This window comes from Pituophis catenifer, unplaced genomic scaffold (assembly GCF_029215685.1).
Source record: "Pituophis catenifer annectens isolate HBS135680 unplaced genomic scaffold, rPitCat1.0.hap2 SCAF_2, whole genome shotgun sequence".
NCBI lineage: Eukaryota > Metazoa > Chordata > Lepidosauria > Squamata > Colubridae > Pituophis > Pituophis catenifer.
In genome coordinates, this window is record NW_027256882.1 from 18,995,619 (window position 1) to 19,067,707 (window position 72,089).

General features: G+C 39.8%; 1 pseudogene; it reads left to right on the plus strand.

Annotated features, from left to right (window-relative positions):
- The first annotated feature begins 15,189 nt into the window (after window positions 1-15,189).
- LOC139309295 (vomeronasal type-2 receptor 26-like) lies at window positions 15,190-27,454 on the plus strand (annotated as a pseudogene).
- Window positions 27,455-72,089: the final 44,635 nt, after the last annotated feature.

Sequence of the window (72,089 nt, forward strand, 5' to 3'; positions counted from 1 at the left end):
AACAGCTTCCCAGTGATACATTGTTGGTTTGCTGACGTGTCTGGATAATAAATTGAGTGGTAAGGCGATATCTGGTCTAGTCCAATTAGATATATAAAGAAGTGAACCTATGATTGATCTATAAAACGTGTTATCCTTGAATTCAGGTGAAGATTCATCAGTATTTCTAAGAAAATCAGTTTGCATAGGAGTATCACAGGGTTTGGCATTGTTTAAATTGCATTTATTTAAAAGTTCTATAATCTTATCTCTCTGAGTAAGTTTGAATCCCCTTCTAGTCTTATTAATTTGAACACCAAGATATTTGTTCACTTTACCTAGAGATTTCAACGAGAAATGTTCATTTAACTTATTTACAAAAGTTTCTCTTCTCTCTTTGTGTTTTCCTATATATAAAATGTCATCTACATAAATCAACACAAATTCAATGTAATCATCACCCTTTTTGACAAAGAAATAGTTATCAGCAGTGGTAGCGTTGAAATCCATGGTCTTAAGTACTTTTACTAAACAATCATACCATCTTTTACCAGATTGTTTTAATCCGTATAAACTCTTGTTCAACAGCCAAATTTCATTTTTGTTGGTGTATTGACTGTGAGGTGCTCTTACGTATATTTCTTTATCTAGTTTTGCGTGTAGATACGCAGTCTGTATGTCATATTGAAATACATCAAGATTGAGTGCTGATGCTACCACTAGAGCTGTTTTGACACTCTCTGTTCTTACAGTGGGGGAATACGTGTCAGTATAGTCCTCCGGATATTTCTGTGCATAACCTTGTGCAACTAATCTAGCTTTATATAGAGTATTGCCTCCTTCTAAGTTCTTAATTTTATATATCCACCTGGTACCAATAATTGTTTTATCTTTAGGTGCAATTGCAGGTGTAAATACATTTAATCCTTGTAAACTTTCCATCTCTTTTTTCATAGCTAATTCCCATTTTTCTTTTTCTTCACGAGGGAGTTTTAACACTTCCTCATAAGTATTAGGTGTTATTGGCTCACCATCCATATGCATTATGTAATCTCTGTATTTATTTGGCATTTGATTTCTGTTGTTTCTAATGACTCTTTCAGGTTTGCTATTGTTATCATGCAAATATCTTGCTTCTTTTTTTGTTAGTGTGTCTGTCTTTATTTTGTGTTGGCTATTTGTCCAAGTTTTGGTTTTGCTTTTATATTTGTTGATATTCTGTTTTTCTATGGTCCCTTTCTCATGAGATTTTGTATCTTTACATTTATTTGGAAATATTTCATTAAGATGTAATTTAGACCAGTTGGCCTGTTCATGGAACACAGCTGTTCTGGAAACTATAAATTTGTTATTATTATCAATGAATCTGTACCCTTTGGTGCCAGTTTCATATCCCATAAATCTGAGTCTTCTGGATACGTTTTCTCCCTTTCTTCTTAACTGTTTAGGTATGTGTACGTCTGCAGTGACTCCAAATATGTGCATGTGTGCTAATTTTGGTTTCCTATTATACATTACTTCATATGGTGTCTTATTTACAATACTGGACCAGGTTCTATTTTGTGTGTAATTTGAATAATGTAGGGCTTCTGACCAAAATTGTTTGCTTAAGCCAGCATCCTCCAATGTGCATCTAATCATGGTTTGTAATGTGGAATTCTTTCTCTCTGCAATCCCGTTCTGAAACGCAGAAAATGGACTAGACGTGTAATGTAGCATTCCTCTATCCTTTAACCATTGGGAGAATTCTTTAGACATGAATTCACATCCCCTATCTGTCATAATTTGTTTTATTCTGATATTGTGTTGTGTTTCTATGCGTTTGTAAAATTCCTTAAATTTTTGAAAGGTTTCATCTTTGTGTTTTAATGTATAAACAAACCCATAACGGCTATAATCGTCTACTATTGTCAGGAAGTAACGTTTTCTATAGGTGATTGATGGAGTTAATGGGCCAACTAAGTCCATGTGTACTAAGTCAAAAATTTTGTTAGTTGATCTAGTAGATTTTCTTGGCCTGGGACTAGTTTTTAGTTTTGTAGATTTACATACTGAGCATTCCAAATAGTTTTCACAATTTTTTATTTTGACACCTTCTGCGTGTTCAGTCATTTTTTGTACTACAGGAAAACTGGCATGTCCTAACTTCCTATGTAAGATGTGAGCACACTCATCATGAATTGGTTTACCTATTTTTGGTTTTTTTTCATTGTGTGCATCTGCGTGATCATGAGATATTTTACATTCATCATTGTCACTGTTGCTAATATTTTCACCATCTGCTTCAATACAATCTTCCATATTTGAATCAATGTTATGCAACCATTTTTCCTTTGTTATCAGATAAGGTAGGCCTCCTTTAATCATCACAGTGCCTATATTTATTTTATTCTTCTCCAAAGTCGCTTTTCCCTTTGAGAAAACTATATTAATGTCAGAATCTCTACTTAGTTTTATGGCACTTAGTATGTTATGAGGTATTTCAGGTATTAACAATACCCCCTCTATTTTTCCTAGACCAGGCAAGGTTACATTTCCTCTGCCTAATACTTGAACCTTTTCTTGAGCTACCTTTATTACAAATTTATCTTCTGTAAATGAAGACAATATATTTTTGTTATTAGTGGTGTGATTAGTTGCTCCAGAATCAATAAGCCAATTATTGTTCTCATTTTGCTGTATTTTAGTGTTGTCTTGTTTATTTAATCCATTCAGTGAACCAGATTTTCTATCCTTTGAATTATCTCTGCCCCCTCTATTCTCTTTGTAATTTGGTGGGCTTTTATATCTATGTCTATCTATGGAAGACTGTCTATAATTGTATTTGTTCCTATATTCTGACCTATGTCTTTCCTTTGAAATTTTGGGACAATCTCTTCTATTGTGTTCCCTGGATCCACAATTGTGACATTTAAATGTTTCATTATATTTTTCTTGGAAAGCTACTTTCCTATAAGGTTTGTGTTCTGTGTGATTGCTAGAACGATTTCTTCTTGAATTGTCTTCTGCTATCAATTTATTGGATAGACTTTCTATGGATAAATATCCTAGATTGATAGTGTCTAAATGTGACATAAAACTGTCTCATGATGAATCAAGTGAGTTGATAATAACACTTTTCATTGTTTGGTCTGAAATCACCTCCCCCCTCAAATGCAGCTCAGCTCTTATTTTGTTTAAAGATATTAAATGCTCACTTATGGAAACCCCTGGTTTCACTCTAGATGAAAAGAAATCCTTAGACATTCTTGTGGTGGTAGCCACACTATCGCTGTGAAACAAATTAAACATGCATTGAATAATTTCTGAAACAGTCAGATTAGGTTTGATGCTATGATACATTGCAGGAGACACACTAGATATTATTAAGAAAAAGGCTCTATGGTGTAAACAATCTATTTTTAAAGTCCAAGGTCTTTTTGGGGGACTAGTGATAAAAAATAGTAAATTTTCCTTCATAAAGACAACCTGGAGTTGTTGATACCATTCTTGCAAATTAATGCCATCAACCCTTAGTTTTGGGAAGTCACTGGGTAAATTTCCGACATTATTTTGTCCATTACTTACGACCTGGGGCAGTCCGTGGTCTCGCAAGTGTAGAAAATTGCAAAACGGCATGGGGATGCTCGCAACGAGTCTGCGTGGTTCTCTCGCCAGTTCATGTCTTCCCGGACCGTCTGCGTAGTTTCGCGCATGCGCGTTGTCCATTTCTTCTTTGGAGTCGTCGTGGAAGGTTCTCTCCATTGCGGCTCGCTCGCTCTGCTCTGCTTCAGACGAGTCGGTCTCTGGTTCGACCTTGGGAGTTCTGACGACGGCGGCTGCTCTCCTTTTTCTTTTGGGAGCGTTGGCACTTGCTTCGGTCTGTGGTGTAGGGCGGAATCGACAAGGCTCTCTGGGTTCGGGCGTCATCGCTTTCGAAGTCAGGATGGGAGCGGGCAGGTCTTGAGGTATCGGCTTGCTCGCTCGCTTCTTCGGTGGCTCTTTGGTAATTTTTAGTTTTGGCCCAAATGCAGCAAAAAGTGTTTTCATTGCTGATTTTATTTGGGATTTTGTTGAGTCATCTTCACTTTCTGATTCTGATTCTTCTGAGGAGTTCGAATCTTCTTTTTCATTTTCGTTGTCTGATAACGTTTTTCGCGCCAGAAATTTTGAATTGAGCATTTTGATTGGCTCTGCTTCGCTCACCTTGGAGGCCTGTTGAAACCAAGATGGCTGCCATTCAAAATTTCGCGCGTGATCACTGTTTTTCTTCTTCGTAATGACTTTCTCTGCAGTCATATCACTCACTATTTTTGGGTCTTTAGACTTCTCATTAGTGATGTTTTTCTCTCTCGCTGCTCCGCTGTTCTTCAGCATTTCTTGGAGGTTCGCGATGAGGCTTTCATCATTCTTCTGGCTTTTTAATAGTTTTAATATCTCTGACCTGAGTTCGTTATTCTCTATTTCGATTTCCTCCTGGTCATCATTTTCGTCTATTATTTCTTCGTCTTCAGTGGTGTATTCTTCGGATTCTCTCGAAATTGCGTTTGTGGATTCGTTGATTATTTCTTGTTCTGTTTCCATTTCTTTGCTGTAGGCCCTGGTGTTGGGCCTATCTTTCTTAGACATTTTTAAGTTTTTATTGAGTCAATTAACCATCCTCTGCTACCAGCTTGTTGCAATATTTTTAGGATCAGACTCAATAATATTAGTGAGAGTTAAAGGTTTAAATATACTTCCTTTTATTTACAATAGGCATTCTATATTCACTGAATATTCACAGATAGAAGCAAGGAAAAGGATGTAGGTGGCTCCTTATATATACAATGGGTGGAGCTATAAGTGGGAGTGGTGAATTATGAATACATTAAGAAGTGAAGAATAAGTTAACCCCTGATACCCCATTCATATACTATTTACACATTAGAGAATAAGGCATTTACATCTGACAAAAATCTTAGCTAGAGGTTCTCCCGAACCCCTGCGAACACCCCTGGATTGAATCCAATGAAATTGAATCAAGAGTACAAGGAGGTTCTGCTCATCTCAGTGGGAAATAAGCTTTGGAATTAGGATTCAGCTTGCCCTGGTTGGAGAAGAGTCTTCTTAAAGGAGAGGTCCATATTCTGAGATGTTTTTAAGGAACCCAGCCTGATAAGAGAGTAATCTATGCCTCTTCTTGACTCCACTGGGATCCTGCAACAGTCCTTTTTCTTCTAGGAAGTCACCTCAACAGAAAACCCCTGCAATCCTCTTGCTTACCTTGATTGTTAACTAAGTTCAGTCCATATGGAATCTAAGGAGACTGTAAATTTAACTAACAATAAATGTGAGTCTGTCTTTCCATGCCAATTGGTGTCATTAAACTATAATTCTTCATGTATTTATGAAGGATGGAGGAATGCATGTTAATATGAGGAGGAATCCACCAGTTGTCACTTAATGCTTAAACTTTCTCTCAATTCCACCACTCCAGAGTTTATTAATTAAAAAAAAAATCCTTTACTGCAATCTGATATGCCAGAAGCAAAACCAAGGAATTAAATGAAGCATCTTTCTATAGTTATATCTCCTATAACTGTTACATATTATACATATATATGTTATACTTATCTAAGTGAAAAACTACTTGGCCAATATTTGCATCTATCTCCATTTTTCATGGATGGTGACACCTAACATATTTTCTCTGTTTTCCTGTTTTTCTGCTTAGTCTCTGCCTCAGTCCAAATGTGTGGACAATTGTCATCCCGGATTTTTCAAGCGGACTCGGGAAGGAGAGCCAGTTTGTTGCTATGACTGCATTCCTTGTCCAGATGGGACCATCTCCAATCAGGAAGGCAAGTGACATCAGAGGAAATATTACTGGATTCATGCACAGCATTTTAATCAATGCGCTGTTAATAGACATATCCAAGCTTGAACATTTTGTTCTTGTTTGTTAATTTCATTATGCCTGATTTCTTCCATATGGGGAGCACTAAGAAAAAGATCTTAAAGGATAAGGTGGGAAGCGAGAGAAGGACATGGTGGATTGGCCAAGGCTACTTCTGCCAGAGAAAGTCTCTCTTTTACTTGTCAGTTTCCTTCCATGTTGCCCTTCCTGAATTCTTTGAAAGTTGAGGAAGGGTTTCAGGTGAATGGCTTTTTCTCATCTAAACCAACTCTACTTTATAGGCCAAAGATACATCGATCAATCATTCAATCAATATTTCCATCAATTAATCCATCAGACAATCTTTATTAAGATCATAGGGCCACATAAAAGGCAACACAGTTCTTGGCTGCATTAACAGAGGGATAGAATCAAGATCACATGGAGTGTTAATACCACTTTATAATGCCTTGGTAAGACCACATTTGGAATACTGCATTCAGTTTTGGTCGCCACGATGTAAAAAAGATGTGGAAAGAGTGCAGAGAAGAGCAATAAAGATGATTAGGGGACTGAAGACTATAAAGAACGGTTTGCTGGAATTGGTTATGTCTAGTTTAATGAAAAGAAGGACCAGGGGTGACATGATAGCATTCTTCCAATATCTCAGGCATTGCCACAAAGAAGAGGGAGTCAAACTATTCTCCAAAGCACCTGAGGGCAGGACAAGAAGCAATGAATGGAAACTAATCTAGGAGAGAAGCAACCTACAACTAAGGAGAAATTTTCTGACAGTTAGAAAAATTAATCAGTGGAATCTCTTGTCTCCAGAAGTTATGAATGCTCCAACACTGGAAGTTTTTAAGAAGAGATTGGACAACCATTTGTCTGAAATTTTATAGGGTTTCCTGCCTAAGCAGGGGGTTGGATTTCAAGACCTCCAAGGTCCCTTCCAACTCTGTTTTCTATTCTAGTCTATAAACAGAAAGATCTAATTGGGAGGATCATGGAGAGAGAGCAGTTGGGTTCAAGTGACAAGAGAAAACCCAACAGAGGACACTCTGGAGATTCTTGGTCATCCAAGTCATGGTTATAACAAAGGTGCTTTTTCAAAAGGCAACTGGACTTTATTTGATTTTCCTTGAAGATGTTTCTCTTCTCACCCAAGAAGCTTCTTCAGTTCTGACTGAATGGTAGAAAATGGAAAGATTTATATTCCTTAAAGTCATCTAGTCATTAGGAGTCTTTCTGAAAGTCCTTGAGGTCACTTGGAGGTTTATCTGTGCCCTCAGGATCTTGGATGGAAAGCAGGGGTGAAATACTACCGGTTTGCTCCAGTTCGGGCAAACCGGTAGTAATAAAAACTACCGGTTTGGGCAAACTGGTAGTAAAAAAATGCTTTAAAAAAGTAAAAAAAAAAGTTGGCCACACCTACCCAGTCACATGACCCCACCACCACCACCACCAAGCCACGCCCACAGAACCAGTAGCAACAAATTTTACCTTTCACCACTGATGGAAAGTGAAACATCTGCAAGGAAAAACAAAGGAAGTCCAGTCATCTTTTGAAAAAGCACCTTTGGGACAAATGGAGGACTCCTCACAAATCCATTGTGAGAGGAGAGAGGTGTAAACTAAATTTACGATTATTAGGCATAGAATCTGCCTCTTTCCTCTCCAATACTTTAACTTCCAAAGTTGTGATTTAAGAAGTAAAATCTAAATATTGTTTACAGCCCAGTTCAGCACTCCCAGGTTTGGCAAAATGATGGCATAATGGATCCATTGGTGGGATTGCTATTGAGCCTGCCAATTTCCTTGTATTTTGCCAATTTTCTTAGATATTAAACAGTGGAATTCAAACAAATGACACACACACACACACACACACACACACACACACACACAGAGAATACTCTTGTGGTTCTAAAAGGGGGAAAAAAGCCTTCTATTCACTTTTGGGATTAAGAGCAACCAGACATAATAAAAAAAGAGGGGTAAAGATAATTAAGGGAACTTCACAGTTTTGTTGTTGTTGTTGTTGTTGCTTTAATTTATATGCCACCCTTCTCCAGAGACTCAGGGTGGCTTACAATGCGTTAAGCAATAGCCTTCATACTTTTGTATATTTATACAAAGTCAGCTTATTGCCCCCACAATCTGGGTCCTCATTTCACCTACCTTTGAAAGGATGGAAGGCTGAGTCAACCTTGAGCCTGGTGAGATTTGAACTTGCAGTAATTGCAAGCAACAGATGTTAATAACAGTGCTTAGTCCACTGTACTACAGGCTCTTTTTACTACGGAAGATACTATGGTATCTTCCAATTCTGTTATTAATAAATTTATATATATATATATATATATATATATATATATATATATATATATATATATATATATATATACATACATACATACATACATACATACATACATACATACATACATTCATTTTCTTACTTCTTCGTAGGTTTATGTATGTTTTTCTTCTAGCCAGGTTTTCTCTACGTAGCCAAGGTTTTTTTGTAGCTCCAGCTCAGTAGAATCTCATCTACTCGGTTCTGGGCTTTTTTCTTTTCTAACACCTAGCAAGCTCTCACTGCTAGGTGGGAGACCTAAATACAGCTAACGAGCTAGAAATGGATCTATTTAGGTCTCCCACCTAGCAGTGGGATATCCACCATCCTAAGGAACCCCAAAGACAAAATTGAGTTAGAAAATCAAGGAGTATATGAAATCCCATGCACCGCCTGCCCCACCACATACATCGGACAAACCAACAGACGAATAAGTGCACGCATAGAAGAACACAAGAACTCAGTCAGAAAAGAGGAACCAACTTCTTCCCTGGTCCAACACCTTAAAGCCACAGGACATGATATTGACTTTAAAAAGACCAGAACTATCGCCAAAACTGAACACTTTAACAACAGAATAATCAGAGAAGCCATTGAGATAGAAAAACGCCCACACAGCATGAACAAACGAGACGATACCTCCCGCCTACCAGCCATTTGGAAACCCGCCCTTATTGACAAACGAGTCCCTAACACGACGAATGACACCAGACCCACACTCACGAGTGCCACACCTGATGTCACCACCACACATCCACGCAGAAAGCAGACTCAAACCCACACTGATAATGAGCCACGACCAAGGACCAGAAGCCAGACCGCAGCTGCATCATTAGCCACTTTAAACCCCTCCAATCCATACATGAAGCAGACTGACACCCACCATGAAGAGCTCACACGGCCACAAACACGAAGCCAAACAACAAACAACAGCAGCTCACCAGCTCAAATCCCCCTGCAACTCAGACTAAGCTGAGCACAACCAAGCCCCCACCCAAACAGAACACAACCCCAGCCAATCAGAGCACAGCCAAGCCCCTAACCAATCAGAACACACCTCCACCCAATCAGAACACAGCCAAGTTCCCACCCAATCAGCTCACACCTCCACTAGCAGTTAAAAGGAAGAGACAGCTGCGATCTCACATTGCTCCTGGAAGCACGAAGCCGAGAACACCAGCCTGAAGATGACGAATGAGACTTCGTCGAAACGTCGCCAAGACACTTCCAATTTTACGTGGGAGAAGACCCGAATAACCAAAGACCTACATATATATATATATATATATATATATATATATATATATATATATATATGTATATATGTATATATATATATGTATATATGTATATATATATTTATAACATGTGGAGCTCATTAAGTCATTAAAATTGTCACCAAATCTAGATAGTATGGAAATAGATTAATTCATCTATTCAATTTTAGAAGCTAAAGTCATTGCAGAGAGTGACAACAGCCTCATTTCTCTTGTCAAATTTCTTCAGGATTTGATCTTTTTGTTTACATCAAATTATTTTATGTATTCATTTCTTTCCCAAATTTATATGGCAATCTTATGTATGGGCAGTTACTGGAGTGGCTAAGACTTTGGCTGGATATCTAGATTGTTTAGACATTGGACAGCAATGCCCTTGAAATGATATAATTCATGCAGAGATCCAGAGAACCATCTGAAGGGGCATTCCATTGCAATATGATGTAAAGTTTGTGGGATGTTCTCACAGTCACAGTTAGTATTATCAAGCAGCCCCCATTTCAGTGGTGAAATCCATATTTTTTTACTACTGGTTCTGTGGGCGTGGCTTGGAGAGTGTGGTGTGGCTTGGTGGGCATGGCAGGGGAAGGATACTGCAAAATCTCAATTTCCACCCCCCTCCAGGGGAAGGATACTGCAAAATCCCCATTCCCATCCCACTCTGGGACCAGCCAGAGGTGGTATTTGCTGGTTCTCTGAACTACTCAAAATTTCTGCTGCTGGTTCTCAAGAACCTGTCAGAACCTGCTGAATTTCACCCCTGCCCCATTTGTATTTCCAAAGTAGGCATTTGCCATGGTTGGTCATATCAGTTGTCATCCAAAGAAGCTCTTTCTTGAAATACAAAAGGAGACACTATAAAAGAAATATTACTTTCTGTTTTCTCAGATACTGAAAAGTGCACCCAGTGCCCAGATGATCAATATCCAACTGAGAACCGAGTCCAATGTATTCCCAAAAGAATAACTTTTCTGTCCTATGAAGAGCATCTGGGCATCATCCTGGTCTCAATTGCCCTACTTTTGTTCCTAACCGCAGGCTTTGTTTTAATCATATTTATTAAATATCTAGAAACTCCCATTGTCAAAGCCAACAACCGGGACCTCTCCTACATCCTCCTGGTCTCCCTTCTGCTTTGCTTCTTATCCTCCTTGCTTTTCATTGGTCAACCAAGAAAAGCCACCTGTCTTCTCCAACAAGCATTGTTCAGCATTGTCTTTTCAGTAGCTGTGTCTTCTGTGTTGGCCAAAACAATCACAGTGGTGTTGGCATTCCTGGCCTCAAAACCAGGAAACAGGATGAGAAGCTGGTTGGGGAAGAGTTTGGCCAACTGCATCATCCTTTCTGGTTCTGGTATCCAAATTGTCATTTGTGTCATGTGGCTGGTAATTTCTCCCCCATTCCCTGACACTGACCTCCATTCCCAACCTGGAGAGATCATCCTTCAATGCAATGAAGGGTCCATCACCATGTTTTATGTTGTGCTCAGCTATATGTGTTTCCTAGCTGCCATTTGCTTCACTGTAGCTTTTCTGGCTAGGAATCTACCTGGGGCTTTTAACGAAGCCAAGCCAATTACCTTCAGCATGCTGGTTTTCTGCAGTGTCTGGGTCTCCTTCCTGCCCGCCTACCTGAGCACCAAAGGAAAGTCTATGGTAGTTGTGCAGATCTTCTCCATCTTGGCCTCCAGTGCTGGGGTGCTGGGCTGCATCTTCTTTCCCAAATGCTACATCCTCCTCCTGAGGCCAGATCTAAACACTAAGGAACATCTAATGATAAAAGTAGGGAAATAATACCGAAACTGTTTTTAGGCTCATAACATTTCATTTTTCATTGATGTTTTTATTGTGCTTGTATGCTTCCTTTGCACCAATTTGACAATTAAAGTTATTTAAAAAACAGAATAGAAATATGAAGCATTTAAGTCTAATTGAATTAAAATTTGACATAATCTTCAAACAGTAAAACAATTTAATTGATAATTAAAATTCATACGCAGCTAGGGATGGATAGGATAAGCAATAAGATAATTATATTAACATGAGACAAATACTGAAGAGACAAGTTTTCCAAAAGAAATTGAGAAAGTGTATGTTGCCTAAGCTGGAATGAATATGGAAATGTAAATCTTTGAACACATTCTCTCTCGCTCGCTCACTCATTCTATGATCTCTTCTTGAAAGTAGATGAGGGCAGTAAATCTAGATGTTAAGAACACCGGATGATGACCCTCAGTTGCAACACTGTTGATCAGCGGTCCCCAACTTTCTGACTTGGTAGATTGGCAGTAGTGGTGGCGGCTGTGTGTGGGGGGAGAGGGGATGGTTTCATGCAAGCAGTGGGCATGCACACAAGTACACATAGTTCCATTTGCACAAGTGGCAGATGCGCACACCCACCCCTCACCCAAATGGAGCTTTGCATACATTGTGCACACCTGCTGTTTGTATTATCTGGTTCAGAACAGCCTGCAGCCTGGTACTGGGCCATGGCCAGTGGTAGTATTCAGCCGGTTCTATGCGGTTTGTGAGAACCAGTAGCGGCGGTTGTGGGAGGCTCCGCCCACCCACCCGGACATCATCACGTCCCATTTTTGACGTTCTGAGCATGCATGGAAGGCTCTGCGCATGCATGGAGGTGGTGCACGCACTCACATTTGCAAACCGGTAGTGAAGGTAAGTGAATACCACCCCTGGCCATGGCCCAGGGGTTGGGAACCCCTGATCTAAATGATCTACACCAATCATTTCTGCAGGAGTTATATGATATTATAGAGTTTGTGTGATCTCAGAATTTCATGACTTTGGTCTTGAGTCATCATTGTCCTAACATCCTTCTGTACATAACCCAAAAGTATTAATCCAACCGCAAAACAGCACCTGGAAGACTCAACAAAACTGTGCCCCCCCCCCCAAATAGAAGATGTTCAGCGTTGTGCTATGTAAATAGAAAATATGCTAGAAAATGTCAGAAGAATATTACTGGAATGTCACTATCCAGACTTGACTAGGGAGCTGCAAGGAAAGCCCACCTTCTCCAGAAGCTGTCGAGAGGAGAACTTCATCACATCCAATGTCTTTATTACATCCAATGGTGGGAAAAGGTTCTACACATGGGCAGAAGCACCCTGCACACGCTCACGGTTCTGAACCGGTAGCTAAGGTAAGTGGAACCCACCACTGCCCCTAATCATCTTGGTTGCTCTTCTCTGCACTCTTTCTAGAGTCTCAACATCTTTTTTATAGTGTGGTGACCAAAACTGGATGCAGTATTCTAAGTGTGGTCTTACTAAGGCTTTATAGAGTGATATTAGTACCTCACTTCATCTTTAATGTAATTTAGGATTGCATTGGCTTTTTTGGCTGCCGATGCACACTGCTGGCTCATATTTAATTGGTTGTCCACTAAGACTCCAAGATCTCTCTCACAGTTACTGCCTGGTTTCTCCCAATCTATATGTGTATTTTTGGTTTTTCTTGCCTAAGTGTAAGACTTTATGTTTCTCTACGTTGAACTTCATTTTGTTAGTGTTCAAGTCTGTCAAGATCCATCTGGACCTCAAACCTATAATTTAGGGTGTTGGCTATTCCTGCCAGATCAGTATCATCTGCAAATTTGATAAGTTCCCCTTCTATTCCCTCAGCTAAGGAGACCTAATAAAAAAAGAAAATCACAAATAGCCCCAACTCTTAACATTAGATAAGGTTCAAGGGTACTGATTACTTCCTTCCCAATAGAAGACAGGCAGTCTTTAAGTGCCACCAACCTAGAATGTCATCAAACTACATAGCTCTCCATTCCCTGATGGTCTCTGGAGATAAGTAACCACATTGAAGGACAGCAGAAACCATTATCTGAGTTTTGATCTTCCTTCAGCATCACTTTCTGGGCAAGAACTGTCAGGAAGGAACCCAAGCACAATAGAACAGTGCCCCTATGAAAGCAAGAAAATATTGGAGGAAAATACACACCTGGTTGGAAAAGATGATTAAGCAATATATAGACATGAAACCAGAAGTATTTTTGTTAGGAATAATGCTGGAGGGTTATGATAAAGGGACCACATATTTAGTTTTGCAAATATTGACAGCAACAAGGATCGTATTTGCAAAATACTGGAAAAATGTGCATACTCCACCAGATGAGGATATAATTTGGAAAATGTTAGACTGTGCTGAGATGGACAGGCTGACTTTAAAAATAAAAGACAAGGAGGACACAGAATATTACTTGATATGGAATAGATTTTATGAGTGGTTAGAGATAAGAGGTAGAAATTAGAGGAAGGAAGATTATTGTTATGTATGAATTAAAGATAAAGATGGTTTATAAATGTAAATATGTCAATATTTATATTCATGCTCCTAGAAGCACGAATATTTGTGCTCCTAGAAGCACGAAGCCGAAAACACCAGCCTGAAGATGACAAATGAGACTTCATCGAAAAGTCGCCAAGACACTTCCAATTTTACGTGGAAGAAAACCCGAATAACCAAAGACCTACACACACACACACACACACACATATATATATATACCTACGAAAAAGAAAGAAAGACAAATATATATTTGTTTTTCTTTCTTTTTTGTAGGTTTTATGTGTATTACTCTTTAGCCAGGTTCTACCTACGTAAACCAAGATATTATGCAGCCCTAGTTCAGTGAAATCACAATTCACTAGTTTCTGGGCTTTTTTTTTTTTTCTTCTGGCAGCCAGCAGACCCTTTGCTGCCCATTGGGAGACTAAGATAGATCTATTTCGGCCTTATAAGGCTTCATCAGTTAGCCACACCCTCATCTCATGTATCCTCCCTGTAAAGGTAAAATATTTGTACCTTTGTGGGTACAATATTTGTACCATGAGATGAGGGTGGTCCCTATTTTTCTACTTGCATTTTTTACGTGCTTTCGAACTGCTAAGTTGGCAGAAGCTGGGACAAGTAATGGAAGCTTACCCCATTACGCAGTATAAATAAGCCAATATAAAGAGAAGTTAAGTTAAATTACTTTGTTACATTATTACTACTGTTACCAATATGTGTGTTAATACTTTTTAATGCCTTTTCTTTGTTTTTCTTTTGTAAATGATAAGCTCTGACAATACACTATATTCAAAATGTTTATGAATTAAAAAAAAAAATAGAAGAGTGCCCCTGGGGGGCAGAGTTCTGATTTTTCACTAACACGCTTTTCTCCAGCTACTCCTCTGCAAATGGAGCCATGAAGAAGCTTAAGATCCCCAGAGAAGAAGCTGCTTCTCACTGCAATATTCACAATTTTCGCTTTTGAGATTTCTACTGCTACATCTCCAGTGATTGTTTCTGAGGTAAACATCAGACTGAAGCAAAATGAATATCCTTTACTGCATCAGTAAAGGATGAATGCTTTAAAATATCCTTTACTGCATCAGTAAAGGATAAATGCCTCAGCCACACACATTGTGGCACAGGTTTTGAGACAGACAAGGATTGTGCTCTTGAATGTACTTTCTCTCCTTTCCGGGTGCAGCTTGGTTTGTCTCTGTCTGAATCATAAAGCCACTATAAGGTCCATATTGTGAAGGTGCTTAGAAATAATCTAATTCTTTCTTTCTTTCTTTCTTTCTTTCTTTCTTTCTTTCTTTCTTTCTTTCTTTCTTTCTTTCTTTTCTTTTCTTTTCTTTTCTTTTCTTTTCTTTTCTTTTTTTTTTTGGTACTTATTTAGAAACAGTTCCATAAATTATGGACCTTCTGCTTCTACTTCTGATGCTGTTGGTACCTCAGCCAATATCTGGGAAGCTTACAATTAAGTGCCCATTGAATTTTGAGCTCCAGGATGAGAAAAAAACATGGAACTATTACAGGGCAGGAGACCATACAATTAGTGTCATCACCACTGGAACAAAAATAATGCATACAGCAGTGTTGCCTTTCAACTTGGCTCCTTATTGTCAGTTTGACACGTAAGTCATTCAGTGTGATGGTGTTGCATTCTCTCCATTTGCAGTTCTAACACTCCCATTCTTTTTATTTCACTTATGTCTATATTGCAGGGCCTGTTTAATTTCTTGAATCATTTTGATTTCCATTCCTTCTTTGTTTGTCTTATTTTTTTTTAAGAAAAATCTCAAATTCAAAGGTGGAGCAGGAAAAAAAAACCCTGAAAATGTCCAGATTCTATAACTTTCCTGGTTCAATCCTAAATTATCATTTGAATGCTTTAGTTTAAAATAGCTTTTTCATGAGTTACAGCTGCCTCTGCCCAGCCCATGTCCATATTTTTATATTTGCTCATTTATATTCAATGCCTGATCCTTATAGGAACAGAGAATAAATTGCTTTCCTGAGTCATTTATGAAACAGCCTCTGCTTATTATGATGATTCTACTTTAATGATTAAATTATTTTGAATCCTGGTTACCGGGCAGATGAAAATTAGTTCTGCTATAAATAATGGTTTATTTGTGATTGTTAACCCTAATGGAAAACTATCTCCATTCCATCTCCCCAGCATTCAATTCAAATGAAATGGTAATTATTGGTAATTAATTAATAGTAATTATTGGTAAAGACCAAAAAATATTGGTCAATGGTAATTAAATGGTAAAATGGTATTTATTTGCCTCTGGATTTGGAGAAGTATTGGCTTAAGACTCAGAAGGCTTGTGAAGATGAAGGAGATTTAATTCAAAAAAGTATTTTGTTGTTGCTGTTAGTTATAATGATAATAACTTGAACATTTTTTTCCCATTAGTTTACCTTTTGATAAGTTTAGAATACTACGCTACATTTTTAATATTCAAGTGATCAACAAAACTCCCAGGGTTCTGCGAAATCTCACTCTTGGCTACAACATCCATGACAACTATTTGAACAGACTTGTGACTTCAGATGCCTTGCTGGACGTGCTCTCTACCGGAGAAGCCAATATTCCCAACTACAACTGTGGAAGGAAGGACAACATTTTGGCTCTTGTTGATGCAGCTACCAATGACATCTCCTTCCAGATGTCAACATTAGGAGGCATCTACAAAGTCCCTCAGGTCTGTAATGTGTATTTTTATATAGGTAAATTGAATGGGGTGATTTATTGGTATGTGATAGATCCAACCATCTCTTTACTTTGGAACCAAAGAACTGCTTTTCACCATGTCCATTGTAAGTGTCATGATTCTGTTGTCCCCAATTTGGGTCTGAGCCTGGTGCCGAAGCCAATGATGGTTGCCGGACACGAGGTGCAGGTTTTTTGATTGCTTTTTATTGGAGTACTCCAAGGAAAAGGGCTCCTGGCCAAAATGCCAAGAAGCAAGAACAAAGAATTAAGAAAGCTTTATACATTTTCACTAAAAGAAAAGGTGGGACAAGGCGAGTTAATAAGAAATATCATCTAATAAACATTTTAGTAATAATTCTACAATTCGTTCTATTGGTCTCTAGCTGTCCCTATTCCTAAACCTTGGCTAATAAGTGCCCCAGGAATTACAGTATCTAATACACATTTTATTGGCTGCAGGCCATCACTATTCCTAATTGTTAGCTGAGATCTGCAAGTTGTCAGCTTTCTAACTACCCAGAATTGTTACAAGATTTACAGATGCATATTTCCTATAGATAAGCATTCTTTGTTCTTGCCAGACACACTCCACAATTACAGGCTTCCTGATTTACTTTCAAGTGTGTGACATGACCTGGCTTTATTTTAGCATACAGCCCATCAATTCTGTATCTTGACATGGGTTATTGACTAACCAACAATAAATTATTTGAATATGTTTATTACAACTAAATTGGATTTCTTTGAAGCTAATATTTTGGAATTGAACTGACCGCAAATATAACATAGGGTTCTTCATTGCTTTTTCAGATTAGTTTTGAATTATTTCAAGAGTCGCTGCATGATAAAAGTCAATTGCCGTTTTATCACTGGCTTTTCCCCAAAAGAGGGGTCTTCTATCCAGGAATTGTCCAAGTGCTCCTTCATTTCAGATGGACCTTGATTGGTGTCTTTGCTTCAGACACAGAAAATGGAGATGATTTCATGAGGACTTTTATTCCTTTGCTTGTCAAGAATGGAATTTGTGTGGCTATATCACAACAATTCTCAACAACTGGACATACAGCACCCCTCGTGGATGCCCTTTCTAAGTGGAGACAAGTCAATGTCTTTCTTCACTATATAGAATATGGTACTATTTTGGAGAGGATTATTCTTTTTCATTTAACATTTACGCATTTGCCAGGACCCATTGAAGGGAAAGTCTGGATCACAACACTCATTGGACTATTTCCACTGGAATACAACAGACATCTCAAATATGTGAATAGCATCTGGACCATTGCTTTAGAGGAAAAGAAACGGCCAATAATGGAAGGCTTTGAACATAGTATCTTCGTGGAGCCACCCTTTGGAGATCAGTCATTTCTCTGTTCTTTTTCAAAGCACATCTTTTCCATCAAAGGACGGAAGAGATGCACTCAAAAAGCGCCACTGGAGACCCAAAAGAAAAAGAACATGGTCTGGATCTCTAATTTCCACTCTTTTTACAGTATTATTAAGACTCTGGCCCATGCCTTGAATGCTGCATATTCCTCGGTATTCAGGAGAAGGAAGGAACGCGAAGAGAGATTGGGGACTCTAGAATGCAGCCATGGGAGGTATGCAGTTTTACCAAGCATCCATCAAATTTAGTTTCTTTTGAGAAAAAGTCCAGAGAAGAGGGAGGGGAAGTATATAAACATCCTTGTGCTAGGGGAAACCAACAGTTTTAGCCACTGGGTTCCTCCTGGTTCGGTCGGGTTCGGCCGAGCCGGTAGCGGTGACGATATGACGTCACCAAACCAGTTCTCCCACACACCCCGCCCACCCATGTTATTCTTACCTTTTATTTGGTCCCACCCCCAATCTATTGCTGCCTCCTGAGTCCCAGCTGATGACTAGAGGGAAAAAAACTGTTTAAACTCTTGCCGCGGGGCTTCAAAGGGCCGTCCTACAGCTGATCAGTGTTAAAAGCAAACAAACGAGTCAGGTCGTAAGTACGAGGACCTTCCAAAAATGACTCTGACCAGCTAGCCATGCCCACCTAGTCACATGACCTCCAAGCCACACCCACAAAATAAGCCATGCCCACAGAACCGGTATTAAAAAAATTTAGAACCCACCCCTGCACTGTAACCACCCAGGCCATTATGTCCACAAGAGCAGGAACTATGACAGAAACAGATTGATATTAAACACTGCTAATTTTTAAAAGATGCATGCATTTTAAAACAAATTCCTGTATATAGGGGTTTATGATTAGCATCGTCTGGCGCAGCACTAAAAATCTTCCTCTTTCAGAATGTTTCTCTCTCTCCAAATGAATGGGGCCAAGGAAAGACCAGAGTTTCTTGTGACCTAGTTGGGATTTTAACTGGTCTTTAAATGCCTCTTGGGAGATCAGGTTTGGATTTGGCAAACCTCACCCAATCCCAGCTTTTGGGGGACCTCCTCAGTCTCTTTTGCAGGACCCCACAACAGAGATCTTGTATGTATGGAAGAAAGTGGGAGTGGAACATGGGTTCCCTTCCCTTACTTACTTCCTTACATGGGGTAAAAGACATTGTTTCTCTCTCTCTCTCTCTCTCTCTCTCTCTCTCTCTCTCTCTCTCTCTCTCTCAGTCAAAATCTTCTCTACTGTAAGTGAATTCATTTTTCCATGTCCTACCATCTGGAATAACAGTTAACAGATCTGCAGCTTCTGTTTAACATCATTCAGTTATTGGATGGTTGCTGTATCCTCCCTCTTCAGGCTAACATAGAATAAAAGAGCTGGAAGGGCCCTGGGAGGTCTTCTAGTCCAACCCCCTGCTCAAGCAGGAAACCCTATATGATTTCAGGCAAGCGGCTGTCCAATCTCTTCCTAAAAACCTTCCGCGATAGGACAATTACAGCTTCTGAAGGCAAGCCATTCCATTGGTTAATTGTTCTTTTTCTAAAATTTTCTTTTATGTACACTGAGAGCATATGCATCAAGACAAATTCCTTGTGTGTCCAATCACACTTGGCCAATAAAGAATTCTTTGTTAGGAAATTTTTTTTCCCTTAGTCCTAGTGTCAGCGTTCCAAATTAGGCTCTCTTCCAGCGTTGACATAACAAGATGAACTTTTACCTAGTTTTGTATGTACAGATAGTGTTTCCTGGGAGACGAGGATGGGGGCTACATTCCTGTGAAAAGAACGTGCCGGGAGGTAGAGATGGATCTGCATGATGGCCAATGGGACATTGGGGTTGGAGAGCGGAAGAGGAGGGGGTTGGAAGGAGGGGCCAGTTTGGCTTCAAAATGAAATCAGGAATGTCGGACTCGGCTATTCTTAAAATAAAAGTGATTCATTAGAGTTTGCATTTGAGAATGAAGTTTATTCAAGATAGCACTGAAACCTGACACCTAGGTTGTTTCTCTCCTTGATCCGTTTCCATCCATTGTTTCTTGTCTTGCCTTTTGGTGCTTTGGGAGATAGGGTGACTCAGAGGTGGGATGCACTTACCTTCCCTACTGGTTTGCTAAAACGAGCACTTTGCTCGCGTTCCACCTCTGGGCATGCACACAGCCTTCTGCACATGCACAATGGTGGCGCTTTAGAATAGAATAGAATAGAAGAATTTTATTTCTATACCGCCCTTCTCCCGAAGGACTCAGGGCAGTGTACAGCCTATTAAAAACACAAGACAACATCAATTAAAATAGTTTAAAATTATTAAATGAATTCGGCTCAATTTAAAACCCCAGGAATTTAAAACACCCAATTTAAAATTATTGTGTTGATAGCCCGGCCTGGCGGAACAACAGGGTCTTGAGTGCCCAACGAAATACCCGGAGGTCAGAGATCTTATGCATTTCCAGGGGCAGTTCATTCCACAGGGCTGGGGCTCCCACAGAGAAGGCCCTCCCCCTGGGTGTCGCCAGCCGACATAACTTGGCCGATGGTACCCTGAGGAGACCCTCTCTGTGGGAGCGAACTGGCTGGTGGGAGGCTATTGGTGGCAGAAGTTGGTCTCGAAGCTTTACATCCAGGCAGGTAGGCAGAGCCTCCTGCAGTCACCACTACTGGTTCACGTGATCTGGAGAGAACCAGCTGAATCCCACCACTGGGGATGGTGGGATTGACCCCGCTCTTCCTTGTGGCAGCCCCTCAAATATTGGAAGATTTTTATTATGTCTGCCTTAGTCCTTCTTTTCCCTAGACTAGACATACCCAATTCCTGCAACCATTCTTCATAAGACTCCAGTCCCTTAATCTCTTATTGCTCTTCTCTGCACTTTTTCCAGAGTCTCAATAACATTTTTATAATATTTTTTTTAATTTATTTTATTTTATTTCGAATTTATATACCGCACTTTCTCCCGAGGAACTCAGGGCGGTGTACAGCCAGATAAAAACATACAATACAAACATTAAAAACAATTAAAAGAATATATATTAATTTGGCCCCAGTTTAAAATGACAAACCAATTAAAATATTTAAAAATATGTTAAGCCAGCCCAGCTTGCTGAAAAAAGAAAGTTTTAAGGGCATGGCAGAAGGCACCGAGGTCTTGGATTCTCCTTATCTCTGGGGGCAGCTGGTTCCATAGGGTAGGTGCCCCCACAGAGAAGGCCCTCCCCCTGGGGGTCACCAGCCTACATTGTTTGGCTGATGGCACCCCGAGGAGGCCCTCTCTGTGGGAGCGCATGGGTCGATGAGATGCCGTCGGTAGAAGCAGGCGGTCTCAAAGATAACTAGGTCCTATGCAATATGGTGACTAAAACCAGATACAGTATTCTAAGTGTGGTCTTACTAAGGCTTTACATAGTGGTACTAATACTTTACGTGATCTTGATTCTGTCCCTCTATTAATGCAGCCTAGGATTGCATTGGCTTTTTTTGTCTGCTGCCACAGACTGTTGCCTCATATTTAAGTGATTTTCTACTAGGACTCTGAGATCCCTCTCACAGTTACTGCTATTGGGCCACATTTCACCTAGTCTGTAACTGTAGAGTTGGGTTTTTTTTCTTGCCTAAATATAAAATCTTACTTTTATCCATATTGAATTTCATTTTCTTAGATAGGGCCCAGTTTTCAAGTCTGTCGAGATCCATCTATAATCTAAGACATTGTATTAATTGGAAAAGGTGCTCCAAGATTCCTTCTGATTTTTTGCTCCAGTAGACCAACATGGCTCTTCTCCTTGTCTTTCCCCAAGGCTAAGAGCAGCTCCTTTGAGCTCTTTCTTGACTTCATTACTATTCCCTAAAACAGATTCTGTTTTTCTGCGAAATAGGAGCAGCTGGGGTCTCACCAAAAAAACAACATTCACTTTCTGGATGGTGCATTTATGGATGCATTTGCTTTCTTCCCATGATCATAACAACCTCAGATTCACATTCACTTTTAAATCAACTAGTCTTTTGAGATCATTTTCATAAATATTGTTATCATGTTTGATATTCCTCGTCTTTTTGCTATATGTTTGATTTTTTTTCTTCAACATGGAAAACTTTGTATGTCTCCTTCTCTTAAATTCTACTCAGCTTTTTTTCAGCCCATTTTGCTAAACTACCAAGATGTAGTTTTATATTATATCTGGTTCTAACTTATACATTTATACACTTATACATACATATAGACACCCAATCTGATATCTGCTAGCTAGATAGTTACAGATAGATGATAGAGATAGATAGATAGATAGATAGATAGATAGATAGATAGATAGATAGATAGATAGATAGATAGATAGATAGATAGATAGATATTAGAATAGAATAACAGAATTGGAAGGGACCTTGGAGATCTTTTAGTCCAACCCCCTGCTTAGGCAGGAAACCCTACACCACTTCAGACAAGTGGTTGTCCAACATCTTCTTAAAAACTTCCATTGTTGGAGCATTTGCAACGTCTGGAGGCAAGTTGTTCCACTGATTAATTGTTCTAACTGTCAGGAAATGTCTCCTTAGTTCTGGGTTGCTTCTCTCCTTGATTAGTTTCCACCCATTGCTTCTTGTCCTGCCCTCAGGTGCTTTGGAAAATAGTTTGGCTTCCTCTTCTTTGTGGCAGCCCCTGAGATATTGGAACACTGGTATCATGTCACCCTTAGTCCTTCTTTTCATTAAACTAGACATACCCAGTTCCTGCAACCATTCCAGCAATATTCTCTTAATGTAGTGTAATATAGTGTCAGAAGAATAATTTGGGTTCCCAATTTGAGCAGATTGAGCAAGAACAAATCAGAATAAAATCCAGACATGCTATGTAGAAAAAAGGTGATTTATTTATTTCCAAAAACAAAGAGGTTCCCTTCTGGGGGTAGCTACAGAGGTCTAAAATTTTATAAGGAAGGGTATGTATGTGTGTGTGTCTCTTTGTGTGTAAGTGTGCAGGGGAGAGTTGTGAAAAAGAGTGTGTGTGTCCCTATTAACCTAGTGGTAGTGTAGTTTCAGAGGCAGTCCATTTTAATATCTATTTGAGTATGTACATTCTTTAGATTCTTTTCCTTTACGTTTCTGGGTGCAGAATGTTGAGTATTAAGTTCTGTATACTTATGGATTTGAATCCTTTGGGATTTCTTTTGTCAATCTGTCTCTCATTTGAATGAATTGCCTCTAGCGTTGCCGTTAGGTTAGTCTGGCCTAGTTTTTGCAACATTGCTTCCTTGGACAGGTCAGGTTTTAATGATTAAGGAGGCTTTGTTTTATGGGTTGATGTACAAAAAATATATAAAAATAAAAAAAAAGTAATCTGATAGTTCCCTTACAATAAAGTAGAATTAGCTTGTTTGGATGTATTCCCAATTGGAGAAGATTTATTTATTTATTTTATTTGTATTTTTCATTAAGCTTGTATTTTATGACAGATACAAGTGTAAACATGATTATGAATACATGAAATGGATATGAATAAAAGGAAACATTAGGACAGGGATGGTAGGCACATTAGTGCGCTTATGCATGACCCTTACAGACCTCTTGGGAATGGGGCGAGGTCAACAGTAGACAGTCTAAGGTTAAAGTTTTGGGGATTTGGGGAAGAAACCACAGAGTCAGGTAGTGCATTCCAGGCGTTGACAACTCTGTTACTCAAGTTGTATTTTCTGCAGTCTAGTTTGGATCAGTTTACCATGAGTTTGTATCTATTGTGTGTTCTTGTATTGTTTTGGTTGAAGTTGAAATATTCATTGGCTGGTAGCAGATGATTTTATGTACTACGCTTAGGTCAGACTGAAGACGGCGAAGTTCTAAGTTGTCTAAACCCAAAATTTCAAGTCTGGTGGCATAAGGTATTTTGTTGCGAGCAGAGGACTGGAGGACTCTTCTTGTGAAATATCTCTGGACTCATTCGATTACATTAATGTCCGCTATGCAGTGTGGGTTCCTGATGAACCTGGCAACTTTCTTCTTGACAAATCCATGTTTTCTGGTTTTTTTCAAGGGGTTTATGAACATTCTCTTTATGTAATTTATTCATGGCCTGCTCTAGAATGTTTCCTGTAATTGACAAATTTCGTAAGTTATATTTTTTAAATGCAACTGTTTTCAATATATGATTGACAAATTTTGGCGAACCTTTCTTTTTCATGTTTGAAGATAGTTGTAAAACCTGTTCTCCCAAATAAGAATATTTCCAAGTTAGACTACTGTAGAAGAAACGTTCGAATGAGAACAGATAAAAAGAGGTAAGTTATCACATTTACTGCTTTTAAAATTCTGGATGTTTCCATTCTAGTTCCATCCCTTTCTGGAGAAGAATGAGTTTCTCAATCTTTCCACCTACAAACTGTACTTGGACCAAAAAGGAGATTTAGCAGCTGATTTGAAGATCATGAGCTGGGTGTTTCTCTCCAAGGGGGATCTCATCAAAGAAAAACTCGCAAGTTTTGAAAGACAGAAACTTATTGTCAACCCAAATCATATATTATTACTAATATTGCTCAACAGGGTGGGAGAAATATTGAGGTCTTTTCTCTGTTTTCCCTATTTTCATTGGGTTAAGCTTATGCACCTTTGCTTAATGCTGAAATGGAGAAGCTGCATGAAAATGCTAAGAGAGGCTCTCACATGCTCTCATGGGACTATAGTAGTCATAGCTTTAGGTTGACTGAATGGAAGTGTATTTGGCTCCAGTGGAAATTAAGCTTCCGAATTAGGTGTCTATTGAGATTCTCAGTCATCTGAGTCATGGTTGTCCCAAAGGTACTTTTTCAAGAAGCAACTGGACTTTCTTGTTTTTCTTAGAAGACATTTTGCTTCTCATCCAAGCAGCTTATATTTATATTATATATTTATATTCCTTGCAGAAAGCTGGTCATTTGGACCTGGTTATCTACAGGACCACCTGCTGCCACCAGTAGCCTCCCACCGGCCGGTACGCTTTCATAGAGAGGGGCTCCTCCGGGTGCCATCGGCCAAACAATGTCAACTGGCGGCCCCCAGGGGAGAGCCTTCTCTGTGGGGGCACCTACTATCTGGAATGAGCTCCCCCCGGAGATACAGAGGATCCCGGATCTACGCACCTTCCGCCGCGCTCTTAAAACCTTTTTCTTCCATCAGGCTGGCCTGGCCTAATTTTTTCCCTTTTAAAACACAAATTTTAATTTGTTTTTAATTTATTGGGGTGTTTTTAAATCTGTCTTCAGCCAAATTGTTTAATTTGGTTTTATTCTGTTTTTAAATTTTGTATTTATGTGTTTTTATCTTGTGGCTGTTCACCGCCCTGAGCCCTTCGGGAGTAGGGCGGTATACAAATCAAATAAACTAACTAACTAACTAACTAACTAACTAACTAACTAACTAATTTGCATTCTTTTAGAGAGTCATTGTGGCCACTTGGAGGTTTGTCTATTTCCTCAGTAGTGCAAATGGTGACCCTGAGGACACAGACAAACCTCCACGTGGCCTCAGTGACTCTCTAAAAGAATGCAAATGACCAGCTGTCTGCAAGGAGTATAAATCCTTCCATTTCCACCATCCAGTCAGAGCTGAAGAAACTTCTTGAATGAGAAGCGAAACGTCTTCTAAGAAAAACAAGAAAGTCCAAAGGTGCTTGAAAAAGCACCTTTGGGACTTCACAATTAGGATTACCTTGTCCTGGTGGGCCCAGTGTCCCATGAAAGAGCAGGAGAAGATAAGCAACACAGACCTAGCCAGAGTTATCCATGCCTCAAAATCACCCCACTTGGATAGGGAAATAAGCCTTCTGCTCCTATGAAGAATTCCCAAGGCTTTCTCTTCACAAGGAATCATAATTCTTTGTGAACTTTCTTTCATAAATAATTATTTTCCTTCTTTCACTCCTTTCTTTTGGGAGAAGTCAACAGAATTTCATTTTTAATGTGGGCCAGTGTATTCACAGCTAAAAAAATGACAATAAAGGTTACTTTATCTTATTATCTCATGTTATAATTTTCTGTGGATGCTTAGTCCTGAGACATTTTTTTTGGCATTCCTTCTTTTGCTTCTTAGCCTTTGCCTCAGTCCAAATGTGTGGAAAAATGTCGTCCTGGATTTGTCAAGCGGGCTCGGGAAGGAGAACCAGTTTGTTGCTATGACTGTGTTCCTTGTCCAGAGGGTACTATTTCCACTCAGGAAGGTAGGTCACACTGAAGAAATGTGTAAGTGAAGCCTTGTGTAAGTGGATCCATCCAGAACATTTTGATGTAATTACATGTTGAAAGCCCTATTGAATCTTAACTGTTTTCTATTTTCCAAATGCACAGTTCTTATATAAAGGGAAGAATAGCAAAAATACCTAAGGAAAGGCTTATAAAAGAGAAGAAATTGTGGTGGATTGGGCAAGCTTTGGAAAAATCTCTCTTCTGCTTTATAGTTTGAATCTGTTCTTCCATGTTTATCTTTCTAGGAACTTCTGAATTCTTTGAAAGTTAATAAATTATCTTAGGTTGATTTCCTAAAATGATTGTTGCAATGAAATCTATATAGCCTCCCATCATATCTCCCTTCTCTGGAGATATGAAATGCATCTTGGAAAATAATGTAATATCAATTGTTGTCCCAAGAAGGCATTTATTGGAAAGTGAAAATACAGAGCATTAAAGTAAAATTGCTTTTGGGGTTTCTCAGATACAGAAAAATGCACCAAGTGTCCAGGTGATAAATATTCAAGTGAGGATAGACTCCAATGTATCCCCAAAGTTATTTCCTTCCTTTCTTATGAAGATCATCTGGTTATCATTCTGATCTCTTTTTCCCTTTTCTTGTTCCTAACCACTGGAGTTGTTTTAACCATATTCCTTCAGTACCGAGAAACTCCTATTGTCAAAGCCAACAACCGGGACCTCTCTTACATCCTCCTGGTGTCTCTCCTCTTTTGCTTCTTGTCTCCTTTTCTCTTCATTGGTCAACCAAGTAAAGCCACGTGTTTTCTACGACAAACTGTGTTTAGCATTGTCTTCTCAGTAGCTGTGTCTTCTATGTTGGCCAAAACGATTGTGGTGGTGCTAGCTTTCTTGGCCACAAAACCAGGAAACCAAGTGAAGAGATGGTTGGGGAAGAGCTTGGTCAGTTCCATCATCCTTTCTTGTTCTGCTGTCCAAATTATCATCTGCTCCATCTGGCTGGGAGTTTCTCCCCCATTCCCTGATTTTGACCTCCACTCCCAGCCTGGAGTGATCATTCTGCAATGCAATGAAGGCTCTGTTGTCATGTTCTATATCACCCTCAGTTACATGGGCTTCCTAGCTGCCATCTGTTTCACAGTGGCTTTCTTGGCCAGAAATCTGCCTGGGGCTTTCAACGAAGCCAAGCTGATCACCTTCAGCATGCTGGTCTTCTGCAGTGTCTGGGTGACTTTTGTGCCCACCTACCTGAGCACCAAAGGGAAATACATGGTGGCTGTGCAGGTCTTCTCCATCCTGTCTTCTACTGCTGGTCTATTGGGTTGCATCTTCATCCCTAAGTGCTACATTATTGTTATCAGACCAGATCTGAATACAAAGGAGAATCTTACTGTCAGAAGAAATATAGAAATATGAGAAAGAGGAATTTTAACTCTCAACATCCTCTGACAGGATAATCTCTGAAAAATGATCCAAACTGTTCTCTGTATGTGAACTGGGCTAATAATTTTTCTTGAAATAAAGAGCTGATGGAAGATAGTGTGCCCCATCCTTGTCCAGTAGAATTGCAAGATGGTCACTGAGCTCTTTGGAGCAGTTGAATTAGCATTTCTGTTTTTTGCTCTTAGCTTTCCTGAGGTCTGAAATTCCACACTTACATATTTGAAAAATGAATGTTCAATTGTTGCACCTCTTTTTACTGATTCTTACAGCTTGGGAATCATATATTGTTTCAGTTTTCTTTTCTTTTTCACTTAGGTAATAAATGTTCAAGTTATCACAATTGTTATAAATATTTAAACAATATCCCAATTATTATAGCTATCAATTTTCTATTTTAACCTTTTCTTTTATCCTTCCACTGTTAATCCCAGTGTACGAAATACATCTTTATTCCACTGTTAATCCCAGCATAATCATCTTTATTTTTCTCAGTGATAATATCAGTGTAATCATCTTTATTCACTGTTAATCCCAGTGTAATCCTCTTTATTTTTCTTACTGTTAATACTGTTAATTTCTTACTGTAATCATCTTTATTCCACTGTTAATCCCAGTGTAATCATCTATATTTTTCTCACTGTTAATCCCAGTGTAATCATTTTACTTACTGTTAATCCCAGTATAATTATATTTATTTTTCTCACTGTAATCCCAGCATAATCATCTTTTACTTTCATAGGTATATTATTGCAAATATTCAAATTATAACAATTGTTATAGGTATTCAAACAATATCCAAGTTATTATAACCATCAATTTCCAAAACAAAGTGTAATAGCAGCTAAGGAGCATGGGAGCAAAGAAGATTTTGAAATTAGGGGTCTTATAGTTGTAAGATGTTTCTCTTGTTGTTATTCAAGCCTGAGTTGGTTGTCACTCACCCAGCTTCAAAAAAACCTCCGTTCTGTTTCTCTCTTCCTCCAGCTCTACACTTAGTCCAGTTGTCCCAGCTTCGTGGCAGCCGCCATGGCTGCCTCCCCCCACCGCTGACTCACGGAGAGTTCCCTCTGACCTCCGAGGAACTTGCCTGTTCCTCTTGGTTGTCTGAGGTGCATCTTTTTCTTCCCCATCCCTGCAGGCCGGTTCCGGTCCAAAGACCCATCGGCAGCGGTTTGGCAGCCGGGGTTTTTGTGGCGCTCATCAGAGCCCGCTATTTCCCCGACTGTCTTGCCACAACGCCAAACCGGAAGTCAATAAGGCTCTTTTTATATTTATGAAGCTCAGCTCTGAAATGAAACAAATATGGACTTGCATCTCTGCTGTACTGATGCCTATATGTTTTGCTTGTAACTGCTACTACGTTGAAGAAGAATCTATATTGGTATTGTACATTTATCTTCATATAAAGAAGTTAATGAATCCTGCTAAGTTATCTGTGTGTGCTTTCTGGATTTGATTTTCTGCAATAAACTCTGGTAGAGCCATAAACTGACTAATGGGTCAAGTTCATTTTAATGACATCCAGGTTTTTTACAGGCATTTCCGTAGTGGTCTTAGCAAGCTGGACACATATCAACCTGGCACTGTCCACAGATGGTCCTAAATATTTTCAGGTGGTGCAAAGGAATTGGGCTTAGAGGGAATCAATGTAAAAGCAGCTTTTTTCTCCCTTCTATACCAAAAAGGAACCTTTAAGGAACAGGGGTCTCATTCTTGGTTGGCCATAGAGCCTCTGTATATGTTAACTGTGAATTTAAAACATGTTTACCCTATTTCACATGTTCTGGTAGGTGGTGATCTATCCCTTTCCTGTGTAATGTGGGAAGTAGATCATCACAGTGTTGAGATTCGGGTTAATATCAGCGTTCCCGAACAACCCAACTCCAATTAAAGACTCCGAGACAAGCTTCATCTCAAAATCTTTCATTTATTGGAATAGGTAAACTGGCACATCTGGGAAAACCTGAATCTGAGAGTTCCAGGTTTTCCCTCAATAAATCAAAACCCCAAATCCAGCCCCTGCACCCATCAGTCCATAACATGGCCCAATCACCATCCGTCCCAACTTGAGCCACCACTGTAACCATTCCTCCTCCAGATGCAGGAACACCCTGACCTTGACTGAAAAGAAGAATGCTATTATGTCTAACTACAATCTCTCTACTAAATCCCCCCTTCTACTTTCCCAAGCGCAAGAAGGTGGCAGCGTGGAAGCTTCCGGTGTTAATATAGTTTTGAAAGATGACACACAATAAGCCATCTTGTTTACATATTTTGGCATGGCACATGAGGCAATGTAAAAGTTAACTTTACTGGATTAAGGGTGTTGTGTGAATTTACCTAAATTTATCACAAATTAGCTAGATGCTGGCATTCTAACTAGCATTCCAACCCCCTGCTGAGGCAGGAAACCCTATACCATTTCATGCAACTGTCTGTCTTAAAACCTCCAATGTTTGAGCACCCAACACAGAATAACTTACTATAGGTCACTATGAGCTTCAAGGCCACATTCCTTATGTCTCCACTAGCCTACTAAAAAATTCTATTCATCTGGAAACTGATTTAACCCACATTATTGTGATTAAAAATGAGACTTGGTATATTATGAGGACCCAGATTGTTGGGGGCCATATGCTGACTCAGTATACTGCTTAGAGAGGGCTGTAAAAGCACTGTGAAGCGATATATAAGTCTAAGTACTACTGCTATTGTTATTAGTTTCTTTAGGAATGTAGAGGAAAATAAATAGGAGTAGTTTTAGGAATAAGAGGAATATATCCTCCCCATGTGCATCTTGCTCCCTTCCATCCCATCTTTGTCCATTTTAAACCAATGTTAGTGTTACTATTTATTGTTTTAATCTTTCCTCTTCTTCTTTCTTGATTGTAAAGTACCTAGAGTAGCTCTAGCTAAGATGGACAGCATTCGGGTTTAATAAATAAATAATGAATGAATATTAAATTATCAAAACCTGTTACTCAAAGCTAATAATTGACCCCTTTGAAAAATAATAGATTTATAAAAATCTTTTTTTTTTCCAATTTTATTTTGACATCAAATGTTCTTTGGTATTCAGATCTGGCCTAAAAATAATAATGTAGCATTTGGGGATGAACATGCAGCCCAGCAAACCACTGCTGGAGGCCAAGATGGAGAAGACCTGCACAGCCACCATGTATTTCCCTTTGGTGCTCAAATAGGCAGGCAGAAAGGACATCCAGACACTGCAGAAGACCAGCATGCTGAAGGTGATCAGCTTGGCTTCATTAAAGGCACCAGGGAGATTCCTGGCCAGAAAAGCCACCGTGAAGCAGACAGCAGACAGGAAGCCCATGTATCCAAGGGCAACATAAAACATGGTGACAGAGCTTTCATTGCATTGTAGGATGATCTCTCTAGGTTGTGAGTGCATGTCAGAGTCAGGGAATGGAGGAAAAGTTCCCAACCAGATGCTGCAGATGACAACTTGGAGGCTGGAACAAGAAAGGACAATGGAGTTGGCCAAGCTCTTCCCCAACCATCTCTGCACTTTATTTCCTGGTTTTGTGGCCAAGAAGGCTAACACCACTGTGATGGTTTTGGCCAAGACTGAAGAAATGGCAATTGAGAATATAATGCTGAAGGCTGTTTGTCGGAGGAGGCAGGTTATTCTCCTTGGCTGACCAATGAACAGGAAGGAAGTCAAGATGGAAAGCAGCATGGAGGCCAGGAAAATGTAGGAGAGGCCCCGGTTGTTGGCTTTGACAATGGGAGTTTCCATGAATTTAATGAAGATCCCCAAACCAAAGCCTGTGGTTAAAGAGAGGAACAAAGCAATGGCAGTCAGGATGATCCCCAGATTTTCCTTATAAGAAAGATAGCTTTTCATTTTGGGAATACAGCGAACTCGATTGGTGTTTGGATGTTGATCTTCTGGACATTGGATACATTTGTCTGCATCTGAAAAAGAGCAAGAATAGGATCCCCCTTTAACATGTCCTTTCATAAAATTCATTGTTTTGGTACAGTTGTTTTTGGTGTGAATGACTGTGTGTAGATTAATTCAATATTTTTCTTCATTTCCTTCCAGCTAGAACAGCTTAATATTATTTTTCTTTTTTAATGACACCATTTTATCAATGAACTTGTTGTGAGAGAAGGATGGAGGAAAAAAGGATTCAAGGAAGGAAGGAAGGAAGGCAGTTCCACTATTTTATCCTTCTGCTGATGAACCTATTGAAAATTGGAGCCCAGCCTTTTGTCAGCACTTAAAGGCACCAAAGAGAACCAGTCTACAATGGAGTGAAGTTCACGTGAATGTTCACTCAGTGTATCTTATGCAGCTGAAGTAGAAAAACACTATTTATGCCATGGAGAAAGAAATATTAGGTGGAGTGACCCTTGAAGGTGAATTGGATATGGAGTGAGTGTCAGCATTCCAAATTAGGTTTTCTTCCAGCGCTGACATAACAAGATGAAGCAGAAATGAAGCAGAAGCTGAGATGAACTTTTACCTAGTTTTGTATGTTACAGATAGTGTTTCCTGGGAGACGAGGATGGGGGCTACATTCCTGTGAAAAGAACGTGCCGGGATGTAGAGATGGATCTGTATGATGGCCAATGGGACATTGGGGTTGGAGAGCGGAAGAGGAGGGGGTTGGAAGGAGGGGCCAGTTTGGCTGCAATTTGAATCAGAAATGTCGGATTCCGCTATTCTTAAAATAAAAATGATTCATTAGACAGCTTGCGCTTGAGAATGAAGTTTATTCAAGATAGCACCGAAACCTGACAGTGAGGACATCAAAATACATTTGACCCTTTTGAACGAACAGAAAAGAGAGCCATCTTCCCATACGGTGAAGAAGGACGTGGCTGAGATGATCCAATCTCTTAATGCAAAACTTTAATGAGTACATCATATCGACAAAGATGAGGGCAAAACCAGATCTAACTATTGCCTGCGCAATCCCATATAGTTAAAGTTCAAGTTCTCCCTCCCTGCTATTAGGCCAGGTCATATTGTCCAATGGAGACTTCTAGTATTGTTGTGAGAAAGTCTTTTTCGGTCCTGGTAAACACCTGCCAAAATGTCCTTGGTACCCATAGCTGTCATGTTGATGTCTGGAGCTTCGTTCTATCCTCCCTTCCTTCCCCCCATAGTCTGTTGGCAAGCTGAGAAGTGATAATAGTTGTAACAGCAAAAACACCATTTGAAGCCTGATAGGAAGTTTGCCTTAGTCCCAATTCCTGATTCCTCTCCTCTCCTCTCCTCTCCTCTCCTCTCCTCTCCTCTCCTCTCCTCTCCTCTCCTCTCCTCTCCTCTCCTCATCATGGGCAAAGACTCATCAATGACTTTAAAGAAGAGACTCCAGCAGAACCTGTGGTCACAGGAGACACAAACCCAGGAGTTACCTGAGGTTGACCAAAAAAGACATTACCTGAAGTGATGGAGCAGTCAAAGGATTATTACATAAGGCTTCTCAGTCCCCCCAACACATCAATTAGAATGTGTCAGAGTTTTATATCCATATTATTCTATATCCATAATATTATTCTATATCTATATTCCATATTATTCTATATCCATAATATTAATATCCATAATAACACATGAAATAAATATACAATACCAACAGCAGAGGAGAGAACAGTTTTCAGTTCAGCGTTGCAGACAGACTAGACCAGACTTGTTTGCTAAGCCATGCCCAATCTTCTTGCTTAAGTTTCTGTTTCCAAAACAGCCCTCATTGGTTGAGCCAGTTGCTATGCCTATTCATTGGCTGACCTTGTTACCATGTCTCTATTCCAGTTTATGAATATTCTGACAGAATGAAGAACATAGCAAAGAGAGTCAATGAGACTCCTTTAGCAAAGAAATATATGCTTTGATTAAAGGCATGTGGTGGCAACCTGAAACTGCCCAAAGTACTTGTCAGCCTTCCAAGTAATACACCCATAGCAAATGGAACTCTGAGGCAGGTAGATTCCTCAAAGAACAGTTTTATTTGGAGATATCATATTGGCAAAGACTGGTGAAAACCAACTCTGAAAGTTCCCAGGGTTTTCACCTAATTAAAAAGTGAAAGTTTCCCTTTCCCCCAAACAATAAGTCACATTGTCCAATCTAGGTGCTAGCCAGTTGCCTGGTAACTTCTCCCCCCCTCCTCTCTCCAGCCAGCTGTTGTAATGTCCTTGGTTCCCAAGAGAAACTATTTTATTTTGGCTACAAAAGCCCAGTTATCTCTATTCCCCCCCATCCCTGAGCTCCAGTGTGGCAACACTGAAGCCTAAAAACTGGCCTTGGTGAGGCCAGCTTCAGGGTTGACAATACCCATCAGACATGGACACTTGCAAGAATCTGACCAATCCTCCTACAAAGGTCCAATCAAAGTTTGATCATTATATTCTGGAATCTGGGAACTCTCACTAATCAGAGCACTAACGGAAGATGTGCTGTAAAGGATAATGAGCAAGAGATGTCATGTCTCTCAAAATTCTCAAACCCAGACTTATCCTCTATCTTTATCCATGATCTGTATCCCTGTTTGCTTGACTTATATACCAGAATAACCTCCAAGATCATTTCTTATAATTCACTATGACATAAATGTATATCTTGATCAAGACTCAAAGAGGTGGGGCCCATAATGGCCAAGCCTTTCAAAATGCATATTCATGTAAAATCTCAGGATTTATCGTCCTCCCCAAAGTCTGCCCCTTTCTCCTGCTGTCACCCACCTTCTATGGTGGAGATGGATCCTTCTGCACAAGGATGACAATTGTAGCAGCAGATGGGCTTCCCTTCCTGAGCCACCTTCATGAATCCAGGAGGACAGTTTTCCACACACCTGGAAAAGGACAGGGGCTGGGCAGAGAGAGGGAAAGAAATAGTATCCATAACATGAATTATTGTATACAGTATGCTAAAGGATGTCCAATTCAAGACTTACGTTTGCTAAATTTGAAACCTACAAGAAACTTTGAGCTCATCAAACCTATTTGGCGTCTTGGTGTTTGCCTGCTTCTCTTCTCTTCTAATGTTTGCCACAGTAAAAAATTTAGGTTAAATTCTCAATGTACCTACTCAAGAGAAAGTTAAATGGATTTCTGCTTTGGCAAAATCAGTCATTTTATCCCTTGATTTAAATATAACTCCCTTGTGGAAGACTGATAAAAGCTAACTGGAATAGTTAAGAATATTTTTGTCACAGACACCTGAACATCTAAACCAATATCTATCTATCTATCTATCTATCTATCTATCTATCTATCTATCTATCTATCATCTATCTATCGATCTATCGATCTATCGATCTATCGATCTATCCATATCTATCAATCTATCGATCTATTGATCTATCTTCCCAGTCTTGGAGAACTGAGATAATATTCCAAGTTCATCCCTGCCCCAACTGTGCAATTCTATTGGTACGATCTTTTTTTTTTAAAAAGAGAATAAAGTATTTTCCCCACCTTGTTCAGCATTTCCATCTTTACAATAGCATTCTGGTTCATGATCAACTTGAAATCCAAGGATCCCACTCTTTCTAGACTCCCAACTGTCAATTTGCTAACAGAGAAATTGGAGAAAATCACTGTGTTTACAATGTCCAGGTCTGCTATCAGATCTCCATTGCCATCCAAATATACCCCATCAATGGAATTATTATAAAACTGAGAGGTTCGAAGGAAAGGATGAAGCTGGAATGGAAGAGAAAATGTGTAATGTTACACAGACTCAGAAAACTCTCTGGAAAGACTCCTCCATTTGAGCTGGAATGAAGGAATATAGAATAAATTAAAATCTAGAATAGTGATGGCGAACCTTTTTGGCACTGAGTGCCCAAACCGGAACACACATGCATCTGCGTGTGCTGGAGTGCCGGAAACCCGAAGACCAGCTGGCTGGTGTGCACATGCCTGTTTTTTGGCTGGTTTTTTGGCTGTTTTCAGGCCGTTTTCTGGTGCTCTGGCGCCCACAAAGACCAGCTGGTGATGGCGTGCATGCCCACAGAGAGGGCTCTGTGCACCACCTCTGGCAATTATGCCATATGTTCACCATTATGGATCTAGAATATACTGAGAAATCTAGAATAAAAATCTTCTTAGAAGAACCAAAAATGACTTGGAAAATAAGGATGCTCAAGGATGTCCTTTATCTCTTCCATTCATAATTATCACTGCAGACTTTGGAAAACCAATGGAAAGTATAGCAAAGGATACATCCAGGGTAATCCAATGAGGTCCAAAGTTAAAACCTGAAAGGAAGTAGATGTTGTACACAAGCACACTGAAGAAATTCTGACAATGAAGTCAAAATGAAATCAGATGCCCTGCACAACAATAATACTTTAAACAGCTGGTCCTCAGGTCAATGGACAGCTAGAAAGAGAAAAATCTTTGCTCACTTTGAAGATGACTATGGGGCCTTTGCTCTACAAACAGGTTGTGCTTATGAAACTCGCATTGAGATGATATATGGATCACTTGGCATGAAGAAGAGACCCCAGACACACATTTTTAGACTGAGTCCAAGAAGAAAGAGGTGGAGAAAAAACTATTTACTGATACATTTTTAAAAAGACATTGAAAAAGAAATGAATGCAAAAAGAATGCAAAAAGGAGAGCAGTGGAAAGTTGGAATTAATAAAGGACACTATAACAAACTTCAAGGAACAGCTGGAACATCACAGCACATGGAGAAAATGGCCACCATTAGTATTTCCCAGAGACATGGCAGAAAAAGAAAAACCAAATTGCAGATCAAAGTCCTCAAACTCAACCCCAGAATCAAGTCTATGCCTCCGATGCGGCTGAGAGGGCCACCGAGCTGCAGCCTGCCCAGCACCAGCACCCATCTCAACCCTGAGGGCCACAAGTCCAATGAAGCCATGAAAGCTTACCAAATGGGGAAAGGAGAAAGCCCAAGTGGCACACGAAGTCATAGATTTCTTGCCCCCAACGGTAGCAAAGGGGAGGGAACTTTGACTGAGGATGACCCCCAGCTGACCCTTTATGAGAGCAACAGTAAGAGGAAGACAACCTGATGGTAAGTTAAACCATTACCCCCCTGTAAGCTCCACTGAAGATCTTTGTGCCCCACTTAGGGGTAAAAGGGGTTACTAGCCTACTAGCCTACTACACCCTACTAGCCTCAGGGTGCACCCAATTCTTAGCTAGCCTGCAGACAGTCTAGAAACTGGGACTGCAACTGAGGAAGCAATGGCAACCCATAAGATTTGAGCAGGTTGATGATTCCATCATGGGAAGCTTGCCTGCCTCCTACCTAATTGAACTGGTATGCCTTAAGTTGGCAAAAGCTATGATCCTGTGATTAGCCTGGTTTACCAAGTGCAAACACATTGTGCACTGTGGAAAGGAAGAGAGACACGTGGCCATAACAGGAAAAGCCCCCAAACACCCCAAAAGAAATCTGGGTGGGCCCAGCCAGCAAAGAGAAGAGAGGGAGGGACCTGAGCACACAAAAGTGGCCTCTGACCTGGTGCCTAAAGCACAACCCATTCCCCCCTGAATATCAGGACCTAGCAGAGGCATTCAGCGAAAAAGAATGTGACGTCCTACCTCCCCATCCGCCCATTTGTGCCATCAAGATCTTGCCAGGGGTGAAACTCTCAAAGCCCAAGATGTACTCAATGACCCCCAAGAAAAAAGGGGATATCAAAAATAACCTAGAGATGGGCTTCATTCAGGGTGCAAAATCCCAAGTGGCATGCTAGTCAAGGGTAAAAAAGATGATTGAGATTATGTGTGGATTTTAGAGACATAAACAGTGTATGTGTAGAAAACACATACATACCTGCACCCTCTCATGAAAGACATGTTGGAACATGCTTCTGTTGACAGAAGCAACAGAACCTGATTGGATAGTCAACATGTCTACTATCCACTGTAGAACACAGGTTTCTACAGAAAGGCCTCAACCATAACACAGGTTATGCCAATCACCTGGAATTATTTGCAGCCTTAGAAGGAACATTTAAAACCACTGTACTTCCCACAAAGATCTAAGATAACATCAGATAAACCAACATTCTGCAGACCAGAAAAAGATGAGAACTGAATCAACTGATAGCAGAGGTAGAGCAGCCATCAGAAAAGGATCCGATCATCATCATCCTGCCAGCAGACAAAGGCCAAACCACAATTTTGGACAGATCGCAATATTTACAAAAAGCAAAAGTTGGAATTCAACTTAATTTTTATATTCAGAATACATGATAACTATGGTCAGAATAATTACACAATTCTTACAATTTAAAATTAATCTTCAACTTCTACAGAGAGCTGTGTAATAAAATAAATAAATACCTGCCACGCCTTCAGCATTGGAGTTTTCAAGTTTTGACCCCCTTTATATGTTCTCCTCCTGAGTTTGCATAAATAAGCAGTATTGAAGGCTCGTCCCAGAGCCCAGATTGTGTTGTAAATGAAATAGCTATCCAGAGTCAGGATGGGATCCATCTCCTCTTTCCTCAGAGTCCCCAATTCTTCTCTCTCCCTGCACCGTCTCCAGACTTTCACTGAAAAGGCATCCTTGGTGTAAGAACACAGGAAGGAGTTCTCTGCAAAGCGGCTCATCGAAGGATAATACTTTGTGTAACCACCATACTTTCCCATTTGATTACTCTTCATAAGAAAGGAAAAAATACTATGGAGGTATTTGGTGGGAAAATACTCACCTCCCAAATAAATAGTGAACTCCCAGCGGGTTGTGACGATCAGGATTTTTCCTCTAAGAGGTTCAGTAAGCATTTCAAACACCTGTTGCATAATTATAACCCCTATCTGGAATGTATTTATGTCTACACCATAAATAAAGACATTCACCTTTCTCCAATTGCGGTAAAGAGGGAGGTCTATGAATACTTTCTGAGAAGCTAAGGGAAAGGTTTGTGATAAAACTGGGCAAATCCCATTCTTTATTAGCATGGAAATCAATGTCCTCATGAATCTTTGTCCGCTCTCAGTGTCTGGAGCAAGGAGACCCACCAAGGTCCACCTGAAATGGAGGACCAGCTTCACCATCCCTGGGTACTGATGTCCTTCAGTTGGGAGCATTGGGTAGAAAAAAGGAAACTGGGTTTTATCACTCAGAACCTGGGAATCAAAACCATAATTGATCTGAAAAGGAAAATAAAGAAATAAAGAAATGCTATTTTATTTAAATACCATGTCACCAAAAATCTAGCCCTAATCGAGAAATTGTTCCATTGCTGGCAAAGAATAACCTTCTGTAGGGATCTGTCTGATCATTCTGCTCTTATATATTGCTTCTTCTCTCACTTCAGTGTGGTATTTTTCTCTTGCAAATAACCTGCAGAGATGCCCAATCTGCATTAGGAGTGTGCCAGGAAGGGACGTGTTTGCTTGAATCCGTCTCTCATTTGATAGAGTCATGATCACTTCATACAATTCCCATAATAGAACTTGGTGCTTCATTTATGGTACCATAGAAGATGTTTGACTGAAAGTTGCATGTCTAAAAATTTCCTTCTCAATAAAGACACACCTGTGGGATTTTGTAGGTTTCCAACCTGGTAGAAATCTTCATGGAGATGTCAGTATTAGCCTCTTCAAGAACGGCCACTGTGTTTCTCTGCCTTCCACAGCTGTAGTTGGGAACATTGGCCTCCCCTTCCGAAAGCAGGTCCAGCAAAGCCTCTGAGGTCATTTGTTCATGGAAATGATTTTCATAGATGTTGTAACCAAGGGTGACATTGAATGAAATGTTGGGGTTCTTGTTGATCTCCTGGATGGCAAAAAGGAAGGACAGCATTTTCCAGTACTCTGTTGATGCTTTCCTGAACATATTAGAACACAATCAATAGAAACAACATTTAATTAACCCCTCTGAACAATAATAGTTTTAATCCACCCAAGGCTGAGAGTTTTGGGAGCATTTAATTTTGTATTCGATGGATTTTTTTCAAATCTCCAAAAAATATCTCATCTATTTGATTGTAACTCTGGGATTTTTTTCAATTTTATTTTAAGATACTGAACACATCTTATGTCTCAAGTAATCTAATTATTATAACTTTGTCTAATTATAAGGAAGAGAGAAAGGAAGAAAGAAAGGGGTGCATAAAAGAAAAAGAAAAAACCCTTTAAGTTTAGAAATATATGAATTATTTCCAGCCTTCTTTTCAACAGATAACTTGTCATTTCTGTAAATTCTGAATTTTTCATAATCAATTCCTCCCACTGTGGGGTTGCCATGATTTTCCCATCATTATGCATACAATAATCTTGCTGCGATTACCATATATAAAATTCATTAGTCCACTATGAATCTTCTAATATATTATTCAGAAGTACCAATAACATTTTTGGTTCCTTCGCAATCATAGTCTTTTAAATTCTTTTCATTATTATGTTAATTTATATCTAAAATTTCTTTTTCACAAGTCTGCCCTGCATAATAAAATGTTTCCCCATACTTTTCACAATTCCTACATTGGTTTGAAATAAGTTTACATATTTTTGATAATTTCCCTTGAGTCATATATTGATAATATTTTATATTTTTTAAAAAATATCTTAAATTATGGCACACTGTAAACTGAATACCAGTTACCCAAATCCTTCCATCCCTATTTCATATCCAAATTGAATAGCACATTTAATCATACAAGCTGTAACCTGTTACATTTTACATCTGTAACCTCTTACATGTTATAACTGTAACATGTAAAAAAAAAAGTCAAGAAAAATTTTGGTCCATTAACAGGAGAAAATGGCAAGAAGGTGATGAGCAGTAGGGAGAAAGCAAAACTGCATCCAGCTTTGGTTGCCAGAATATAAAAAAGATGTTGACATTCTAAAAAGAGTGAAGAGTAACCAAGATGATTAGGGGACTGAAGGCTAAGACATATGAAGAACAGTTGCAGGAATTCGGTATGTCTAATTGAATGAAAAGAAAGAGGTGACATTATAGCAGTATTCCAATATTTAAAGGGCCATCACAAAGAAGAGGGGGTTAATTTACTTTCCAAAATACCTGAAGGCAGGCCAGGAAACTGATTGAGAGGACCCACCTAGAACTAAGGAGAAATTTCCTGATAGTGAGAACAATTAACTAGTGGAACGGTTAATATGGATTAAAAGACAATTCCAATTACTTTTTTTTAGCCCATGCAGATGAGAACCACTAAAAACTACAGTATGTCTTTATGCTATCAATTGTTCTCTGTACTTCATCTCAATTTGACCTATGACTATCATTAAGTGTTGTACCTTATGATTCTTGATGAATGTATCTTTTCTTTTATGTACACTGAGAGCGTATGCTCCAAGAGAAATTCCTTGTGTGTCCAATCACACTTGGCCAATAAAAAATTCTATTCTATTCTATTCTATTCTATTCTATTCTATTCTATTCTATTCTATTCTATTCTATTCTATTCTATTCTATTCTACTCTACTCTACTCTACTCTACTCTACTCTACTCTACTCTACTCCTTGTATTAATAAATCTTGATATGTGAACCATTTCTTTCTGTTCTATTGAATGCTCCTTGTGATGGGACCCATAACGGTATTTCCAATTGTACTTATTGCTCTCAATGTACTTTCAATGTAGCACTTTCCATATAATGATTTTTAAAATCCACATTACCTTAAGTTTATTCTGTCATAGGTTTTATCTTATTCTTCATGTTGTCATTATTCCCACTTTTGTATTAAGATTTTAAGTTCACTTCCAAACTCTCTCTGTCCCTTTGTTTCTAAATCCTTTCTAGTAATTAATAATTGGAATTAGTATTTCACATGAAATATAGAACCATTAAAGGACAGAAGCAAACAGAGATCTCACACACACATATACACAACACAACCCCACATAAAAAGTGAGCAATTATGACTGTCAACAAAAGGAGTTTCATTTCTGGAATTTATATGATTTATGTGTTTATGTAACTGTGAGCGGGATCTTGGCGTCTTAGATCCCTCACATTAAATGTGAGCCAGCAGTATACCCAACAGTCAAAAAAGTCAATGCAATCCTAGGTTGCCTTAACAGAGGGATAGAATCAAGATCACGGGAAGTGTTAGTACAGTTTTATAAAACCTTAGTAAGACCATACTTGAAATACTGCTTCCAGTTTTGGCTGCCACACTACAAAAAAGATGTTGAGACTTTGGAAAAAGTGCAGAGAAGAGCAACCAAGATGATGAAGGGCCTGGAGACTAAAACATGAAAAACAGTTGCAGGATTTGGATATGGCTAGTCTAGTGAAAAAAAGGACTAGGGGTGACATGAAAGCAGTGTTTCAATATTTGAGGGGCTGTGGCAAAGAAGAGGGAGTCACCTTATTTTTCAAAGCACCAGAAGGCAAGATAAGAAACGATGGATGGGAACTAATCGAGGAGAGAAGCAACCTGGAATTAAGGAGGAACTTCCTAACAACGAGGACAACTAATTAGTAGAAAAGCTTGCCTTCAGAAGTTGTGGGTGCTTCCTCATTGGCGGTTTTTAAGAAGAGACTGGACAGCCACTTGTCTGGATATGGTATAGGACAGGGCTGTCAAACTCGCAACCCACAGGCCGGATGCGTCATACGCCCACACCCAGTTTAGCGAAGGGGGAAAAAGTCCCAATACGTCATGTGATGCCGCTGTGACAACACGAGTTTAACATCCCTAGTATAGGGTCTCCTGCTTGAGCAGGGGGTTGGACTAGAGGACCTCTAAAGTCCTTTCCAACTCTGTTATTATGTTATTCTGTTTCAGGCATGCATGTTCACAATAGAGACCTTAGTGACATTTAACTCATTATATGATTAGGAAGATGGCATTCACTCAAATAGCATTCACACAAAAGCTAATTCTGATCTGAAATCTATTTAATATTCATTTAATGGGTAACTCGGTACAGAATAAAATTAAACATTTCTGCATTTTTTCAATGCCTGGTTTTAATCTTATTGTGCATGAGAATGGTAGTCTCTTGTCCATCCATAGTCCAGCTCTGCTGAGTGGATTTTTATTTTTATTTTTTATTTTATTTATTTTGTCAAGCATATATAAGATAACAGATAAAAGTATAAACATAATTTGAATACATAAAAAGAGTAAGAATAAAAAGGGATATTAGGACAGGGACGGTAGGCACTCTGGTGCACTTATGCATGTCCCTTACAGACCTCTTAGGAATGGGGTGAGGTCAACAGTTTAACCTTCTAAGGTTAAAGTTTTGGGGGTTTGGGGAAATAACCACAAAATCGGGTAGAGCATTCCAGGCATTGACCACTCTGTTGCTGAAGTTGTATTTTCTGCAATCAAGTTTGGAGCAGTTTACCTTGAGTTTGTATCTATTGTGTGCTCATGTATTGTTGTGGTTGAAGCTGAAGTAGTCATTGATAGGTAGGACATTGTGGCAGATAATTTTATGAACTACGCTTAGGTCAGACTGAAGTCGGCATAGTTCTAAATTGTATAAGCCCAAACTTTGAAGTCTGGTGGCAAAAGGTATTTTATTGCAGGTAGAGGAATGGATGACTCTTCTTGTAAAATATTTCTGGACTCTCTCAATTGTATTTATGTCCACTATGCAGTGTGGGTTCTAGACAGATGAGCTGTATTTGAGAATTAATCTAGTAAATGTTTTGTATGCTCTAGTTAGTAGCACAATATTACCAGAGAAGAAGCTACGCAAGATTAGGTTAACAACTCTTAATGCCTTTTTGGCAATGTTGTTACAGTGGGCTTTGGCACTTAGATCTTTAGAAATGTCAATATTTAGGATATCAAGGAAAGTGGATGATTCTCCTTCAAAATCAGGGAAATCAGAAGATCTCTACTGATTTTTTATTTGAGAATTTCAAATCAGCTGAAAAGAGGCAAATGGATCCCCAAGGATGAAATGAAACAGAAAGAAAGTTAAACTGACAGATCAATAAGGTGAAACAGTCTGGAACATTAGAACTCAGGTTCAAATGGAGCGGCGCTAATTCTGTGCAGGATCTTTAACATACCAAGAAAATTGAGTCAAAGGAGTTTTGTTGAAGCTTAGTGGTAAAAACATAGCCTTTCTTGCAGAGACAACGCCACCAATGAGAAATTCTCCTGGCCTGTAATGGTTCTCTGGGTGCACCTCATCCCTCTTCAGAGTCAGGAGGCATTTGGCTTTGAGGTTCATCAAAACTTCCTGGGGCAGCAGAAGCAGAAGAAGCAGCAACATGACTTGTTTCCCTGACAGAGACTCCAGCCCTGGGTCTGCTTTGAGGAAACACTGATATGAAGAGCTGGAAAAGACCAAACCTTTCTTTCAAGATAGAAGCTTCAGAGGTTTCCTAATCCAGAAAGAGTCCAGCCAGGGTTTCACATATGAAGGGAAGGGGACAGTAAATACAACCCCTGCCTGTCCTAAAAGCCTCCCAGGTTCTCTCTTTCTCCAGAAACATTTATGCCACCAATATTTTTTTTAATGCAAAGACATTTGCCAGCTATGTTTTGATGTGTTTTCAAGGTGAAAGCATATGATGGCTGTGTTTGTGTGACATCCAAAAGCTTTCCAAAAATGTCTTTAGAGATTTAGCATCAAGACAGCAAACGAATCACTATGATTTGGATAATGGCCACAAGGAGAGACATCAACTCTCTAAACTCTAAACTCACTGGCAGGTGCCCAATGGGAGGAGTCATAGATGGGTTGAAACTCTGAAAATGAACCAAGGAGCAAGAGAGAAGTTGCTCCCCAGATGTCTCTTAGAAAACCTCTTGAAACATTCCACCCCTCAAAAGAGCATTTTAGCATGAATTTGACATTTCAATCCTCAATAGTTGATCCTGATTTTTGGTGGACTTTGGCTGCCTTTGTTAAGAGATGGGTGGCTGCTCTTGTTCATTTAACTACTTCTTCTCTCTTATAATGTACCAAACCAGAACAAAATTCCTGAAAATTACTTTTTATTAATTATAGTCTTGAACAATTTGACTGAGGCATTTCAATTTTGGGAAAAAAAAAAACCTAGCTATTATTCTTCATTGGAGAAAAAGAGCGCTTCATTGTTTGTGAAGGTGGAACTAATCCAAGCTTAGTTTATAAAAGTGTTTATTCTTTCATTCAAAAATTCAATCAAAGGAAGGGGAAATGATGCTCCAAATAACAAAATATACAGTATTCCATGCCAAAGCTCAACAGTTTTTAAACTCACTAAATCAAATTTTGGATTATATTGAGGTAAAACCTCCCTTGAATTGAGCTCATACTGGTGATTATTTTTATAGAAAAAAATAAAGGAGAAATCTGGAAAAGGGGCACATCTGAAAGAAGTTTATGAGGATAAAAATGAAATAGTCTGTGTTTATAACATTGCTTTATAAAGGAAAATTCAAGAGTAAAACCAAGAAAAAAGTCGCAAAACCACATGAAATAATAAAACCAAAAAGGAAACATTAATTTATTTTGAAAACACAATTCATCTTCTACATTTTTCATACGAATGTGAAAGATTGGGCATCAAGCGGTACCATTTGTATCATAGAAATTAAATGTTCAAAACAAAAGACAAAAGTGTGTTTCTGAAAAATAAATAAATTGAAAGAACAGTTTTCTGATATAAAGGACTGTCCTTTGTCATGAAGGATGTGTGGTCAAAGGAGTCATCCCATATCCTTGTCAGTTTCTGGAGAAAAGAGGAAAATCTAGTGACATTCAAGATCTTTTCTATTCCACAATTACACAATAACAGAGCTGGAAGGGGCATTGGAGGTCTTACAGTCCAATGAGTCCACTGCTCAAGCAGGAAATCCCATACAATTCCAGATGTGGCTATCCAGTCTCTTCTTAAAAACTTCCAATTGTGGAGCGCCCACAAATTCTGAAGGGAAGTTGTTCCACTGGTTAAATGTTCTCACTTTTAGGAAGTTTCTCCTTAATTTCTGATTGCTTCTCTTCTTGATTGGTTTCCATTCACTATTTCTTGTCCTGCCTTCTGGTGTTTTGGAGAATCGGTTGACCCCTTCTTCTTTGTGACAGCCTCTCAAATATTGGAATTTTTTTTATTTTTTATTTATTTATTTGTCATACACGTATAAGATTACAGATGTAAGTATAAACATGATTATGAATACAGGATAAGGATACGAATAAATGGGGACAGCAGGACAGGGATGGTAGACACAATGGTGTGCTTATGCACACCCCTTAAAGACTCTTAAGAATGGGGTGAGGTCAATAGTAGACAGTCTAAGGTTAAAGTTGTGGGGGTTTGGGGAAGTAACCACAGTCAGGTATGTATTCCAGGCATAGAACACTCTGTTGCTGAAGTTGTATTTTCTGCAATCGAGTTTGGAGCAGTTCACTTTAAGTTTGTATTTATTGTGTGCTTGTGTATTATTGCAGTTGAAGCTGAAGTATCATCATCATCGTCTGGACTACTGCAATGCCCTCTACATGGGGCTACCTTTGTGGTGCACCCGAAGGCTCCAATTGGTCCAGAATGCGGCCGCGCGGGTTGTTACGGGAGCTTCCCGTTACTCCTGTGTTACACCTCTCCTGCGTGAGCTGCACTGGTTGCTGGTGGTCCTTCAGATCCGCTTCAAGGTGCTGGTACTTACCTATAAAGCCCTTCATGGCATGGGCCCGGGGTACTTGCAGGACCACCTCCTACCGGCTTCCCACTGCCCAGTGCGCTCACATAGGACTGCCCTCCTCTGGGTGTCATTGGCTAGACAATGTCGCCTGTTGGCGCCCAGGATGAGGACATTCTCTGTGGCCACACCGACCCTCTGGAACGAGTTACCCACTGGGCTCCGGGCGGCCCCCGACCTCCACTCTTTCCACGGTGACTTGAAGATGTGGCTTTTTCAACAAATCTCCTGATCTGCTGGAAGTTTTAGTTTTAACCGTCTGGGGATTTTAATTGGATTGTTTTAGTATTCATTTTACTGTCTTGTTGTTTTATTGTTGTGAGCCGCCCCGAGTCCTTCCGGAGAAGGGCGGCATATAAATATGACAAAAATAAAAATAAATAAATAAATAAATAAAAAATTGACAGGTAGGACGTTGTAGCAGATAATTTTGTGTACTACACTTAAGTCAGATTGTAGGCAGAATAGTTCCAGGTTGTCCAAGCCCAAAATTTCAAGCCTGGTGGCATAAGGTATTCTGTTGTGAGCAGAGAAGCGGAGTACTCTTCTCGTGAAATATCTCTGGACTCACTAAATTGTATTAATGTCTGATATAGAGTGCAGGTTCCAGGCAGATGAGATCTATTCGAGAATTGGTCTAGCAAAGGTTTTTTTAAATTGCAGACATTTTTCAGACAAAACTTTTTCTGATTCCAAGCATCAGTTTTCAATGGAATACTCAACAAGAGAAAGGCAACCTGAAGGCTCTCCCCAAGAAAGAGATTGAAGGGATCATGTCCCTAAAACCCACCTCATTAACCACACAGACTGTGGCATAGCATTTTAATGTTGCATATTCACCTGAGTTCAAGAAGGCTGAGAACATCTTGCATGCTAAGAATATAGAGCCATGATACAACCAAGATGGAAGACACAGCCAACCACACATGTTTCTCTTAAATTTGAGAATATATACTGTATGATGCTTTCAAGATGACTTATTTTTGTGAATAAGATCCCCTTACAAACCTCCATTTTAAGAAGGTAAGAGTCACTTTCCTTTTCCAGTGATCACACAGATACTTCTGGAATATCCAAAATGGAGGTGCACAAATTATTCCTAATTCTGACTGTACATTTATGCCCACACTCCCTCACACCACAACCATGGGATGCTAGGTCACCACGTCCCCTTTGGGAACATAATTTATTTTTTATTTTGATTTGATTTGATTTCTATACCGCCCTTCTCCAACAGGACTCAGGGCGGTGAACAGCCGAGATAAAACATAACATATACAATTTAAAAAACAGTTTAAAAGACATTAAATAATTTCGGCCCTCAATTTAAAACAACCCGGATTAAAACCAATTACAAATTAAAACCAAGGGGATAGGATCAAACCAGCCTGGCTGGGTGAAATAGATGAGTTTTCAGGGCCCGATGAAAAGTCCGGAGGTCTGGTATTGTGCGTATCTCTGGGGGTAGGTCGTTCCAGAGGGCAGGTGCCGCCACAGAGAAGGCTCTCCCCCTGGCGGTCGCCAGCCGACATTGTCTGGCCGACGGCACCCTGAGGAGGCCCTCTCTGTGCGAGCGAACTGGCCGGTGGGAGGCTATTGGCGGCAGAAGGCGGTCTCGTAGATACCCCGGCCCTAAGCCATGGAGCACTTTAAAGGTGGTCACCAACACCTTGAAACGCACTCGGAAGACCACCAGAAGCCAGTGCAGCTCGCGCAGGAGAGGTGTCACATGGGAGCACCCTGTCGCTCCCATAATCCCCTGCGTGGTCACATTCTGGACCAACTGGAGCCTCCGGGTGCACCCCAAGGGGAGCCCCATGTAGAGAGCATTGCAGTAGTCCAGGTGGGAAGTGACGAGTGCCTGAGTGACCATGCGTAGGGAGTCCCAATCCAGAAAGGGAAGCCCCCCTGGCCACGGCCGTCATAATCTCTTCTAAAGACAGCCATGCATCCAGGAGGATGCCCAAGTTGCGAGCCCTCTCTGTGGGGGTCAGTGATTTGCCCCCAATAACCAGTGATGGCACCTGCTGGCTATATCGGGACCCCAGAAGCCACAGCCACTCGGTCTTGGAAGGGTTGAGTCAGAGCCTGTTTCTCCCCATCCAGGCCCGCACGGCCTCCAGGCACTGGGACATCACTTCAAGGGCATCGTTGGGGTGGCCTGGGGTGGAGATGTACAGCTGAGTGTCATCAGTGTACTGATGGAACTCCACCCCAAACCCACAAATAATCTCACCCAGCGGCTTTACATAAATGTTGAAAGAAAGGGCGAGAGGACCGACCCTTGCAGCACCCCACAAACAAGGTGCCTCGGGGTCGACCGCTGCCCCCTGCCAACACAGATTGTGACCGGTCAGAGAGGTAGGAGGAAAACCACCACAAAACAGTGCCCCCCACCCCCAACCCCTCCAACCGGTGCAACGTGATACCATGGTCAATGGTATCAAAAGCCGCTGAGAGATCTAACAGGACCAGGATAGAGGAACAACCCCTATCCCGAGCCCTTCAGAGATCATCCACCAACGCGACCAATGCTGTTTCCATACTGTGCCCAGGCCTGAAGATGGACTGGAGCGGATCTAGATAGACAGCTTCATCCAGGTACTGTGGAAGCTGCCGCGCCACCACACTCTCAACAACCTTCGCAATAAAACAAATGTTGGAGACTGGATGATAGTTAGCCAAAACAGCTGGATCCAGAGAGGGCTTCTTGAGGAGGGGCCTCACCACCGCTTCTTTCAAGGCGGCCGGTAGGACACCTTTGCTCAAAGAAGCATTAATAATTCTCTGGAGCCAGCCTCGTGTAACCTCCTGGGAAGCCAGTACCAACCAGGAGGGACACAGGTCCAATAAACATGTGGTCGTGTTCAGCCATCCCAGAATCCTGTCCACGTCCTCGGGAGCCACAGGATCAAACTCCTCCCAGATAACACTCTCAGGACCTTCCTCAATCATCCCATCCAGACTTACCCAATCAGAGGCCAGGCCTTCCTGAATCTGAGCGATCTTGTCATACAGATACTGCACAAAATCCTCAGCTCGACCCTGCAAGGGATCATCCCACGCTCCCAGATGGAGGAGGGAGCGGATCACCCTAAACAGGGCAGCTGGGCGATTATCTGATGATGCAATAAGCGTGGCAAAATAGCTAGATTTTGCCGCTTTTATTGCCACTAGGTAGGTCTTAATAGGAGACCTCACCAGTGTTCAGTCGGATTCGGATCGGCTGGCCCTCCAACCGCTCTCCAGGTGTCTTTTCCAGTGCTTCATCTCCCTCAGCTCCTCAGAGAACCAAGGAGCTAGGTGAGTTCAGTGCTGGATCAGAGGCCACAAAGGCACGACGTGGTCCAAAGCTCCGGTGGCCTCATTGTCCCAGGCAGCCACCAGGTCTTCAGCCGAGTCATGAGCTGGAGTCTCAGGAAATGGCCCAAGCTCCATCTGGAACCTATCATAATCCCTTAGCAATTGCATTGTCCAAACTGTTGTCCTCTGGTAGCACAAGAAAGCACAAGAAAGTTGAGATGGTTCCCCTCCTACTCATTCAGATACCTGCTCCAAAGGAACTGGGTTTGAAGGAGCCTTGTCAGAATCCCATACCTGCCATGGTTGCAACCTTGGAGTCCCCAACCTCTTTTCTCCCTCTTTCCTTTTCCTCTTGGATCTGGAGGAATATGCAGTATTCAAGGCATGGGCAAGAGTCTTAATGACACTGAAAGCATGGGAGTCAATTCCAAATTTGTAACTGCTGCTTTTCTCTTGGATCTCTAGTGGTTCTACCTGGCTGCATCTTCTCCGTCCTTTGATAGAAAAGTCATACTTCGAAAAAGAACAGTAGGCTTTTCCGGTGATGTCAGCATAAGAAGAAGAAGGATAGGAAAAGTACTCCTGACCTAATCTTCTTTTCCTTGACTCAGACGGCTTTTTTTTCTGCCGAAACCACCCCTGGAGGGAGTGGGGAGAGTGAGGTGTGCAGGGCGCGCATGGATATGGTGATCCCCTGCGCTGAAAGCTTGATCCTCTTTCGGTCTCTGAAGTCAAGGAGAGGGTGCCGAGGAATGGTGGCCCCGAAGGAATGACTCATCGTGTTGGATAGGAAGCCGATTGCAGAGAGCTGGAGAATTGGAGAACTTGGATTGATGAATTCGGAGGTGAGGAATGTGGAGAGAGAGAGTGTGAAGCTCTAATTGCCGGGACAAGCAGTGAGGCGAAATAGCCTCACTTGATCAGCGGCTGAGAGACAGTAACCCGGACAGTGAAGAAATCTGCCTATTTAATAGGGGAAGAGCTGGTAACGGAGTGTAAATTTTCTCTCTTTTGCATCTGTTATCTCCTTGATTGGATTATTGGATTTTCCTGTGGACCTTTTTTTTTCTTCTATCATAAACTTATAAATCCGGGACAAACTATCAATAATCTCCCTTATCAAGCTGAATCACTAGCTTTCTGATAGTCTATGTTTGTAGCTGAAAACGTCTTTGCTTGGAACTGTCAGCAATATAAGATCAGCAACTCCATCTAGTGGCAGACTTGGAAACTCCAAAAGAAACACCGTGGCTGTACTTAGAGGAAGTTTAAAATCTAAAGATTTGGTCCTCCCCATTTCCTCTTTCCTCCCCTTTTTGGTTAATCTTTGACAGTACTCTCCCTCCTTTCCTCAACCTTTATTTACTGATCAGGCCTGAGTGATATAGCAGGCTGAATAGAAACTTAAACATATTTATACAATATTTATACTATATATAGAGGGCACTGAACTACTATTGTTACAGTAGAAAATAATTTATATATCTATATACTTAATAGATTGGTTAAAAATTGTAGATTAATCGTATATATTGGGCTGATTTAAATTAATTGATAAATAGAGAATTTGAGGAAGAGAAAGACTAAGTAAGCAGAAAAGTGGAGAGAACTTAGTGTGTATGCTGGGTTGGAAGAATTTTTGGTCTCCAAATAAAAATCAAGAAGGACCTCAAGGAGAGATGTCCATTACAGAGGTTACAATGGTTACTAAAGGGAGCAAGAAAGCTTTACTGCCCCCCTCGGCATCATCACTGGTATTACCATTCCAAATGTCATCTAAACCTATAGAAGATGCAAATACATTGGGAAAGTCCCCCTCATTACAGAATTTACAGTGAATGATGCAGACGATGCAAGAGGTAATGATGAAAAATTTTGAGGACTTAACGATGAATTTGAGAAGTGAAATGGGAGCGGTGTGGGAAGACATTAAAATATTAAATGAACAATTGACAGAAGTGCAAGAGGTAATGGTTAAACAAGAGGGAAGACTTCACAAAGTGGAAGTCTGTACCAATAGATATGAAGAATGCTTGGCAGGATTGGAACGTGAACAGGCCGCAACTACGAGGACTATGGAAGAAGAAATAACCTTCTTACAGATGGAATGCTCCTCCTTTTTCCTAAGAATGCAGAATGTGGTTCAAGATAAAGAAGAATGTGTGAGAGAAGTAGTTGGAAGTATTTTAACTGAAATCTTGGAAAAAGATAAGGAGTTAATAATGAAAGACATTGATGAGGCCTATAGGGTATTTACAGGATATGCAAAGTGACATAATTTACCTCAAGAAATTCATATCCGATTTTGTAAGAAGGATATATGGGAGGAAGTTTATAGGAAGGCAAGGGACCAGGTGATATCATATAAAGGACAGCAAATTATGATTTTAAAGCAAATCCCTAGGAAAGTTAGAGAGCAGCGGCGAAGATACCAATTTCTGATGATGCAATTAAGGAAAAATGCAATTCTATATAGATGGTTGATACCAGAAGGTTTATTGATAACTTTGCGAGATAAGAGGATTAAAATTGAGAACTTGAGAGATGCACGAGATTTCTATGAACTAAATTTTAAGGCGAATGACTTGGAGACTGAGGGGGAAGCGGAAAATGGAAGCTTAGAAGACCTACAGGAGGATGAAGAATTTAAGGAACGAACAGATGGGAAGGAGAGAAAGATAGAGAGGGAAGGAGTTGGTGGAAGGAAAGAACCCCTTTCCCCAAGGAAAACCCGACAGACTAAAAAGAAAACAGAGAGCAAGTAATAAGTAAGTAGTAAGGAGGATGGTAAAGGGAGAGGTGGGGGTATCCTTATTTTCAGCTAATATTAATGGTTTAAATAATCCATGTAAGAGAAAGAGAGTGTTTAACCGGTTGGTAAAAGGAAATTATGATATGATATGCCTGCAGGAGGTTCATGTAAAAGGAAACCAGAAAGCGATACTGGAGAATAAAAGACTGGGAAATTTGTATGCCTCCCTGGCAGATCAGAAAAAGAAGGGAGTAGTGATATATGTAAAAGGACACTTAGAATCTAAATTAATTTACGCCGGGAAAAAAGGTAGAGTCCTGATGGTAGAGGTAACAGTGGACCAAAGGAAATGTTTGTTGGTTGGAATCTATGCCCCAAATGGATGCCAAGTAAACTTTTACAGGAAATTATATCAGAAGTTATTAGAGGTAAACTATGCCAATATTTGTTTGCTCGGGGACTTTAATGCGGTAGTACACCCAAACTTGGATGATATACCAGAGAGAGGTAAAGCCGGGAAAAAGAGGAGGAAACTTTTGCCAAAAATTTGTAAACAGATTAGAGAGGTAACAGGGTTGAGAGATATATGGAGGGATAGAAATCCGGGAAAGAAACAGGGTACTTATTTCTCCCCCAAACATCATTTCTGGTCCAGATTAGATATGGCCTGGATGACTGTAGGATTATGTGACCAGGTGTTAGATGTGGCAATTGAGGTTAACGACTGGGCAGACCATAGCACGTTGAAAATATTATGGAGAGGAGCCTGCAGAATAAAGAGATGGAAGATGGATGTAGGAGTATTAAAAGACAAAGATCTACTCCAAAAGCTAAAGGAAGAGATGGTTTTTTTCTTTAGGGTCAATAGGAAGGAGGATACTAGTCCCCAGATTATCTGGGATACGGTGAAAGCAGTGATCAGGGGAGTAGTATCATCTCATATAATTGGAAAGAGGAAGACCCAGAGACTGAAACGGAGTAAATTGATGTGTGAATTGGAGAAAGTGGAAGCGAGGTTGCAGGCAGACCCAGGGAACTTAAAACTACTTGAGGAGAAGAAAATAACCCAACATCAGTTAAACTTATTAGATCAGGAAGAATTGGCTACTAAAATTAGATGGGCAAAACAAAGGCACTTTGAGCATGCAAATAAAGTGGGAAAATTGTTTACTTATAGACTGAAGAAGCAACAGGAGAGAAATAGGATAGTTTGTCTGAAGGACCAAAGGGGAAGATGTGTTTCGGATAAGGAAGGGAAAGGAAAAATAATACAAGAATATTTTGCTGCTTTGTATTCAGCTGGAGATGAACAGGACCAGGAGATTAGAGAGTATTTGGCTAGAGCGGATTCCCGGAAGGTCCCACTCCCAATGAAAGAAATATTGAATGCAGAGATTACCTTGAAGGAAGTAGAGTTAGTATTAAGGGAACAAAAAGGGGGAAAGACCCCAGGTACGGATGGTCTGCCAGTAGAAATTTATAAGGCCCTCCTTGAGACTTTGGGGGAATTTTTGACTGAAGTGTTTAATGAGGTTCTGGTCTTTGGTCAAATGCCACCCTCCTGGTCCGAAGCGTATATTACATTAATTCCAAAGGAAGGCACTGATCCGCTTCTGATTAAAAATTACAGACCGATTTCCCTGCTTAATTCCGATTATAAATTATTCTCTGCGATTTTAGCGAAGAGACTAAAAATTTTCCTGAATGAGTACATCCATGGAGACCAGAATGGCTTCCTACCTCATAGACAATTGAAAGATAATGTGAGAACTATAATGAATATATTAGAATATTATGAGTGTAATTCTGATAAACAGGTGGCCCTTGTCTCCGTGGATGCACAAAAAGCTTTTGACAGAATGAGCTGGAACTTTCTCTTTGCACAGTTGAGTGAAATGGAATTCGGAGAAAGATTTACCAGGGCGATCCGGACAATATACGCAAAACAGACAGCAAAAATACTTATTAATGGGGAGGAGTCTGAAAATATTGATATAAGTAAAGGTATTAGACAGGGATGTCCATTATCTCCACTTTTATTTATTTTAACCCTAGAGTTATTATTGAATGAGGTCAGAATAAATCAAGGAATTAGAGGGCTAAGAACCAGAGGGGAAGAGTTTAAGCTCCAAGCCTTTGCGGACGATTTGATATTTGTCTTGGAAGAACCTTTGGAATCTGGACCAATCTTGCTCCAGGAGTTGGAGGCTTATGGGAAAGTAGCGGGATTTAAATTAAATAAAGATAAAACCAAGATCCTAATTAAGAATATGACAAAGAATCAAAAAGTTCAGTTAGAGGAAGAACTAGGGATCCAGATAGTTAAAAAACTAAAATACTTAGGAATTTGGCTTTCATCTAAATGCTCAACCATTAAAGAAGACAACTACCAAAAACTACTTGGTCAAACTAAAGAAATGTTGGAAGGATGGAAAAGTTTACAGTTATCATTATTAGGTAGAATTGCAGTAGTTAAGACGTATATCCTGCCTAAATGGATTTTTCTCTTTCAGACAGCCCCAGTTTTATTAGATACAATTTTTTTTCATTCTTTAGATCAGTGTATGCGTAGATTTGTATGGCAGAACAAAAAACCAAGGATTAAATTGAAAATGCTTCAAGAATCCCCTTCCAGGGGAGGATTTGGCCTACCTAAATGGGAGCTTTATCATCAGGCAGCTGTCTTAACTTGGATCAGAGACTGGATTGCTTTGAGGAGGAGGAGAATCCTTAGCTTGGAAGGCCACAATTTGCAACAGGGGTGGCATTATTATCTGAGTCAGGAAAGGCCCAAGAAACATAAATACTTTATGGACCACTTTATTCGAAAGGTTTTGATGACCATATGGGATCGAATAAGAAATAAATATTACCTGATGACTCCGATTTGGCTTTCCCCTTTAGAGGCGATGATACACCCGACTCTTTATAACAGAAATAAACCATTAATTTACCAAGCTCTGTTGGATCTTTCAGACAAAGTAAAATCTCGAAATACGCTGGTGGAATTAGGTTATGAGCTAGATTGGTGGTCATACAATCAGATCCAATCTAGGACAGCTCAGGATAAAAACAAAGGAGGAATCTATAATTCCCTACAGGAACTTGATAAATTCTTGTTGGGGAAGGATGAGAAGGTATTATCCAAACTGTATCAATTCCTCTTAATGGATTGGATTGGAGAGGAGGTCATCAAGGACTCAATGATTGCCTGGGGGAGAAATTTGGGATACTCGATTGAACTTGAAAAATGGGAAGAAATTTGGGGGAAAACCTTAAAATTAACAATGTCAGTTTCCTATAAGGAAAATATATACAAAATGCTGTATAGATGGCACCTGCCCCCGGCTAGATTATCGAAGATGTTCCCGGGAACCTCTCCAGTTTGTTGGAAATGCAACGCCGCTATGGGAACTTACTTTCAAAGTTGGTGGACCTGTCCCCGAGCAAAAGAATATTGGGCTAGAATTCAAAAATGGATTTTAGAAATCATAGGATGTAGAATAGATTTGAACCCGGAAACGTTTTTACTAGGCATGAAACCAGAGAACTTAAACAAATCTAATTGGTATCTCGCTCTCCACATCATCATTGCAGCCAGGATCTTGTTCGCGCAAGAATGGAAATCCAAAAATATCCCATCGGAGGCTACGTTAATTGCAAAGATCATGGACTGTGCAGAAGCAGACAAGCTTACTGGATTTTTGCGAGATAGACAAGAATCGGGGTTATATAGGAGCTGGGACAGATGGTATGCTTAGCTGCAAAAAAAGAAATCTTAAGAAGAATGAAAATATTAACCTTAATGTGAACGTGGGTAAATATTTATAGGAGCATTGCATGACAGTTGAGAATTCTTTCTTCTGGATAAACTTTTCTTTCTTCTGATGAGTTGGCTTAATGGAGGTTTGTACTTTCTCTAGGCAAAAATTGATACTTTAAAACTCTATATGTATTATATTACTCTGCAATTCTATCCATATTGTTATACTTTTTTCTGTATTTTTTAAATAATTTTCAATAAAAATTAAAAAAAGAAAAAAGAAAAAGAACAGTAAAAAGACTGGTTTTCAAAATGGGGTTCCACAAAGATATATGGTTGAAAGATATCTTCATACCCTCTTTTCTGAAAAGCAAAGGTCCAAATACTGTGGATATATTTGTAAAGTCTGTGAGTTTTCACTGGCAATTCTCCAAAGACTGTGGTGATCCAGACTTTCCCTTCAATGGGTTGTAGCAAAACGTCAAGTGTGAAATGGACAGGTTGAAATCCATCCATCATGCTACCATAGTCTATAAAGAAAACAAAGACATTGACTTGTCTCCACTTAGAGATGGCATCCCTGAAGAGTTCTGTACCAATCAAGATCCATCTGAAAAGGAGGAGAAGTTGGGCAATTGCTGGCTATTCAATTCTTTCTTTGGGGGGCCATCCCATAGAAAAAAGGGAATTGATTTTTATCACTCAGAGCCTCTGAAACAATAGCACAAGTGACCTGAAAAAGCAATGATGTGTTATATTTTGGAATCAGATGAAATCCAAAGCATTAACTTTTAATAAATCCAAATTGGTTCTCATGAGCATATTAGAATAGTTATTGTTGAGTATCCAACAGGACATATTAAGATGCAGGGTATTAAACCCAGAACATTAATAATAAAAATGGAATGCAAGAAGCAAAGTAAGTTAAAAAAAAGAATAAGAATAAAAATTGCAGATCATATTTCTGGATCACCCATACAATTTATTACAATCAGAATCACATGTGTAGAATTGAACTGAATTGTTCTATGCCAATATAGGACTATGTTAATTGTCATATTTGAATTCTGACCACCCAGGTCATACATGTTTTAATGTAAGGATCCCAACAGATTGTTGGTCTAATATGCTGTCCAAAATACTGATCTTTCTCTTTTATACAATTGATATTTTGTTCAGAATGGTATACAGTCTCCTGCTTGAGCAGGGTTTGGAATAGAAAACCTCCAAGTTTCCTTACAATTCTGTTATTATGCCTTCTATATTAGATGTATTAAGTCTTCTATCCCTGGAGCTTCACAAGTATAAGGATATTTATGAGTATATTTATTATAAGGGATTTGGTTTAATATTTCATGTTTAAACATTGTGTCCAGACATTCAAATCTTGTTCAAACAAATATCACCCAAAGATGCTTAGGCATTTATTTACTTACAATTTGGAAAATATGTTCGTAATGGTTCATCCATTTCAATGTGCCAACCTTAGTAAGAATGGCTATACAGTATCTTTCTTTGCTTCAATATCCTGGATTGTTTGTGCAGATTTTTTTTTTTAGTTTCTCCTTTTACTTGGGGGAGAGAGAGGGGGGGGGAGAGGGAGAGAGAGGGAGAAAGAGGGAGAGAGAGGGAGAAAGAGGGAGAGGGGAGAGAGAGAGAGAGACAGAGAGAGAAAGACAGACAGAGACAGAGAAGCTGCTAAAGTTTGTCGGTTATACAATCCAAGATATCTTTCATTGAAATATTGCCTGTTCTAACAGACAGAATGGTACGATCCATCTATTTCATCCCACTCACTTTACCAGATGGAGAAACATATCCACAAACCTGTGCAACTTTGTAGGTGCCTACTAAGGTTGACATCTGGATAGAGATGTCCCTGTCAGCTGCATCAAGAAAAGCCAGAAGGTTGTCCTTCCTTCCACAATTGTAGTTGGGAACATTGGTTTCTCCAGTCGAGAGCATGTCCAGCAAGGCATCTGAGGTGTGAAAGGGGCTCAAAAAATTGTCATGAATATTGTAGCCAAGTGTGAGATTGTGCAGGAGCCTGGAATTCTTGTTGACCACTTGAATGGCAAAAACGAAGCGTAGAATTCTTGGCAGATTAGTATGCCTTGTACTGTACAGATATATTTACATTATCATCATCATCACCATAAACAGCAGCAGCAACATATTTGTTAATTATTGCTCTTTTTCTACACAAGCCTACACAATCTTTAAGCTGGTACTGATCCTAAGCCAGATCATATGATAGTCACCCATCACCATTATTATTATTTTTTTTTATGAATGTTGACATGATTGGATGGAGGGTTAACTTCCACCAGGTTTAATAATCACAAATAGATCATTATTTGTAGTAGTGCTGGTTTTCATTTGTCCAATAACCAGGATTCAAAATCATTCAATCATTAAAATAGAACCACCCAAAAAAAGCAAAAAACATAAAGGAATATGTGGCCCAGCAAAGCCATTGTAAAAACAAGTAATCCTAATTCCTATAAGGAGCAGGATTTAATATGAGTTGGGGCAGAAGCAACTACAACCATTTCATTAGTCAAAACTAACCAAGGAGAGAAGCAACTTAGAACTAAGGAGAAATTTCCTGACAGTTAGAACAATTAATCAGTGGAGCAACTTGCCTTCAGAAGTTGCGACTGCTCCAACACTGGAAGTTTCAAAGAAGAGGTTGCATAACCATTTGTCTGAAGTGGTGTAGGTTTCCTGCCTAAGCAGGGTTTTGGACTAGAAGACCTCCAAGGTCCCTTCCAACTCTGTTATTCTATTCTATTCTATTCTATTCTATTCTATTCTATTCTATTCTATTCTATTCTATTCTATTCTATTCTATTCTATTCTATTCTATTCTATTCTATCCTATCCTATCCTATCCTATCCTATCCTACCCTACCCTACCCTACCCTACCCTACCCTACCCTACTCTACTCTACTCTACTCTACTCTACTCTACTCTACTCTACTCTACTCTATTCATTAACTTTAGGAAATAAAAATCAGTGATCAAGGGATAGACTCAGGATGGAAGAAAAGGGGAAGATCCTTTGAACATCTGGATTGTCTCTTTCTCAGCTTCTTTAAGAGTTTCTTCTGCTCCATCCTTGCATTTGAGTCTTGTACAAGTGAAGGCAAAAGTGGAGAGCCTAGGATCCAAGAATGTACACATATCCTACAATTAAGCAATAAATGGCATAAGAGGAAAGGCTGAAGTGTGTTAGCAATGCAAAAGGAGGGTATGCAACCCCATCACACTGAATAACTTGCATCGGTGAAGAAATAGAATGAGCCCCATCGAACTGTAACAGCCCAATAGAAGGTTTAGTGGCCATTTCAACCACACTGATTATATGGTCTCCTGGCCCATAATAATTCCATGGATTTCCTCTGTCCTTCTGCTTCAAAGGTGCAGGGCATCTGGTTTTGAAGCTCCCAAAGTTTCTCTGGGACAGCACAAGCAGCAGCAGCATCGTAAGTAGAAGCAAGAGGTCCATTCCTCCTTAAACTGAATCAACCGCTTCTTTATTTCTAAACAACACAAAGAATTCAAAGCACATTTACAAGATGGAAATGCTAGTGGCTTTCCTGATTCAGACAGAAACCAACAAAGGTTTTTCAGGAGCCCCTACCTGTCCCCAAACTTGTGTCACACAGAGTGTCATCTGAAGCATTTATCTTTTTCTGATGCAATATTCCTTGCATATTGTTTCAATCTTTTGTTTCTATAAAAGATAGGCAATGGAGAAGTAGCAGAAGAGGTTTGAAAGACTGGTATGGTGGTAATTATAATGAGAAGCAATTTCTCCTGGGGGAATCCTAATGTCAGGTGTGCCCCCATTCCAAACCCAAGAAAGAAAACCCCCAATTCCTTGTTTGTAGAGAAGAGGTACTTTTACGAGTTTGAACTGATAGCAACGAAAGAAAAGCAAGATCTGAGGCAAAAGGCACGAAAGTTACATATTGAAAGTATCCCCAAATCCCTCCCCCCAAGGACCCAGGCTGAATGTCCAATCCCCAACCCATATGGTATCATGTGGGGCGCATTTTTAGGTGTTTTTGCCCATCTGATATTCTGGGACGGTTGTTTTTGACTGGGTATAAACAAGTCCATTCCGCTGCACAGTAGATCATAAGAGCAATCCTCCCTTTTAGTTCACACAGAGCATCTCTCTCCATCTCACTTCCCCACCCAAATGCCAATCCTCCCCCCTCCCCATTACTATGGCAGCCGATAGCAAGCAAACATCATAGAAGCTGAAACCTAAAGTTCTTCCAGGGCTCCATTGCAGAGAAGCAGCTGGAGAATAGCATGTTAGTGAAAAATCACATATACACTCCTGGAGCACTATTCTGCAGTGGTTCTGGCCCTTCTTACTGGGACATGCTAGGATATTAATGGAGGATGAGAGTTCAACTCCAAGGTCAAAGACTTTTGATACCCTTCTTGATGGTATCTCCTCTTGTATACTTTTCAACATTAACAGAGACCACTCGACAAGGCCATTCCCCATTCTCGGTATTTGTTACAACTATAATGCTTATGATACTCAGCTCTATCACTGGATGGTGTCTCCAAAGCCATGGTCACTACTTGAAATAAGGGAGGTGGCTGAGGCATTAGATGGGATCACCTCCATGTGACTCTCTGCTCTTGGGAATCCCATCACTCTCAGTGAATCAAGGCGTTAAGGGAAATAAAAGAAAAGAGGTCTGGAGCATTGATGGTGCTCAACAAAAGACAAACTTAATCAAGTACAGCTTAGTGCTGCTATTAAGGCCTAGCTTGTGGTGGCAAGGGAGGCAAAAGTCCAGTACTTCATCCTTATTGCATTTTAAGATAGTCCCCTCCCATGACTCTGCTTTAGATGTCATGAGTCCTGTTGAGTAGAGGGGCTTAAAGAGCCTGTTCCAGGGCCATTTGTAAGAATTTTTTCAGCATCTATTGGAGAAAGTCACTCAGATTTGCTCTCAATTGTATGCTGGCTTCATTGAGGGTCCAGAGGAGATGCCTGGGGAGGAGTATTTCCCAGATATTTGGGGACAGTTGGAATGTATTGGGCCTCAGGAAGTAGACAGAGACCTTAGGAATGTGAGGTTGGTCAGCTGCTTTTTATATCCATGCCCTCTTAGCGTGTTAAAGTAGCATGGGTGTGTGTGTCATGTGAGTGGCTTCTAGCAATTGTTAATTGTTCTTTGAGTCAAGGAGTTCCTAAATTAATTGATCTAAATTAATTTAGTTGACTAAATTAGTGGACCAGTGAAATGCAGTGAACATAGTACCCTTGGGTTTCAGAAAGGCATTTGACAAAGTAGACAACCTACTTCTTGGTAAGCTAAAAATAATATGGGATAGACAGCATCACTACCAGATGGATTTGTAACTGGCTGACAAATCTCACTCAATATGAGTTTAGAAATCCAACTCAGCCCTCGTAGGTTTAGGTGGGCTACTAACTCAGGGGAAAACTGAGTCCAAACACAGTCCAACTCCATCAAAACACCTAGCAGTTTCAGTGTCATTGCAGATACTGTATTGGAGGCCTGGGCCATGCTTGATTCTGCAGCTAGAACCAACTTCATAGACCTCCAGTTTGCCGCAGACCATAGTATTCCTACATATACTTTCCAATCACCCCTAGAGGTTGAAAAAAAGACTGGGGAATCCTGAGTGCTGATTATAGTGCATACAATATTTTGATGTACAGTATTCCCTTTTCACTATCATTGCTTTTTAAATATTTCATTATTTTAATTTGGTTTTGTTTTATTATATGCCAACAAGAGTTGCTTTATATTATAAGCCATCTTATAAATAAGTTTGTAAAGAAAGAGAAATCTTAAGGAAGATTAATCCATGAAGTAATTCAAAAAGAGAAACTTTGTTGTCTGCTTTTGTAAAGTTTCTAGTTTCTAAAAATGAGAATATGAAGCAATGTGTTTCCATGCTTTCTAGATCTGGGAACTATTTTAAAGACTGATTCAAAATCAAATGTAGAACATTGGAGAGGAAAGAGCCAGATTTTGTCCTTAATAATGATAAATTGGGTTATTTTTTTTTGTCTTTTGTTTACTATCATGCCTTTCTCCAGCTATCTGTTTACACATGCAGCACTGAAAGAAGTTCAGAATCCCTAGAGAAGTTGCTTCTCACTATAATTTTCATTATTGTCTTTTAAATCTCTTCAGCTACTTCTTCAGTAGCTACCTTTGATGTAAACATCAGACTGAAGCAACATGGAAGGCTTTTGCATCACAAACAGTTAAATGCTTCAAGTAGTGCTCTGTGGAGCACCATTTTTGGCAGAAGTACAAACTTTGCTCTTGAGTTTGCCTTATTTTATTTTCAAGATGGAACCTGGGTGGTTCTCCATCTGAATGAAGAAACCTATTTTCATCTTTGCTTTGTATTCTTCGAATTCTTCTGGTTGTTTTTGTTTAGAAATGAGAAGAAGATTGAGTCACCACCAAGAATTATGCACCTCCTGCTTCTGCTGCTGCTGGTGTCCCAGCCAGTCTCTGCGAAGCTTAGATTGAAGTGCCCACTAAATTTGGAGATCCAGGATGAAAACAATCCAAAGAGCTATTACAGACCAGGAGACCATCTCATTAGTATTGTCATCTCTGAAACAAAAGCATTACATGTAATGTTTCCCTTTAACGTGGCTCCTTATAGTCAGTTTTACTTGTAAGTCATTGAGTGTGATTTCCTCCATTTGCAGCTCTAATGTTGCCTTCTTTTTTTCTTATTCCTCTTACTCTTCTATTGCAGAACCTAATTTCTTGCATAATTTGGATTTCCATGGCTTCCCTCCTTTGTCTTATTTTTTAAAAAAGTTTTTTTATTAGTAATTCAAAATTAAAAACATTGGACATAGATATGACATCACTGGTCCCAAGCATCTTCCAACACTTTAAGTTAATACATAATATACTAATGATGATATAATAATATATTCCTTACACCTTATACATAGTATAATATTTACTTATTTAAACATAGTATAATATTAATCATTTATACCTTATTCCTATACAATTATACATATCTATACCTACATATACCTATCTATACAATTCACATACTGTACATATGTGAATTGTATAGATACATACATATTTCTCTATAATAATGTATATAATTCTAGTCTAACACTACACATTTGTCTCGGCTATCCTCCATTTATCTAACCATTCGCTTTTATCCTTGAGTTCCAAGGTGAGTCTATCCATTTCTGCGCAGTTGAAAATTTTTAGTAGTATTTCCTCTTCAGTTGGGGTATCTTTCTCTTTCCACTTCTGAGCAAATGTTATCCATGCCGCTGTAAGTATATGCAGTAGTAGATAATTTATGTCTTTCTTGTATTTGCCCTCTGTCATTCCCAAAAGGAAAAATTCCGGTTTTATTTTTAATTTTGAAAGAGATTCAAAATCAAAGATTGGGGCAGAAAAAAATCTGAAAGGAGTCCAAATTATTTTCTACTTCCCACCCAAGTTTTTAGTTCATTACCTGAATACTTTTTGTTTAAAATACTTGTTGAAATGGTTGTAGTTGCCTCTCTCTAGCCTATTTCCATATTTTGACAAATGCTCGTTGATATTCAATGCCTGATTCTTAAAAAAAATATGAACACCCATTTGATTTTAGAGTTGCCTTCCTGAACAGTATGAAGGTTCAGACATTGGGAAATAAAGAGGATTTCATTAAAAAAAAACAAAACCCAGTATATTGTTATACTTTTGATGATGGAGATAAAAACATGAACTTTTTTTTTTTTTACAGTAGTTTACCTTTCGATCAGTCAAGAATGCTACAATCCATTTTCGCTATTCAAGTAGTCAATAAGAATCATCAGATTCTGCACAATCTCACACTTGGCTTCAATTGCCGGGACAACTATTTGAACCCACTTGGCACTTCAGATGCCTTGTTGGACATGCTGTCCACTGGAGAAGCCAATGTTCCCAACTACAGCTGTGGAAAGAAGGACAACCTTTTGGCTCTTCTTGATGCAGCTAACAGGGACATCTCCATCCAGATGTCAACATTAGTAGGCACCTACAAAGTCCCACAGGTTGGTTGTGTGTTTCTCTATCTGGTAAAATGAGTGGGGTGATGTGAGGATTCCAACCATATCTTCTCTATGGAATTCAAGAAGTGCTTTTCACCATGGCTATTGTAGGTGTCATGGCTAAGGATTGGCATCCACAGTGGAGAAGGGACAGGAATCAAAGGAGGCATATCCGCTAATGACACTATTTGCATTGCTTTAGGTGCTTCTTGTCAGATGTAAATGCCTTATTCTCTAATGTGTAAATAGTATATGAATGGGGTATCAGGGGTTAACTTATTCTTCACTTCTTAATGTATTCATAATTCACCACTCCCACTTATAGCTCCACCCATTGTATATATAAGGAGCCACCTACACCCTTTTCCTCGCTTCTATCTGTGAATATTCAGTGAATATAGAATGCCTATTGTAAATAAAAGGAAGTATATTTAAACCTTCAACTCTCACTAATATTATTGAGTCTGATCCTGAAAATATTGCAACACTTCTGATGCATATTTCTTAAGGTGGGGAGAGGCTCTGTGTCCAATCAAAGGCTCCTTTGTCCAAAAGAAAGGGGCAATAGAGATGGAAAGCTCATGTTTTGTATATGATCTTAGCCAAAATAATGGTATTTTTAATGGTAAACTAATTCCAAATATGTGAAAGGAATCCTAATGACTGTATATAACCTCTAATGGATAAAACACATATGTCTTATGGACTCAAAGTGACCACTAGCATTAATGGTCAAGTTATTCTCCAAAGCACCTGAGGGCAGGACAAGAAGCAATGGATGGAAACTAATCAAGGAGAGAAGCATCCTAGAACTAAGGAGGAATTTCCTGACAGTTAGAACAATTAATCAGTGGAACAACTTGCCTGCAGATGTTGTAAATGTTCCAACACTGGAAGTTTTTAAGAAGATGTTGAATAACCGTTTGTCTGAAGTGGTGTAGGGTTTTCTGCCAAAGCAGGGGGTTGGACTAGAAGACCTCCAAGGTCCCTTCCAACTCTGTAATTCTTTTAATTAACAATTTATTTTAAAAATTACAAGCATATTAGCCAATAAGGCAACTATTTTTTTAACTTCATAAGTTTACCATAAAAGGCTTGAAGAGCAATAAGGCTCCTGGAAAGGACTTTCTACCCATCAAACTATTGAGCAAATATTTTGAGTGGTAGGCCTCTCTTTTGGCAGGTCCCATTAAAACATACAAAACATACTTGCCATATCCAGTTGGGAGAAAGATGGCATTAGTACTTCCTATGTATAAAAAAAGGGTATAAAGAAAGACCATAGCAATCACATGCCCGTTAGTCTAATGGATACTAAATCATCATCAAAGAAGCTGACTTAGATCAAGAACATGAGTAAATTAAATAAACCTAACTATCAAGCATCCTTAGCCCTCATTACAAAAGTTTATAAGGCCAAGGTTATCCTGATGCTCTTATATGGAACTGTGGTTTGGGGCTTAAATATCACTATTAGAACATACTAATTCAAAGCATCTGAGAAGTATCTTGGAGGTGTCTCAAAGGTGTTTTCTCAAGTGGACTTTCTGGTTTTTTCTTTGAAGATGTTTTACTTTTCATCCAAGAAGCATCGTCAAGGAAAAAACCAGAGTTGCCTCTTGAAAAAGCACACCTTTGGGACAACCATGAGCTGGATGACTTAGAATCTCCATAGATATTTTGGAGTTGGGTGAAAGGACTTCAGCTCTCACCTGAGAACCAAATTGGTAAACTATACAATTTGTTATTTGTCTAAAATCAAAGCATATAATTATTAGTGTAAACTTAAATCTATGGAAACTGATTAGACTCTCAAATTTGTGTCTGTCAGAAGAGGCAAAATTTCAAATAAGGATCTCTTGGATAGTAGAACTGACAAATGATATTAGGAACTGTGGTCTCCCTGTCTCTTGTACAGCTGTAGAAAAGCTAAAAAGGTTGCTGCACACAGAATCTGGGATATTGAAGCAGATAAAGATATACTGTAGATCAGTGGTGGGTTGCTCTCGGTTCGCACCGGTTCTATAGAACTGTTAGTATAACTGGTGGGAGGCTCCACCCACTGACCCTGATGTCATCAAAACGCTTCTGTGCATGCACAGAAGTTTCTGTGCATGCGCAGAAGAGCATGCACAAGAGAGAGTGAAGCGAGCACACGCATGTGGTCGCACTGCGAACCGGTAGTAAAGGTAAATAGAACCCACCCCTGCTGTAGATATGCGCAGTAAGGCTGGCCCATTGAAATGGATGAGCCACTATAAAAGTACTTTCCCAATTGGCAAGAATTAAAATACAGAAATGCCAAAATATTTTGAACAGTATTTACTTGAGCCAGATTTGAACAGCTGGACACAATGGTCAAATGTGGAAGATTTAAACAAGTTTCAGACTTGTATTTGCAGAGTGCATAGAAAGAAGACAAGAAATCTATTTCATTATCAAATATATAAGAAAAAGAAAGGTTGGTATCTTGGACCATACATTGGATGAATGACCTACTGGGATACTTATATTGAAATAGCATATATTCTGTGTGATAAGAATTTAAAAATTATGTATAATTTGGCCCTTTTATTGAAAAAAAAACAGTTTCCTTGATATTTGCATATGTGAATTGGGATGTGGTGATATAGAAATATGATTTTCATTCTTTATTCTCATTCGTTTTTTTCTTAATTTGTGTCTTTTATTCTATTTTTATATACAGTCTTGTTAATATTCTGTATTTTATATTCTGCATCTCTACATGACCAAATTGTTAATCAGCAATAAACAATGCATAACTAAGTCAGATTTATTAATACCTAATTATTTTGGACTTGATCTTACTCCCAAATATAACACAGCAATCTTCATTGCTTTTTTAGATCAGTTATGTAACTGCTTCAGTGGTTCTTAGTGATAAAAGGGATTTCCCTTTTTTCCACCGGATGCTCCCCAAAGAAGGGTTCCATTACCCAGGAATTGTCCAATTGCTCCTCCATTTTGGTTGGATCATGATTGGTCTCTTTGCTTCAGACACAGAAGAGGGAGAGAATTTCATGAGGACTTTTACCCCTATGCTCATAAGGAATGGAATTTGTGTTGTCATATCACAATTCTCAGCAACTGGGCATACAGCATCCCTCAGGGATGCCATCTCTAAGTGGAGACAAGTCAATGTTTTTGTTCACTTCATGGAATTTGACTTCTCTTCTCTTCTTCCTTTCCATTTAATATTTATCAGCTTGCCAGGACCCATTGAAGGGAAAATCTGGATCATTACATCCCTTATAAAACTGAAAATTAAAAGGCACTGGCCTTTCCAATATATCCGTAGTATTTGGAACTTTGATTTCAGGAATAAAGACAAGGCAAATGATGAGGTCTTTGAACCCGTTCTCTTTGTACAACGTCGGTTTCAAGATCAGTCATTTCACTGTTCTTTTTCAAAGCAGCTTTTTTCTGTCAAGGGCCGGAGAAGATGCACCCAGAAAGCACCACTTGATTCCCCAAAGAAATGGAACAGCATCCAGGTACTAAATGACCACCATGTTTACAGTGTCATTAAGACCCTGGCCCACTCCTTGGATGTTGCGTATTCCTCCAGACCCAGGAGGAGAAGGAAGGAGTGCATAAAGTGCTTGGGTGTTCCAAAGCTGCAACCATGGCAGGTATGGGATCCTGAAAAGGATACATCAAATTTAGTTTCTTTAGTAGGAATACAAAGGATAAGGATCCCAACCTCCTTGTGAATGGATTTCATCAATCTAATTGCTCATGGCACAATGTTCCAAAGCATTGGCACCAGGACAGATACATTATGATATTAAATACTGCCAACTGTCATTTGCATTCTTTTAGTGAGTCATTGAAGCCAGTAATTGTCAATATATATTTATCACTTTGAAGATAGTGGTAACACTTGTTCTCTCCACTAAACACAATTGCAATTTCAGCAATTATAGATAGTTAAACAACTATCACTAAGTGTTGTACCTTATGATTCTTGAAGAATGTATCTTGTCATTTTATGTACACTGATAGCATATGCACCAAAGACAATTCCTTGTGTGTCCAATCACACTTGGCCAATAAATTAGTCTAGTCTAGTCTAGTCTAGTCTAGTCTAGTCTAGTCTAGTCTAGTCTAGTCTAGTCTAGTCTAGTCTAAGGAAGAGTCAGTGTGAAAAAACTACATAGGATAAGAAACTTATGTTTCTATTTTTAAAATCCCTGCATGTTTCCATTTTAGTTCCATATGTTTCTGGAGAAGAATGAGTTTTGCAATTTTTCCCAGTTTCAACTGTACTTGGACCAAAATGGTGATGTAGCTGCAGATCTGGACATTGTGAGTTTGTTGGTTTTCTCCAAGAAGGATCCCATCAAAGAGCACCTGGGGAATTTTGAAAGACAGAGGCTTATTATCAACCAAGATGCTCTTTCATGGCTAAAGTTGCTCAACAAGGTGGGTGGAAAGTTGCTGTGTTTTCTCTGCTTTCCAAAGCCCTAAGACCCAGTTCAACTGGGCTAAGTCTAGTCTCGAATGTGGATGAACTTCACTGAGAATTCAATGTATGGAGAAGAAATCTTACAGTTTGTTTAAGCAACTTGGGAGGCTCAGTACTATTGACCCAAATGCCTTTCAGATGCTATAATGGCAAACACTGCTCAATAGAATTAGGAGTTACTATGTCCTGGTTGAGAAAAGTTCTGTAGTCTGTGATGGTCTATTCCCTTGATGGTGAACCTATGGCACACATGCCATAAGTGGCACGCATAGCCATATTGATGGACACACGAGCTCAGCTCCGGTGCCCATGTGCATGCTGGCCAACTGATTTTCAGGCCTTCTGGGCTTACCAGAAGTAGGGAAACAGGCTGTTTCCTGCCTCCGGAGGACCTCGGGGGTTGGTGGGGAAGGCCCATTTTTCTCTCTCCCCAGCCTCCAGAGCCTTTCTAGGTGGGACCAGAAGTTGGCAAATGGGCACCCCACTGGAGGGCCTCCGGTGGGGTGGGGAAGGCCATTTTTGCCCTTCCCAGACTCCTAGAAAGGTTCTGGAGGCTGGGGAGAGCAAAAAATGGGACTTACGTCCCACTGGAAGTTGGCAAACAGGACATTTTCAGCCTCCAGAGGGCCTCCAGGGGGGTGAGGAAGGCCGTTTTTGCCCTTCCCAGATTCCTAGAAAGGCTCTGGAGGCTGGGGACAGCAAAAAATGGGCCTACCATGCCATTGTGTGCCAGGAGCGGGGGGAGTGGGGGGGGTCACACACACATATGTGGGGGCAGGGTGCATAGAATTATGGGTGTGGGCACACACATGTGTGAGCCACCCCCAACCCCCCGCTTCTGGTACGTGATGACAAAAAAATTAGCCATCACTGGTCTATCCCCACTGGGATATGGCAATAGGCCTTCTGCTCCTAAGAAAGTCCAAGGCTTTCAGTTCATATGAAATTATATACACTGTTTTGATGTGAGAGTATGCCCCAACTTAGAAAACTGAAGCAATGACACAAGACTTTGATTGAAAACAAAGGCCTTCTTGGTATTAGAAGTAACAAGGAACAATTTGAAAGGAAATGCTACTTAAATCTGGCCTTTGACTTGTTAGAGGGCATTTCATCTGATAACCCTTGGATCAGTGGCAAAATCCAATTTTTTTACTACCGGTTCTGTGGGCATGGCTCAGTGGGCATGGTGTGGTTTGGTGGGAGTGGCTTGGTGGGCATGGCAGGGGAAGGATACTTCAAAATCTCCATTCCCACCCCACTCCAGGGGAAGGATACTCCAAAATCCCCATTCCCTCTCCACTCCTGGGGGAAGGATATTGCAAAATCTCCAGTCCTACCCCACTCTGGGGCCAGCCAGAGGTGTAGTTTTTCAACAGAAAGGACTTTTTCTTAAATATCTAGTTAGGATTTAAAACTATCCCTTTTCCACACAGGGCCCATACTCATGTCACGTGTGCTTCAGAAAAAGATGTCTTAGCCTTTTTGAGGGAGACGTTCTCATGACCTCACCTCCATCTCATCTCACTCCAGTGCTGGGAAATAAGAAATCAAATTAAGTCTTTTTTTGGCTAGAATGGTAACCAGATAAATTTAGGAAACAAACATACAAATTAACATCACCTTTAATACTGACAGCCTTAATTTGTAAGGAATTTTTCCTTTGCATTTTTACTGGGGGGAGGGTTTTAGATATTTTCAAAGTGGAGCAGCTTTGCAATGTTTTATATAGTCCTGAAGAAATCTGTCCTAAGGGTCAGAAGTTTCTTCATCACAATTTTATTCTATTTTCATAAATGTAATAGAATAAAAGTTTAACATTTTTTTTAGAATAAATGTTATTCTAACATTTAATATCAATAGATCATTAGACTCTAAAATCATGGTTATATAAAGTATGGAGGAATGGAAGTTAATACAACCACAAAGAGGAACCCACTGGTTGTAATTTATTTATTTTTAAATTTCTATGATGCCCACCTCACAGAAGTGACTCTAGATGGCTTATGGTTAAACAATTAAACTACTATATAAAACATTAATTAATGCTTAAATCTTTTCTCAGTTCCATCCCTCCAGACTTTATTAAGTAGAAAAGTCATTTCTTGCAATGTAATCTACCAGAATAAAAAGATAGGAACTAAATGAAGAAGATGTTAGTAGTTCTATCTTCTATAGCTGTCTGGAACTAGTCAGAAATTTTATATTTATCTAAGTCAGGGGTCGACAACCTTAAACACTCAAAGAGCCACAAAGGTCCTAACTGGAAGCCCTCTGTTCAATTCTGGAACCGACCGGAAGTCCGGTTCCCCCACCATAGAGTCTTCTCCTAGCACAGTGTCCTTTTTCTTATGCTGACCGAAAGTCTGGTTCCCCCCACCATAGAGTGTTCTCCTAGCATGGCATCCTTTTTCCTATGCTGACCGAAAGTCTGGTTTTCCTCACCATAGAGTCTCCTCCTAGTGCAGCATCCTTTCCTCTACCTGACCTAACTGAAAGCCCTATCAATTTTGGAGCCAACTGGCAACAAGGAGTCGCAGCAGAGGGATGAAAGAGCCACATGCGGCTCCAGAGCAGTGGTTTGCTGACCCCTGACCTAAGTGAAGCCCAGAGATTACTGTCAAGGTTTCAACTAACGGACCCAAGGAAATCAGGACTCCGAGGTTAAGCTCTTCCTCAAAGAACTTCTTTATTGGGTACATCATATTGGCATGATTAAAGTGTAAAACCAACTCTAAATAATTCCTGGGGTTTCAGGAAATCCCTCCCCAGGTGTCAAAGGTCATATTGGCCAGTTAGGTTAATTGGCGCGCTCTCCAGGCATTCCTCCCCTATTTTATCTGTTACCAGTAGAAATGACCTTGATTCCCATGAGAAAGCTCTATATTGTGTCTAGTAAGGCATTCCAACCTCCTTCCCCCTCCCCACTTTGTGTGGCAACTGAAGAACAGGAAAATGGCTTCTGCCAGGTTCGGTCTGAAGTTGATAATTACTTGGCTAATATTCATGTCTACATCCATTATCAATGTTTTCTCACACATTGTTTTATTCCTTAGCCTCTTCCTCAGTCCAAATGTGTGGAAAATTGTCATCCTGGATTTGTCAAGCGGGCTCGAGAAGGAGAGCCAGTTTGCTGCTATGACTGTGTTCCTTGTCCAGAGGGAACCATCTCCACTCAGGAAGGTGAGTGACACCAGAGGAAATGATACTGGATTTATTCACAGCATTGTGGTCAATGTGCATGTTAAAAGAGACACATCTAAGCTTGACTATTTGGTTGTTCTTAATTTTCAACATTACTGGAGGAATAAAAAAAAATATCTTGAAGGATGGGTTAGGAAGAAATAGGAGGCCATGATGGATAGAGGTTACTTCTGCCAGAGGGAATATCTTTTCCAATTCTTAGTTTTGAATTGTCTTTCCATGTTTACCTTTCTTAGGAACATCTAAGGCCATGATAGCGAACCTATGGCATGCCAGCTCAGCTTTAGCGCACATGCGCGTGCTGGCCAGCTGATTTTTGGGCCTTCTGGGCCCACCAGAAGTAGGAAAACAGGCTGTTTCCTGCCTCCTGAGGGCCTGGAGGGGGGGAGGCCCATTTTTCTTTTTTACC